This window comes from Dreissena polymorpha, chromosome 11, assembly GCF_020536995.1.
Source record: "Dreissena polymorpha isolate Duluth1 chromosome 11, UMN_Dpol_1.0, whole genome shotgun sequence".
In the NCBI taxonomy this organism is placed as follows: Eukaryota; Metazoa; Mollusca; class Bivalvia; order Myida; family Dreissenidae; genus Dreissena; species Dreissena polymorpha.
In genome coordinates, this window is record NC_068365.1 from 43,786,325 (window position 1) to 43,858,413 (window position 72,089).

The 72,089-nt window shown below is 34.3% G+C and overlaps 4 protein-coding genes and 1 long non-coding RNA gene across 7 annotated transcripts; 3 read left to right on the forward strand and 2 right to left on the reverse strand.

Moving 5' to 3' along the window:
- The first annotated feature begins 7,254 nt into the window (after positions 1 to 7,254).
- LOC127849793 (tumor susceptibility gene 101 protein-like) lies at positions 7,255 to 47,003 on the forward strand. Its single transcript, XM_052382545.1, has 8 exons — positions 7,255 to 7,296; positions 10,916 to 11,000; positions 13,396 to 13,461; positions 15,811 to 15,923; positions 26,325 to 26,333; positions 42,849 to 42,890; positions 45,007 to 45,235; positions 46,981 to 47,003. Exons 1-8 carry the CDS (start codon positions 7,255 to 7,257, stop codon positions 47,001 to 47,003), a joined length of 609 nt encoding a protein of 202 aa, XP_052238505.1.
- LOC127850029 (uncharacterized) lies at positions 16,404 to 20,711 on the reverse strand. The gene is made up of 2 exons (XM_052382768.1): positions 20,568 to 20,711; positions 16,404 to 16,796 (listed from the first exon to the last, which is right to left on the reverse strand). Exons 1-2 carry the CDS (start codon positions 20,699 to 20,701, stop codon positions 16,523 to 16,525), a joined length of 408 nt encoding a protein of 135 aa, XP_052238728.1. The 5' UTR covers positions 20,702 to 20,711; the 3' UTR covers positions 16,404 to 16,522.
- On the reverse strand, positions 30,598 to 33,425 carry LOC127850038 (uncharacterized). 2 transcript variants are annotated; one of them, XR_008035008.1, is made up of 4 exons: positions 33,264 to 33,425; positions 32,899 to 33,085; positions 31,668 to 31,804; positions 30,598 to 30,884 (listed from the first exon to the last, which is right to left on the reverse strand). It is a non-coding gene; the product is annotated as an uncharacterized LOC127850038 (long non-coding RNA). The 2 variants fall into 2 exon arrangements; XR_008035007.1 differs by lacking the exons at positions 32,899 to 33,085; positions 33,264 to 33,425 and adding an exon at positions 32,669 to 32,867.
- Positions 47,004 to 61,519: 14,516 nt separating the features above from the next.
- LOC127849794 (tumor susceptibility gene 101 protein-like) lies at positions 61,520 to 66,691 on the forward strand. Its single transcript, XM_052382546.1, has 5 exons — positions 61,520 to 61,620; positions 64,046 to 64,130; positions 64,394 to 64,459; positions 65,663 to 65,826; positions 66,563 to 66,691. Exons 1-5 carry the CDS (start codon positions 61,579 to 61,581, stop codon positions 66,689 to 66,691), a joined length of 486 nt encoding a protein of 161 aa, XP_052238506.1. The 5' UTR covers positions 61,520 to 61,578.
- A 163-nt stretch (positions 66,692 to 66,854) lies between these two features.
- LOC127850031 (baculoviral IAP repeat-containing protein 8-like) lies at positions 66,855 to 69,562 on the forward strand. 2 transcript variants are annotated; one of them, XR_008034999.1, is made up of 3 exons: positions 66,855 to 66,890; positions 67,044 to 67,167; positions 69,274 to 69,562. XR_008034999.1 is itself a non-coding variant. In XM_052382770.1 (2 exons), exons 1-2 carry the CDS (start codon positions 67,076 to 67,078, stop codon positions 69,495 to 69,497), a joined length of 252 nt encoding a protein of 83 aa, XP_052238730.1. In that variant the 5' UTR covers positions 67,067 to 67,075; the 3' UTR covers positions 69,498 to 69,562. The 2 variants fall into 2 exon arrangements, 1 of the variants encoding a protein (XP_052238730.1); XM_052382770.1 differs by lacking the exon at positions 66,855 to 66,890 and having other exon boundaries at positions 67,067 to 67,103.
- Positions 69,563 to 72,089: the final 2,527 nt, after the last annotated feature.

Sequence of the window (72,089 nt, forward strand, 5' to 3'; positions counted from 1 at the left end):
GTGTCGGGGCTAAAACGCATCCTTGCTTGACACAATTTGAAATCTCCAAGTGTGAAGATTGATTACCATCATCGAGAACGTGTGCCTGCACACCGTCATGGAATTGGCGTACCATCGTGATGAATGGTGGTCTATTTATAGACAAATTGAATCGAATAATTGTTGGTAACTAGTGAAAATGGCCACAGGTTAAAACGTCCCCTAGTTAAAACGGCCCCACTTTGGTTAAAACGGCACATACGTCAGATTTAAAGATGGTCAAAACGTCCCCGATGTATAACAAAGAACTCTGTACAATATTTAATTCATTTGATCTACATAAGATGATTAATACAATACATGTAAAATAATCAAACTCCGACTTTTCAAAAAAATGTCATCGTCGGTGCAAGCGTCATTCTGTATGGAAGATGTCAGCATCTGAACCTGCTTCTTTTTCATACCAACCACACGTATCGGTTCCTACAGTGCACTACTGCAGGGGCGAGTAATATAGCCTTAAAATATACCAATATGTCTTAGTAATGGGTTTCAAATGCATACTTTTTACTGTATTTAGTCCACGTCTGTCCAATGTAAGTCCAATGATGTACTTAAGATAGACAATAAATATAAAATCAAATAAATAACCTAGTCTTCACCTGTATATATTGGTCCAATTTTTCCTTTCACTGGGGTTAACAGGAAATCTCAATAGGCTGCAAGAATTTTCACCTCCCGTACGATGATTGCACCCGATCGCATAACAATACACCATCCTTATATTTTCCTACTATGTCTAAGGAAGCGTTGTCCCCGGAAGTAGAAATCTGAAAACGAAAGTAAACAACACTTACACACCCTATTACATTTTGTATTATTTTCTTTTGAGGGAGGATATGAAAGTATCTTCTAGAAACTTGAAGTGATATCTTTATAAATAAACAGTTTAATTGGTACAGTGGTAATTAGATCTTGCAGCCCCCTTTCATGACTAGGGCTGTTGAGTGTTCATTAAGTATTTTCAGATATTCAGATTTCATATGCAATTTCGTTCATTTATAAGTACAATTTCAGATGTTTGTTGGTAAGGTGCACCCCAAGGTAAAGAAATTTTGGTGATAATAGTTTGTTAAGTGTTAATTGGTGCTTTAATATGCAGGTTTAGCAAGTTGTGCATGTTCATAAATTGACAGATTAAACTTTGTGAATACTGCTGCACTTCTTTGTAAAGTTGATACTTTATAAATTACTACTGTCTTTCACATGTAAGATGTGCATGCTTATTAAATTGTAATGTAATTATTAATGTAGTGTTTATTGAGATAAACTAAAGAAACCCATATGGGTATACATGGCTTTGATTCCTTCTTTAGCAAGGGAATTATATAGGCCCCTTTCCCCAAGAGAAAGGCCCCTTCCCCTAAGAAAATGTCTTTGACAATGATTCAATTCCCCAAAATGTAAAGCCTATTTTAGGAATTTTCTTCTCTTTTTCAGTTTTGTCAATATTCCCCCCCCCCATTTCGGAAGGCCAGGCCCTTTTCCCAAATCAAGGAAAAACAATGGCATAATATTGGAAACTAAAGAAACTAATAGACCACAAACAAGCACCATTTGGTTTATATTGTTATTTGTTGTGAAACCACTGTTTTATTAATATGCATAATCAGCGTTCATATGCATCTAATCAATATCAATAATAATATAGAAACAAAAACATAAATATAATCCTCTATTTATACATACAATTAGTATTGATTATGCAAAAATGAATATAAAATGATTTGTTTTTAAAGTTCCTTCAGTGAAAAAGCTTTCCACAGTTTGTGTATGTCAATGCAGTTGAAATATTAAACTTGCTGCATAACAACACCTTTGTAGTTCGATGGAGTTCATGTACTTATTACACAGCTTCGCACCTAAAAACTGGTACAAATCTTTCAACGAATATTTTCCAAGTCTGAAAAACAACAGAGGACTAACAAATTTTAACTGAAATGCTTTTACTTTCCTTGTAACAGAAGAATAACACATTTTAACCGAAGTGCTTTTTCTTTCTTTGTCTTTTATTTATACAAAAAGTGTGTACAAATAATAAAGCAAACATATGAATCATAATATTAAAAAAGACAAATGAATAGGAAGAAAATCTTATATTTAAACAAAATATTTGTTAAAACCTATAATCGATAAATTTCAACCGGGTGGTTTATTTAATTCAGTTAAAAATAAATAAATTGAACAAAACACAATTAATTCACTATTCCATCATGTAAAAATGGGTTCATTTGATATATATCAGTAGACATTAAAACATATGTTCTAGTAACTAGCAATGTGTTCAGCTTAACTGCCGGATGTTATTTCAGTATACACTTGCCTTGGATATTTATCACTTTCATGCACACACAGTCTTGGTGAACAGGACCATCATTATAACGCTAATCCGCCATGACAGTTAGGCTTATTTGAAGGATACCAAAATTGAATCTGAAACATTACATTTTTGTGTCAATAGTTGTCCTGAAATTTAAAAAAATAAACAAATTGAATCTGCTACATAAAACTGTGTTATTTCACCCTTCCCACCAATTAAGTTGAAATCAGCTGAAAACCCATATAAAGACAATAACGTGAGTGCATATACACCGAATTTAATATAATTTCGGTAAAATATCCCACAGTTTCTGATACAAATACATTTTTGATACATACTTATTCACCGAAATTGGATTATTTCGTTAATGCACGCGAATAATCAATGTTTACCCGAAACCGGTAGTAATCAGTTTGTTACCCAGACATTTTATTCGGGATTACAATTTCGTGCGACTTAATGTCACAATAGTTCCCGGCATGTAAGCGAAGCATTGGTTCCTGGTTAAGACAAAAAATCATTGTGTCGCTTCCACCGCATATAGATTATCGACTTTACAACTGTACAAATGTAAACTTGTAACATCGCAAGATGTAAAGATACGCGTTGATCTAGACTAGTTTACATGCTCACAGTGCAAATTGGCAGTTCGTTTAAGTAACTGTTGCAAATTTGTATACTTTAGCATTGACATTTGTAAAGAAGCGCTAGAGTTGTGACAAAGTTTTATGCATTGTGTATGCGATTTAAAAATAAAAGTTAATGTATATTATACATTTTGAACATTTGAGAATTTATTCATTGAACAGTTTTAATTGGACAATCACAAGATGGACATTTGAGATGTCTCCATCTTAAAAATTAACATTGTTGAACATTGAAACATAAAATATCAAACCTCGTTTATTTGAACGGATATTATTTGACGTGTAGATCTAAGTATAATCTTAAATTGTAACATGGAACATATCAGTTTAATTTTCAACATGTGCAACATTTCTGGTGATAAATAATATTGGCGGTCTTTCCCTTCCATATGGAAACAATGTTATTTAGACAGTTTAAGTATTAAATGTATCCCTGCCTTATCCGCCAAGTGGTATCTCTCAAAATCGGACGATATAGCCGTTACATGGCAAAAAGGCGTATACATGCATATTCTTTATCTTGATCTCCTGATCAAGTTTTTAATCACGCACGACCCAGTTTTTAAGCGAGATAAACTTTGTGTAAATGCTTCTTCCATATGTGACACGGAGTGTTTTAATACAGTAAATATCGAGTACAAACAACGGAAAAAAGTGCTCATAAAAGCTCACGTACAGCACTTATAAAAATGCATAAAAATGCTTTAATTAAAAACTGACCAAATGCATCAACTCAATTTTCGTATTAAGTAAATGCAACGGCGAAGCAAAATTACATTTTAGACTTCTGAATACACACACGAAGATCTGAATTATCCCTTAAGTAAAGTCCTTGATTAATCATTAGGTAGAGTGGGCAACTTCCTATGGGCCCCGCGACTTTGATGGGCCTCATTAGACCGTGAGAAAATTATTTTTGCGACATTGATTGTTTTCTTAATTGTTCAATCTAATATCTATAATTTCGCGTGTGAATTACTGTATGAGAATGACATTTTATACCTATACAAAGACTTTTTACATTTTGTAGAATATTTTTAACGAGTGAAATCGACTGGGCACTGGTGTTCTTTTAGGCACTATGCCGACCAGGGGTATGGATAGTGGGCCCAAATTTTTTCACTGCCTTTAGGCAACCACGATGCTCATCCGGCTCTTCTCAAGTGTCACACACATCACACATCCGCACATTGATCTCTCTCTTATTGAGACTCAAACAGCTATGACGATGTTAACCATCTCCCCCATAAGAAACAAAGTGAAAATAACTTTTTCAACCTGCATAAAACCAGAACAGCCTGCGAGTAGCTCGCAGTCGGTTAAGGTTTTATGCTGTTTGCTGCGCATCATATCTTACGGTTGGAAATAAAGCCTTTACAACTTGAATTTAGAAAGATAGGTATTTTATTAAATTCAATTTTCAATGGGTCTACAAATGCGTCAAAATACGTCAAAAAACCTATCTTGGTGGTCAGGAGTTTATATATAATCTGACTACGGAACCTTAATTGGTTTAGGTTAATTTAATATACAATAGACACACAGTCGTGATTATACATGTTCAAAACATAGTAACATTTATTAAGGCATCACATGTGATCAGTATTGAATTATTAAGTTGTTAAATTAACAATCCATACATAAAAAGGTCTATGACAATTGGATTACAGCATTTATAATCGATTAAACAATGTTGAAACGATAATATAAAAAAGAGACGAATCTACAACAGCGAGAGAAGTCAAGTTTTATTAATGAATTATACGCAATTAATCATAAAAAATATGTATACAGGTTTGTTTGACTAAATGCTTTATTTACAAACATAGCTAAGTTTATGATGGTGCTTAATTTATCCAACAGCATTAATTCAATAGAGTTAATTTTGTCTCTTCTTTTCCAGTAATATTTATTTATATGCAATTTCCTAATATAATCATATTTGGAACATAATAATAAACAACTATATTCATCCTCAAGAACATTGATATGTTGAAATGCTTTTTTCGAAAAGGTATTGAGGTTAATGCCATTCGCCTGATTCGATTTCTAAAATTTGAGATGAAGTTGCAATTCTAATTTGCTGCCTGAAACCTATTGCTCTTGAAGATTTATTCAAGGCTGACACCTTATTTCGGATAAAACTTATATTTTGATCTAGACTTTACCAAAGATAAAAAAAATCATCAGCTACACTTTGTTTTAGGCTTTAGCCATTCATTTTGTAAGCCCAACACCTGTAACAGATTACGAAATAGATTTTGCCTAAGAATGTGTATTTGAATTATTTATTAAATTCTCGCACATGTGGCTGTAACTGCAAGTGTGATCTTCTATTGGTAACGTTCACCAAACCGAAGTACGTGAATGGCTCTTCTAGTTATCAAGGATGTTCTTCCAAGTTTCCGATATATATATATATATATATATATATATATATATATATATATATATATTTATAGGATCTGGCACGAGTTGTCATGTCATACCATATTTTATTACACGAGTTCAGGAATTTTGTTAGTAAGCGAGCTAACTAACTTATTTCCTGGACGAGTTTAATAAAAGATGGTTTTAAATGTCAACGAGTGTCAGATCTGTTTTATTACATGGTTTTAAATGAGCAAATTAAATTAATATTTACACAAACATAAAAAATAAATCTCGACTGTTGTTTACAGTTCGTGATGTCCTTTGACGTTGCAACGTCATTTAAGCAAAAATAACAAAATGCGATTGGTCAATCGAACGAAAATAAACAAATAAAAACGCTTAAAAAGTATATTACACATGTGTAAGATAAAAATATTCGTAATGGTTATATTACATGGGAAACATGGTATTGCATGTGATAAAAACTTATTCTGTGTTTGAATTTCTACAGCTGGTTGTTCTTTTTTGCAAAAATTTAACTGGACTCTTTCATTTGCCATTGACTCAGATAATCATCAGATTTCTGGCCCACAATTTAAAATTGGTAAAACAGCTGATCAAACAATCCTCATTTGGAATGCATTGGAATTGTTGGAAAATGTAGTAAATTTATACGAGCAAAGCTTAAAACAGCCGTAGGGTTTTCAAGTGTTCCAAAAGTATTGTCAAAGAATCCCCCTGTAGTTACTACAATTCTTAAGAATGTAAATGATATAATAATTTTAGTAATTTTGAATGCTTTGTATTTGTACAAAAAATTAATATCCCTACTAAGTTCTTCCCCTTTAAAAAACATAACATTTGTTTAATTGTTTTATTTGTGTTAACAAATTATTTCCCTCTATAACAATATTCTTCTAACATTGACAAACCTTTAATTAGTTCTTCATCTGTTTCTACCATAATAAGAATGTCATCTGCATATAGCAATAAAAATACTGTTAGCATACCAATATGAATTCGTTTTAAACCATTTAACATTATTACGTTCTTGTAAGTCATTCAAATAAATAGAAAATAGGAATGTCTAAAATAAATCTTAATGTCTTACATATAAACAGAAGGAAAAATCTTCATTACTTATTGTGTTACCTAATTTATTCTTGATTTCACATTTGTGTACATAGATTTGATGATATGAAGAATTTTTCCTTTAACGCCTTGCTTCAAAAGTTAATTACAAATGATATCCCTCAACAAATAATTGAACGCTTTGGTGTAATCAACAAGCATGGCATACACCTTTTTGTGTTCGATAATAAATATGTGATGACACCTTATTATACAAAAAAATATTATCAACAGTTTTCATATTTTGCCTGAATCTTGCCTTTGCCTCTATGTAGACATGATAGTGTTCAGCGTAATTGTTAAGCCTATTGTAAATGCTCAAAGTGAATACATTCCCCAAATTACTTAATCATATTTTGAACTTCCCAAAACTTCCGTGTTTGCCTCCGGGAGCGGCATGGACATTGCCGGACGTCCCAGGAACTTCACGGACCAACACGGAGGCTTCACGGTTCATATGTCGGATCATCCCGGATATCAACAGTGTTGATCCTGCATCTGTATGAGAATGGGGCTTATTAAGGTATTCACAGTTCACGAACATTTTGTTCTGCACGCATTTAACGCAGTTAAAGTCATTTTGGGATGACTTCCTGTCAGGTAAATCTTAGCCTGTATCGGATAGAGGCTATCATGACTTATGTTCAATTAATACTTACTATAAATATAATAAAAATTTCCATCTTGGTTTCTTTCTTTTTAACATTATTTTTACACATCTTATGTAAACATTCGTCCCGTAGCATGTCTTCGATTGAACAGTTCCTGAAATCTGCACTTATGAAGGTATATAGATTTAGACATGTATTAATGCATTAAGTAACTAGTTATTTTTTCATACGCACATAAATAAGGATTATACGAAGCATGTATAAATTGGTCATATTTCATTTGCTTCTTTAAATTGTGCTCTTAGATCGCTATCGGTTTCACTGGAAGGGACTATCGGTTAACATCCGGTCCCTCTGTCTGTTCATCGGTCTGTCTGACCCTGCGAATATGGATCTTATTAAAATTATCCATGAGCATAAACAAATTATTATCTTAGTATAACACAGTCGGTGTCGATATTTATACATCACACAATACTTTTAAATGTATACAAAATATAAAATAAACTCAAACATTAGCTCATCATTTGTTCCCATCATCATTACAATCGATTGCTGTACATCGGATAGTTAAGGACTCTGAGTCTCATTTCTACGTATACAACATGAAATCACCAGATAAATGTTGCCTCTTGAAACATGTGAACGATTTTCGGAATTCTGTATTGTTTATACTATTATAACAACACGCTCTTTATTTAACATTAAGTGCCATTTATTAAGTGTTTGTAGTATTAATTGTTCATCGTTTTGACATGTATGTACATTGTAGCTTCACGTTCAATCGTTTACACCATTTCGGCCGCACTACCAAATGGCAAAAGCGAACCATAATATAACCCTTAAGCTTTTTTTCAATATACTGAAATTGTGCTTTGCGGTATTCATGTAAAGCACATTTTGTCAAAAGAAGTATATATATATATATATATATATATATATATATATATATATATATATATATATATATATATATATATATATATGTATGCTATGTCTTACATGTGTTTACAAAAAACTGAATAAATAATTTTAACAGATTAAAACGAGTGCGCTTTAATACCTGTTCACAGTCTATGGCTGTTTTAGTAAACGAGTATTAATCAGCAATGATTTACACAACAGCATTGAGATCACATACATTTAAAACAAACATACGGGATAACCTATGCACTATTTACTTTGAAGATCAAAGTTATATTGTCTCGTTGTCATATACAAATTATAAACCTAAACACTGCATACATTTCCGCAAACTTTTATCTGTGATACATTCTGTATACAATATTTAAGAACGGGTCGTTAATATTTTTCATCAAGTCTGCCGCTTGACTTAAGTAATATTTTTTAGGTAGTTGACATTGGGGCGATAATTTATTAAATGGATAAGAAATGTATGCATGCGATTTATAATAAAACAAGTACACAATATATACTAACATTAAAAGACCGCAACTCAGTTATTTAACAATCATAAACTTATTTACTTTTATAATTTATTGAATGAATGTTGCACCCTTTCACTTGTACATTAATTGTGTGTACAAGCTGCTCACATATTTAGAGTTAATTTTGTATTTATGTTGATATTATTAAAACAATAATTTATTTGAATTAGATATAAAACACACATTATTTTGCCAATTGTTTGACGCTGTTGTGGGTTCTATATAAAATTATGCTTCAGAATTGTGGGGTTTTACGAAGTCAGAGAACGCATTCATTTAAAATTGTGCAAGAGTTTGCTTCAGGTGAAAATAAATGCATGTAACGTTGCTCTTTATGGAGAATTAGGAAGATACTCATTGCATATAAACAGGCTGTTAATATTATTAAATATTGGTTTAAAGTTCTGAACAATAGCAATACCATAATGCAAACTGTATACAAACAAGCCTTGGGCGATTGCAACAAAGGTAATATAAACTGGGTCTCAAATGTCAAGAGCATGTTAAACAATCTTGGATTTGGTTATGTATTTGAAATTCCAAACGCTGTACAAGTTAAAAGTTTTATTAATGAGTTAAAATGTAGACTTGTTGACAATTTTAAACAAGTGTGGTACAGTAAAATAAATAATAGTACTGTATTAGACATGTATACAGTTTTTCAAAGCTGCTTGGAATATGAAACATATTGAGATTTACTTCCAAGACTTCTGCAATTATTTTTTCTAAGATTTAGAGTCTCTGCACATCCGCTGAGAATACAAACTGGCAGATACGCCCAAAATAACATACCCCGAAATGAACGTTATTGCTTATGCTGTAATGAAGTTGACTTAGAAGATGAATACCATTTTATATGTATATGCCGCTGTTACACTGATGTAAGGAATACATACATTAGCCGTATATTGTAAATAAACCCATCTGTATATGAATTCCACAAGTTATTAGTTTCATGTGACAAATCAGTTATTTCAAATGTATGTAAATATATGAAGGAATGTCTTGCTATAAGAAATATAATTCTAAATAATGTTGTTAAAAAATCATTACCGCTTTGATTGAATTTACATATTCTTGCAATGATTTGTGTTTATTTATTTTTGTATTCTTAAATGACCATTTATGTTATGTTATGTTTAAAAAAGTTCATAACCGCTTTGATGGAATTTACGTATTCTTGCAATTGATTGTGTTAATTTATATTTGTATTTTTAAATGACCATGTATGTTATGTTATGTAATGTTATGTTGTTATACCTTTTTACGTGACAGAAAATAATGTGTATATTTGTGTATGAAGACGATGTACTTATGTATGAATAAATTGTCTGTCTGTCTGTCTACCTGTCTGCTCTGTTTCTTCACACCATGCGGTCGACCCAAAATTAGTGTTCAGTTAAAAAGAACGATAATGTAGGAATGAACTTGTGTGTAAAACAGACCTGGTTTTTGAACACGGTGTTCGTTGTGTTATGCTTGTGATCATAAAATAAAAGTCCATTGGAATCCTCCTCACTTTCGTCCATTATCCTCCTGTCCATCATTATCAACAACTGTAACAAAAGAAAATCACACACCATCATTACCAACATTCAGAACGACAACTATCACTTCTTTTATCTTCTTCGTCTTCGTCATCAAAATGTTTTGTCATAATCATCTTGCATCATTCTTTTTCTTATTGTCCGTAAATCATATTTAAGGAACCTGTTTTTGTAGAAAATTGATTTATTTGTAAGAAGGAAATTTGATTTCTTTTTAATTATTTTTTTATGTTATTCTCATTTTTTTTTAACTCAGCAAGGTATGATAGGTCTGATTGTAGAGCGCGGGACTGTACTTTGAAGATCGCGAGCTCGATCCTCGATCCGGCCACATCACTTGTTTGAGGCTGCTCATGAAGTCTTTAACTAGGTGAAAACAGTTCTCTATGAATACCGGCCCTGGTTAACCAGTACATCCAAGAAAAGTATGAATTGGTACACTCACCACCTATGTCATGTGTATGACTCATAAACGAGTGTTATTTGCTTAAAATAATGTTATGTTGCAGAGCAGGAAACTACGTGTGTAAGTCTGTGAACGCTTGACCCATGTATGCCTAGTGGACTCTCCCATTTTTCTAAATTAGATCAATTTATTTCCAAAATAAGGGATGTCTAGTATATGTATTGCTATATTTAGAATATTTCTTACAGAAATTCCTTTAAGCATCATGCGGCGTCTCAACTGGGTCGACTCTGTTTGCCAAGGCCTTTTTCTAGACGCTAGGCATAAATGGGTTACATGATAGTGAGTTAATTGCTAATTTAATTTGTCTTCTTATATAGTGTTTTTTTTCAGTACAAACACCCAGAAAAGGCCAAGAAAGATGTCCTTAGTGCAATCAAGAAGTTTGAAACTCTAAGCCCAAAATATGAGGCATTTGGTAAGAGGACATTTCAAATACAGGAATATAAATGTGTTTGGTGTATTAAAAAGCTTTCGCTCAAACTTTCTAATTAAATCTATCTATGAATCATTGAGTATTAAAGATAATACAGAGGTGATTATCGACTTGCGTTTTATGATACATTGATATCTGAAACATGAACAATACTTGTGAAAAATGTGAATAAAGCATTGACAATACTTGAGACCTCTGCCATCATTGATGCAAACAAGTATTGTTTTCGCTCACTTTACACCAGTAAAGTATCCAATACCTCTCCCCTTGCGTGCTTTATAAAATGCGTTGGAGGAAAGAGGAAGCGAACAGTGTAATGGTCTCAGCTATTTTGCAAATTAATACATACTGGTAGCGCACATTTTATGAATAGTTGAGCTATTGCTTTTATCAAATCATATAATTTGTATATTCGTCACAACAATTCTGTCTATGAAAACCTGTCAATTGAAATCATTTGCGTTATGTGTATCTGGTTCTTACAATATACTAAATAATTTATATGCAATGCTATACATTCTAAGGCTAGATTGAAAGGGTGCACAGTTGTTTACCGCTAGTGCGAATGCCCGAAACACTTTTCGCAGTTGTGCGTTTCTTTGCTAAGAATATTATAAACAAAAATTGTCTATCATTTTTATCGAGTCCATCGAAAAAGTGGGGATCTTTGGGCGCAAGCCATTAATACAAAGGAAATATATAGGATAAAAATGTTTTTTTGCTAAAGATGTTTTTACTTAATCATATTAAAGATCGAGACTGGTGTCTGCGTCTTGATTTTTTGCGCTTGACACCGGCTCGAGTTGCTGCCGACTTCGACAGTCGCAGACGGTTTATTAAGTGTAGACACGAGTGAAACTTTTCAGGTACTTGAAAGTTCTTTTGTATTATTACGTATTCCACTATATAGCTGTCGTAGAGCTTCTTTTGCGTTTCTGATTTTAGCAAGCTTTTTTGATAGCGAGCCAAGCACTTTCCAGTAAGTTCGTTTAGGAACCAGTTTCTCGGTTTTTACATTCTTAAGAGTGGTTTACTATTAAATGTAAATAAACCTCTTTTTTCTAACGAGCTGTAGGATTTCCATTAGTCACGTATTATTTGCTTGGCTGGTTTAATGTAATTCTGTATTAAATAAATTGGTGTTTGAGCCTACCTGTCCTCCACTATCCTAAAAAAAACACCTCTCAGTGTCTCTGTTCATACCGTAGTACCACCAAATACCCACATTATTTCTATCCTATTTGGTATATGGTACTATCGCTTTCTAAAATTTAGATTTAGCTCTTTCTACAACACACCCTGGGCCAGCTATTTTCTCGCTATCTTTTTCAAGGCACAATGACAAACTTCTCGGGCTAGTCCAACAAGCCTCTCTGATTGAAGAATTTTTATTTCAGGCCCTGTTGACACATCTCCAAGCACACGGGTCTTTGCTGTAGCTTTAGTCTTGAACAAGACTAACCTCTCCAGATACACACTTACTGCAAACTCCCCCTAAATCGGCCAATAGATTTTTATTTTAAGCAAAAAATTAAACCGTCTGTATCCCTATATACACTTTAACCGTCGTTAACGACATATATACATTAAAACATATTTGTTAACGTGTGTCGGGTCGTTCTGAATATCATTAAACTTAAATAATCAAATCCGATTATTAAGTCACATGCGAACACGTGATAGGTCGCAAGGTATAGCGTCATAAAATGGAATATCATTAATAAAACAGGTGTGAAAGCAAGCAGGTTAGTTTAATATCGTTTCAAATAAATAACTTTGTTATAAAACGGCGTTTTTAACCAATCTTTATTTACGCGGATTAAAAACAAAAGTGGTTATGTTTGCGTTTTATAGGCGACGAATTAAACGCTTTTGCATTCATTTGTACATACTGGTAAAGTTCAGTCGTCTCAATTAAAAAATATAACTTGATTTACAGGAATACATGGTAATGGCCCTCGTTATTTTATTATATTTTACGACCTGTGCGATCGAAAAAGCATTGATTTTCACTAAGAAATGTATGTTATGTTTTAAGAATCGATACCCCAGCGGGAAAAAAACTTTCGCGAAGAAGTGTGCCAATCAAATACAAAGTAGACGAACAATAACGCAGAAAAAAAACAACAGTTGTTTGTTGTACATCACATGATATACGTTTTGTATTTCCTACATTCATCGGACATAGGACATTTTAAAGAAAATGTATAGCTTTTAGGGTCCCATTCCACAAAAATTTTACTATATTTGTTGACATAAGTTGAAGGTTTTACTTTAATTTACATAAAATTGGTATAAGTATGATATTGCACATGATATATTGTATTGTTTTCAGAATGAGTATGAAACTTTATATAATGCCTGTTGTTATTTGCAGTGTTAAATGATTGCTCATCAAGAGAGCTCTTGCAACTTGACGGAACGATCCCTGTCACCTACAAAGGTCAGCGCATATTTTCTATTAACACTTCATGAGTAATTCCTAAATACATTTAGGATATAAGTGGATACAATGTATATAAATAATACAAATATAAATACACATACAAGTATACTTATATAGCGCAAAAATTACCTGGGTGTTTCTAATTTAAAGGTTTTTATTTTAAGTTTTCCACAATCACCTAATTTGAGATAAAGAGAAGTCGATGTGAAATTGTTAAAACTGTATTGACATTACGGGACTAGAAAGTTTAAGGTTATTGTTAAGTTATTGTGTTGAAATCTGTTGTGATGTTTATATTATTTTGTTACTTAAAAAAATGCACATATATTTTATTTATTATACATACAAATGTGCAAACGAATGAAATACATGATATAATTGAATGTATTTTGTTAATCTTACAATTTGTTCTATCGTATACATCAATGACAGGACCGAACTTAATGCTAGTAATCTTAAATTAAAAGCGGCTAACCGTTAACACACCGATACGCAATACTCTTCATATCAAACAAAATGGCGTCCAATCATTAGCAGAACAAAGCCGATATCGAGATAAAGTGTCGCATCATATCAAAATGACATTTATTTTCTTTACAAGAAGGATAAAATACGAACGAATCGATGTGTTTTCTTTAATTAATTACGATAAAAATAATAAGTTGAAGACAAAGCTTAATACACCGATACGCGGTATCACCAGGATTTATGTAATATAGCAGCGATGAACTGGTGGTGCTTTGAAACATATGCTAATAAGAATTAATTTGTGTTTTGTTACTATTTTTATTCCTTGTTTTAAGTAATAGCAATGATAGTTTGTTTTCAAAGGCGTCGCATGTTAACGTAGAAAATACACAATTTAAAAGTGTTTACTCGTCTAGGATAGCACAATCAAAAGAAAGCTCATTTTGGTTTTCGGTCCGAACTTGGTAATCTGCCTCCATCCCGGATTATTACCGTCCATGAATATTCAAAGGAAATTTAAATTAAGTCTTTTTCGTTTGATAATAAATTTCATTTTTTTTATTTAAGAAAGCCCACAGGCAAAAAAAGAACCGCTTGCTTCAAATGTGTTAACATTTAAAGGAAGGTGTAATTACAATTTCAATAAATTGAATAAATGGAAAACTCGAATTAGCAGATTTTTCTTTGATTCAATGCAATTTTATTCCACCTTTCTGAGGCCTATATCTGAATCAATTACATTAACTAAACGTATTGATACGAGGTCGTTATATAGAGACTGCTATGAGATTTTATTATCCGAATTTGCAACACTTAACTAATGATATAATCTGCGGATGAATTATACTTCTTTGTGTATGATTGGGAATGTTTGATCACAGTATATGCATGATCAATATCCGATCATTTAAACCTGTTAAGTCATATATTTACATATGGCATATAACGTGAATTAAGGATTTGCACACTTAGTAAAATAAAATAGTATCGGATTAACCTATGTGTTCCAGGTAGAGTAGGATACGACGTAATATAAACCGCAACTGCGTCACTGTAAATCTTTTCCTACCAATGTGTGTCTAAACAGGTGGTAACTTCGCTATTATTATGTTTATTAGGGCATCACACGGTTTCACTCATCACCAACAGCACACTGTTTATTTCCATTACGAGCATAACAGCCATACACGATAAATTCTTTATGGTGGTAAATTGCCAAATATATTGTAATTAATTTCCTCTTATTGCAACATACAAGGATAAACAAATATTAATACCATTAGACTCTCAAATATATGATATAGTCTAGTTTTGTCTCATCTGTGGAATTCAATAATAACGATATTTAAAGAGATACGTATGTAATCGTAGCGAATATGGGTTTCTGATTTTGACATTTGTTTTTAATTTACACTTAAGTTTTTCTTGAACGGAGAGACTTTTAATTTGACATAATTTAATTGGAAACTTGCCACGTACAAGACATATTAAACTCCACGCGTCGGTTGCGATCGGAATCTTTGAAATTGTTGATATAAATAAAGTATTGAAAAAATTGTAGCACACGTAGACCTGAATGTGTTAAATATTTTTCATGTTCCTTTAATCATCATCTCAGTTGAGCTAAAGTATCCGAATGCATCTGGTTAAAGTATGCCGATAATCTTAATTATACATATTCGAAATATATGAAGATGAACGACCATAAAGCGATAGCTCTAATATACTCAAAATCCAGTCTCGCGTAAGATTTGTACCAAAAAACTTGAAGTTATTCTATAAAAACAATGAACATATCTAAGCTAACAATTCTGCTGGAAACGCATAAACCACATGACGCACACTACATATGGTGTATAGGACATTTGAAATCTTAAGGTGCCGTGACCAACATCCCAATCTGTATCTGTCTAATGGACACACACCCTTACGACCCACCGATTGTGTTTGTTAAACCCACCTCAACAATGGCAATCAGGTCCGGCAGAAATGTAGGCCAGAGCGGAAAAGTGACCATACCATATCTGCGTGAGCATGAATGGATACATGCGAGAACATTATTACGCATTTATAGCTGTTTCATTAAAAGATAATTTCAAAATTGCTATATCTTGTTCATGTATTACCGGTATATTGCAAACATGCGATAAAATAAGCGGTAATAATTACCAAATATATTTTTAAACTTGGAACTATGAAGGGCATATATGGATAAATGTGTCTTACTGGTATGTAGGTTCCGTATAATATGCTAATTGGCTTCATATGGTTCTTGCATGGTTCCCATATGCGCTGCCAATGCACATTTTGTTAGATGAACATTCTAGAATGTTACTCAAACACAACCAGCTTCGTTCGCTTAACCTTGCCCCTCGATTTTTCAATCAGCAGTTGTATAACTTTAGGAAATGTATAACTATCACTTGATATAACAAAGACTTTAATTCATTAAATAATATTGATGTGTTGAATACAGTCTGTGCTGCACGAAACCACTGACTCATCAGCTGGGAGCCGCCCATCAACAAGTGTTTCATCCTTTAATCCCAGGACACTCTCCGGGCGGTGGAACCGCAGTGCTGATCAGGCACTACGGGTCAGTGGTTAGCTGCCAGCTCTTCTCCTCCCTCTTAATCCATAGCCAACTGGACGCTCTCTCTGCTGCTTGACCTAGTCTCCCAACAGCCCTCTTTCTCTCTCCTCCCCTGATTCCTAGGGCACTTAGCATCCTCCACAGTGATTGTGCGGGAAAGCCTCTGGCGCCAATTTCGATCGGGAACAGCCATGTTTTCCAACCGCGGGAACTGCACTGGTCTAAGAGATCAGTGTATTTGGCTTTCTTCCGCTCATATGCCATGTCGCACCTTGATTCCAATGGGACCGTGAGTTCAATGGTCACCAGCTTCTTGTGTTTGGTGGACCATATCACTATGTCAGGCCTCAGTGTAGTTTGGACAATCTCGGGAAAGACCAACTTCTTCCCTAAGTCGACTTTCATCTCCCATTGGTCTGATTCATCTAAGATCGACGTGTTTCTAGGAGCTTGCTTTGTGGTTGTTTCCCCTGCCTTGACAAAATTGATCTTTGTAGATGCTGTTTTCTTTGCTGTTCTTTTCTTCCTTCTCTCGCGCTCAAGTACATCTGCTAGCTCCCTAAGGACAGCATCATGTCTCCATCTGTAGCGGACCTGTGTCAGCGAAGTCTGACATGATGACAGGATGTGTTCCATGGTGCCTGGCTTGTTACAAAGACTGCAACTTGGGTCTTCCGCTAGACCCCATCTGTGGAGATTGGTTGGGGATGGCAGCAGGTCGTAAACTGACCTTAACAGGAATTTGAGTCTTAGCGGCTCATACTGCCATATGTCTGCCCAGGTAAACTTCCTCTCTGTTGTTGTCCATTTGTTCCAGGCACATTGTCCACCCATTTCAACTGAACGGGCTCTTCTGCTCTCCTCTTCGCTCGCCCTGATTTCCTTCTGCACCATCTGACTCCTCTCCCTTTTATCTGCCGTACTCCATCGCTGTGGTTTTATCATACCAAGCCCTTGTCTGCCCTCCGTAGTAGTTCCGACGATGTCTTTGTGTCTCAGTATACTTTCAGCTTGGGACACCGCCTGGCTTGCCGACCACTTCCTTCCGGTTCTAGTCTCTATGCCTGCCATCCTGATCAGGTCATCAGAAGATTCTTTCAGTGTCACCACCATCCTGGCCTTGGCAACTTTGTACCCCTTAACAACTGATGATATTGGGAGTTGGAGCTGGTTGGTCCTCCCATATAGTCCGATGCTGGTGAAACTTGGTGGGACCCCTAGCCATCTACGGAGGTATCTGTTGATGGTTCTTTCAAAGCCTTCCACAGTAGAAACTGCTATCTCGTACAGCATTAGAGGCCACATGAGTCTTGGTAACAATCTATGTTGGTATAACCATGCCTTGAATTTCCCAGGAAGTGATGTCTGGTCTATCTGCTTCAGACCTTCTTGGAGTTGGTTCTTGGTGCGGTTTGTGCTGCTTGTGTCATTAAGGCTGGCATCGTACCATTTTCCTAGGCATTTGATAGGATTGTCTACTATGGATGGTATGTCTTCGCTCTGTACCTGGAGGGTGAACCTTTGAGTAACCTTTCCCTTCTTGATTACCAAGCTCCTAGATTTCTTTGGTTTGAACTTCATTCTTGCCCAAGTCACTGCCTCATCCAATGCTCTAAGAACCCAACGAGCTTGCACGTGTGTCGTTGTAGTTACCGTAAGGTCATCCATAAAACCTCTATTGGATGGGAGGTATATCCCGGAGGTTGTCTTTGGTCCTCTGGTTTCCCTCTTTGCGGCGTTGATAATTAAGTTCATTCCCATCACGAATAACACGACTGAAATAGTGCAGCCTGTTACTATTCCTTTCTCGAGCCTTATCCAAGGTGTTGACTGTTCTCCTACAGCAAACCGTAGTTGTATGTTACTGAAGTACCCATTGATAATCTGTTGCACATGGTCTGGGATGTGGTAGTGCTTCAGTGCGATCTCAATTAGCTTGTGTGGTATGGAGCCATACGCATTGGCAAGGTCAAGCCAGACAACAGTGAGGTCTTTTTGGTTAACCTTTGCTTCCCTGATGATCTGACTGAGGGCGCTTGTATGTTCCACACATCCAGAGAACCCTGGGACGCCTCCCTTTTGCACTGAGGTATCAATGTATTGGTTTGATGTCAGATACTGCGTCATTCTCTTGGCCAGCACAGCAAAGAAGATTTTCCCCTCAACGTTCAGTAAGGAAATGGTTCTGAATTGGGTGACGGTCTTCGAATCCTTTTCCTTTGGTGTAAATATTCCTTCTGCCTGTTGCCAACAATCTGGAACTTTACCTTTCCTCCAAACCACTTTCAGAAGATTCCATAAGCGTCGAAGAAGTTTAGGGCACATCTTATACACCTTGTAAGGGATACCATTTGGTCCTGGGGCCGACCCTGCTCTTGCCTTTTGAACTACTTCTGAAACCTCTTTCAGTGTAGGTTCCTTGGTGTCTAGAGGTGTTGTGGGTTCTGGTACTGGTTCCATTCTCTGGCAGTTGCCTAACGGTACGTCTCGGATATCATCAGAGTGCGTTTCAGTTAGGAACTGTGTAATTTCTTCCATGCTTCTCTCTAGCTTGCCCGATTTCTCTTTGTCTAGCAGGTTATTAGAGAACTTGAATGGATTTGCAATGAACTCAGCACGACGTTTGGCCTTTTTCCTTCTTTTCTCACGAAGTTGTTCTGCCTTGCATAGGTTTAAAAGTTGTTCCCTCTGGCTGTCTCTTAACTGCTTCAGCCTTGGCTTTTCTTCTTCCCTGGCATGCATATATCTCCTTCGCAAAACCTTCAGTTCACTCCTGATGCCCTTTATCTGTCGCTGCCTTCTATTTATCTGTACAGGTTTCTTGGTGGTTTTCTGGATAGTCAGACCGAATCTTTCTTTCCCAACTGTGTAGACAAGGTTGGTTAAAGCAACCAGCTTTCTCTCAACTGCTCCTTGGAGTGCTGTCTCCAGTATTGCATGAAGGTCATCATCCAGGTCTTTCCATGCTTTCTTGTCTGACGTTTTCGGCCAGGATATTCTTGGATTCCTCGGAGATTCATCACCCTTGTGAGCTGTTGTGGAGTGTGGTAAGTCGGTGTTTGCCTCTGGGTCACTCTGTGTTCTCAGTAACGCCAGTAGTGGGTCTTCATCATCGAAGACTTCTTGAGCATCCGTTCCCGATCGCAATGTGTTTGTATCCAGCATGTCAGCCGCTAAGAGGTCCCCAGAACTGTGGGTTTGTTCCTGACTAGGATCCTCCACCGTCTCACCAGACATTACATCTGTGCGCTGCTGCTGTCGTGCTGTCTGCCCACACATAGTTCTCGCTTGATGTATGCGCAAGCCCCTGAGATTCTTGCAGACTTTTCCACACCTACACTTTGTTTCTGCCTTCTTTCCAGTCAAAGTCGATTGAACAAGCCGTGTCGTAACCGTTGAATCCGTCCGTGTAAGTCTTTCATCCTCCCCCCCTCTCGGAAGACTTTGGGGGTATTCTTCTGTAATGGAGTCCGTAGCTGAATAATGGTTGTCCTCTTACGAAGACTGCATTCTGGGATGCTACCCCATCCTGCACCTGGCCAGTCTGTTCCTGGTTGTCACCTGTCTTTCCAGTGTCACCAATCTATTCTCGGTTGCCATCTAGTCTTTCCTAGAAGTCACTGGTTCCCCAGATATGTAATGTGTTGAATACAGTCTGTGCTGCACGAAACCACTGACTCATCAGCTGGGAGCCGCCCATCAACAAGTGTTTCATCCTTTAATCCCAGGACACTCTCCGGGCGGTGGAACCGCAGTGCTGATCAGGCACTACGGGTCAGTGGTTAGCTGCCAGCTCTTCTCCTCCCTCTTAATCCATAGCCAACTGGACGCTCTCTCTGCTGCTTGACCTAGTCTCCCAACAGCCCTCTTTCTCTCTCCTCCCCTGATTCCTAGGGCACTTAGCATCCTCCACAGTGATTGTGCGGGAAAGCCTCTGGCGCCAATTTCGATCGGGAACAGCCATGTTTTCCAACCGCGGGAACTGCACTGGTCTAAGAGATCAGTGTATTTGGCTTTCTTCCGCTCATATGCAATGTCGCACCTTGATTCCCATGGGACGGTGAGTTCAATGGTCACCAGCTTCTTGTGTTTGGTGGACCATATCACTATGTCAGGCCTCAGTGTAGTTTGGACAATCTCGGGAAAGACCAACTTCCTCCCTAAGTCGACTTTCATCTCCCATTGGTCTGATTCATCTAAGATCGACGTGTTTCTAGAAGCTTGCTTTGTGGTTGTTTCCCCTGCCTTGACAAAGTTGATCTTTGTAGATGCTGTTTTCTTTGCTGTTCTTGTCTTCCTTCTCTCGCGCTCAAGTACATCTGCTAGCTCCCTAAGGACAGCATCATGTCTCCATCTGTAGCGGCCCTGTGTCAGCGAAGTCTGACATGATGACAGGATGTGTTCCATGGTGCCTGGCTTGTTACAAAGACTGCAACTTGGGTCTTCCACTAGACCCCATCTGTGGAGATTGGTTGGGGATGGCAGCAGGTCGTAAACTGACCTTAACAGGAATTTGAGTCTTAGCGGCTCATACTGCCATATGTCTGCCCAGGTAAACTTCCTCTCTGTTGTTGTCCATTTGTTCCAGGCACATTGTCCACCCATTTCAACTGAACGGGCTCTTCTGCTCTCCTCTTCGCTCGCCCTGATTTCCTTCTGCACCATCTGACTCCTCTCCCTTTTATCTGCCGTACTCCATCGCTGTGGTTTTATCATACCAAGCCCTTGTCTGCCCTCCGTAGTAGTTCCGACGATGTCTTTGTGTCTCAGTATACTTTCAGCTTGGGACACCGCCTGGCTTGCCGACCACTTCCTTCCGGTTCTAGTCTCTATGCCTGCCATCCTGATCAGGTCATCAGAAATTGATAATATATCATACTTTCCATATTTCATGAGTATTATTTAAATTGAGTAATTGCTCAAATATCTCTATAAAATGGTTTAGTCATTAGTCAGATAAAGGTTTAGCATAAAGAAGCCATATTTAAGATGCATTTTTAATGTCAACATATTTAATCGATTTTTCCAAATATGAACATTGGATAATTGAAATACCATGTCTTATTTCAGTAGCTAGAAACGGAAAACACTTTTTACAAAAAATATAATAATTAATTTAAATTAATACTGTAAATACTGGATTTGGAATTTTCGAAGCAATGCCCTAGTGGTGCAAATAACACATGGTCCGCTTTTATCGACCATAATTCGATTTTGTTGATTAACAATATTGAATGGTATGCATTTGCCCCGTTAAATTGCTACCAATTTATACTGTCTTTTTATTTCTTTGCCAATACTCTATCAGCATAAAATCGAGTGAAGTCAAAGTTGTACTCCTCTTTTAACTACTCGCTTGTTGGTTTGTGCGAAGGCCTCCGCAAAAAAAATTCAGTTGTTTGGTCGACCTCTTGTAAACACGGCTACACGCGCGAACTGAGAAAAGCCGTTTATTTCTCAGGAAAAACACGGACTTGATATAATTTATCACCACAAAAATAGAACTCGACGTTTCTGTAGCTACTGGTGCAACGGACAGTGACTCAATATTGTGTTGCGTGCTGATGGGCGGCCTTAACCGCTACTTTTTTTAAATCCTTATAATTGACTTCGCTGGCAGTTTTTCCGTCCCATCCCTTGCATGTTGATTTTCTAAAATGTCGTCGCAAAGTTTATTAGCATTACCTTGCTTTCCATGGTCCACAATTTATTTAAGTTATATGTCTCCTCTTAAGCATCATGAAGCTGTTCCTGATAAACAAATCCTCCATAGTCTGTTATTACATTCGTTGCCATTCATGACTCAAACATTTTCAACAAGAGAATATTCCCTTATCCGTGTTCTCGTATCGGTATCCCAAAATCTGATTGACTTGTACATACATTTACTGCTCGAATCATCTCCTGCTTATTCCACGCCACTTTGCGATTAGTAAATTCTTTCCAAATGAATACAAATAATACGAATTTGTTACACTCCAACCCAGAACATTATGCTTCTCAAAGGTATTTGTCTTTTTGAAAGATCGGGGATCAATTGTTCATGTACTGTCAGTCGCTTTCAAATATTATCTCCTCTCCGTCTTATATAATATTTTCCCAACCAGTATATACTTAAACATAAATTAAATTGTTTACATCGCACGCAGTGTAGTATAGTGTACGGTTAGACCCGATTTGTGTCTCATTGGTAAGACATTATAAGCTTCTAAGTGTTATATCACAATTTGAATGTACAATAACATTTACATCGTGTTCTTGCATGAACAATCTACAGAGCCGTTCAATGCTTTGCATGGCCAAAAAAGGAACCCAACTTTCAAAAAATAGGCGCAATAACGATGGGTGTCTGTATTTACTTGTCGTTCTGGCGAGATAAAACGTTCATGTTCGCTCTTAATTTGTTTCACAGATAATATACAAATACACCAAAACGCGAGACCGATAGAGCAGAAATTATACTGAACCATTTTACTTTCATTATGTGTAAGATGCATAGCATTACTAAGTCGAATTATTTACGCTGTCTTAAATGTAAATGTTGATCAACTACATTATTTTAATCATGTAGTGTTACTTTAGCGAGGATTTGTCTTCTTTTAAGCCCAAGTCTACCCTGCTGAATCTTATCAAGAATCTTGTGGTCATATTTGGGGAGGAAACTCCCATTTGTTCCCACGTACAGGCAACCAATCAGCCAGCATCTTCTGGATATCCGGCCCAAATGTTGCCCTCTGCTGTAGGTGAGCCATAGACCCCTCCGTAACTGTTATGTTTGTATGGGTAAACTTGTAGCAAGTAAGTGATTGAAATTTTTACAGTTAATAATTTTCCTTATATGCATATAAAAACTATGCAAGGCATAGCACAAATATTTTAATATTCAAATAACCAGTAACATACGCGTTTGTTTCTCAGATAACCCACCCTATTCAGGTCAGTCCAAAGTGGTATGCGTTGCATTATGGCATATTGCATGATAGAACACTGTAATAAATAACATAGCATTATGGCACATATTATTAAATTACATTGCAATAAAGAACATTGCAACATAGCACATTGAAGAATGGCACATTTCATTATAGTACACTGCATTATAGCACATTAAACTTTAACTGTTTTGCTTGTTTAAGGGTACGGTTTTTCGATCCCAAGTGCGGATGGTTCCCAGAACCTGCCCTACCCCACGAGCAGCTCCTACCACGGGGCATACTCCGCCCCTACATCCAGCTACAATACACCATATCCTGGTCAGTCCATAGTGGTATACATTGCATGATGGTGTTTTGCTTTAAAACACATAGCATAATAGCATATTGCATGATAACACATTATATTCAATAACGTTGCACTATGGCACATAGTATGACATATAATTGAAATGAAGAACATTTCGCTATATAGCAAATTTAATAATAGCATATTGCATTACAGTACACTTAATTATAGCAAATTTAACTGTCATTATAGTGTTATGTTTTAGGATATGATTTGCCAATGTCGAGTGTTGGTGCTGACCAGGACCAACCAAAGCCCCCGGGGGACAGCTCCTACCCTGGAACATATACCGCCCCTATATCCAGCTATCATCCGCCATATCCAGGTCTCTCCACGATAGGGTTCATTTCATTATAGCAAATTGGGTTATAGCAGATTGAATTATAGCATATTGCATACTAGAACATGTTATTAAATAACATTGAATATATATCATTGTATAAATACAATTTAGGATTATTGCATTATACCACATTGCATAATATCATATTGCATAATAGTACACTACATTATGGCACATTCAACTCTCACAATTTGTTTTGTTTCAGGACATGGTATGCCGATGCTGAGTGTGGGTGGTGCCCAAACCACGCCCAATCCCCCGGGCAGCTCCAACCCTGGATCATACCCTGCCCTTGCACCCAGCTGCAATACACCATATCCACATCAGTCCATAGTGGTGTTCATTGCATTATTGTGTTAGAAGATTGAATAATAGCATATTGTATAATAACACATATTATTAAATAACATAGTATTATATAACATTGTATTAATAAAATGGCATTAAAGATCATTGCATAATATCATATTGCATAATAGTACACTGCATAATGGCACATTCAACTCTCACTATTTGTTTTGTTTCAGGACATGGTATGCCGATGCTGAGTGTGGGTGGTGCCCAAACCACGCCCTAATCCCCCGGGCAGCTCTAGCCCTGGATCATACCCTGCCGTTGCACCCAGCTGCAATACACCATATCCAGATCAGTCCATAGTGGTGTTCATTGCATTATTGTGTTAGAAGAGTGCATAATAGCCTATTGTATAATAACACATATTATTAAATAACAAAGTATTATATAACATTGTATTAATAGAATAGCATTAAAGATCATTGCATTAAAGCATATTGCATACTAGTAAACTGCATTACGGAACATTCAACTCTCACTAATTGTTTTGTTTCAGGACATGGTATGCCTATACTGAGTGTGGGTGATGCCCAAAATCCACCCAATCCCCCGGGCAGCTCAAATCCTGGAACTTACTCCGCCCCTGCATCCAGCTACAATACACCATATTCAGGTCAGTTTATAGTGGTGTTCATTGCTTTAAAGCATATTGTGTTAGAGCAGATTGCATAATAGAATATTGTATGATAGCACACTTAATTTAATAACATAGTATTATATAACATTGTATTTATAAATTTGCATTTAAGATTCTTGCATTATATAATATTACATACTAGTACACTGTTTTATTGCACATTCAACTCTCACTAATTGTTTTGTTTCAGGACATGGTATGCCGATGCTGAGTGTGGGTGGTGCCCAAAACCCACCCAATCCCCCGGAAAGCTCCAACCCTGGAACATACCCCGCCCCTGCATCCAGCTATAATACATCATATCCAGGTCAGCCCATAGTGGTGTTCATTGCATTATAGCATATTGTCTTATAGCAGATTGCATTATAGTATATTGTATGATATTATTATTAAATAACATAGTATAATATAACATTTTATTAATAAAATTGCATAAAGATCATTGCATTATAGCCTATTGCATACTAGTACATTGCATTTTGGCACATTCAACTGTAATTAATTGTTTTGTTTCAGGACATTGTATGCCGATGCTGAGTGTGGGTGGTGACTAGAACCCGCCTACCCCCCCCCCGGGCGGCTCATACCGTGGTTCATATCCCGCCACCACACCCAGCAGCAATGCACCGTATCCAGGTCAGTCCTACGTCTTATATATACTCTGCCTTAGGGCAGGATTTAGACCCTGCATCATGTGTATATTCGTCGCTTCTCATGAAAACATATTTGCACAAAAAGTGGTGCTTATATTTCTAATGTTTCGTTAACAATTGCACCGAAATAGCTATATTTTTTAACCCACATTATCATATATTCCGTTTTATTCACGAGACGTGCACCTGAAAAATAGGGAGTGTTTAATAAAATATCGAATATATCAATAATACAGTTTCTAAATGCAACCTTGGAATCCATTGTTTAAATGTGCCTGCATTTTGTTCTTAGTATATGGTATTGGTACATAACATGACTCGGAATTTGTCATTAAAATCTAGGTATCCATCGCAACATATATGCTAAAAAAAATATTTCTCTATTCTCAAGCAGCGCAGAATGCATATTGTACTGTACATAATTTAGACGACATTAACATAATTATGTCTCAACTGTTTGTTGGTCAATTTGAACAGGAACACTGGCTATTCCGTACCCTCTTATCTCGAGCAACGCGGATCAGACTACAGGTAAACACCGTCAATGATTTGAAGGGAACATTGAATTATTTTACTCGGCGTGTACATATAGAGAATTTTATGTTATATCGAATAATTAATAATTCATATTCGAACAGCAACTTAGGGCAAAGCATGTTTTTAAATTGTTTTTTTAACGCATTATTTCTTAGATAATGCCTTTTGTTCTGAGCATGACTTTTCATTTGTCAGTACAAACTATATATTTAGACTAAATTTACAAGTATTGAAACTGCATTCTGTACGAATACGTTTTATTTTAACATGAACTCTGGCTCCATCGTTCTCTCGTATCCCGAGCGAAAAGCATCAGGCTACAGGTGAACACTGTCGATGATTTGTAGGGAATATGAACGTATCTGACTCGGCGTATACATTTAGCAGTATTTAATTGAAAATCGAATAATAAGGGAATATTAACGTATCTGACTCGGTGTATAGATTTTGCAGTATTTGATTTAACATCGATTAATTAATAATACACATTCAAAATGCAACCTTGAAAATGGCTTAGTTTGTTTTTCCGCATTTATTCTTCGTGCATGCCAATGTTTCAAAACATGAGCGTTTCCAAGTAAACAATAGGTATTTACACACTAAACGCAAGTACATCAACTGCATTTTGTATGTGTGTGTACGTTTTAAATTATGTTTAACAGGAACCCTTGCTCAATCTTGCCCTTGTATCTCGAGCGACGAGGATCCTACTACAGGTAAAAATGTCGATGATTTGTAGGGCTATCATGATCGGCAATCCGCGCACAACACTATGTAGCACAGTAACACTGTATCGCAATACGTATCAAGATATTTAAATATATATTAGTGAAGGAAAACATAACTATTGTGAGTTTAAACCTGTAATAAAATTTGCTACTTCTGCTTAGAACTGTTTAAAACTCAAGAACTAGAAAGCTTGCTTGATGGTGAAGGGTCATCAAAAAAATTGTTCATCCTCTGAAATGACATTTTAACTATAGGATGGGTTTTAGTCCAAAAGAAAGGAATACTTTTGAGATAACTTCAATTTAATAAAACACCGGATTACATCCACATATACTTATTATTTATCAAAGTAGTCAATATAATGGGAAATGTTCGTATATTTTCGTTAGTTATCGAAATAGTACAACTAGATTTAATAGTCCAGTCATGGCAATGGATGTGTTTTATATGGTTTGAGGTTTCTATTGAGTATTCCGCTCGTTTTACAATATAAGTAGCAAGGAAAGCAAAACTTAATGTTGTCAATAACTTTATTAATTTTCACATAAGTCACATAACCCGATCATGTTTGTCATCTTGTATTCTATGGAGGGATAAATATGGGTTATCTTTCAATATTAAATTAAAGGCTGAAACGAAACCGATTTGATGAACATTTCGAACCATTATGCAACTGGATGGAACACTTAAGTACTTTATCGCAAGTCGGGTCGGCTAGCTCAATGGAGTGCTGGACTTCATATCAGAGGATCGTTGGTTCGATGCAAGGCCCTGCCACAAAGTGTGTGGAGATTGATCATGAAACCCTTTCCTCAGCAATTCTCACTCTACCTCTGATTCAAATCGGATAGTTGTCAATTATTGTCATAATTATATTTAATTTTCACTGGTTCACTAGCCATCACAGAAAAACTGTGAGTCGTTTAACAGACCGCCGTGATTTACTGAAATACTGATGAACACGGCGTTAAACCGAATAAAAATGTTTTGCAATGTCATATTGTCTATGATGTACATGTGGTATATAGTTAATACGTTATTATGTTCATGTTGTTTCATTAACATTGCAAATACAGTCCACTCTCGTTATCTCGAAGTCGGCGGGAACAAGAAAAAATATCGAGATAACGAGAGTTCGAGATATCCGATTAGGCGTTTTCAATGAAAAAATGAGACGAAAATTTACCTTGTTTTTAACATCTAAATACCTGCTCAGTTGTCTAACTAAAGCCGTCACCGTTTGGCATAATAATCTCTACCTGATATATACGCGTTTTTACAAGGCACGATTAATTTTGCTATTTAAATGCTTAAAATGACGTTTTAAGTATTACAGAATTGCATGAACACATGCGGTTATAATTTTTCTAAACTGTCGAGTAACCATCCGGTAATGTTGCTATTTAAAGTAATGATCCAATTGACGTCCAATCAAGACAAGGGTTTTCCATATGAACATGCGTAAATCATGTTCCGGAATACTGAACTTTACATGTACATTTTGTAGTTTGAAATACAAAGTTCAATCGATTATTAGTACAGGATCAAATAAAAATTATAAGCCATTTTGTGTCTTGTCTTTATTATCTTTATTACTTAACATCCCCAGATCTAGATACAGGCTTGAAGAATTGCAGTTAATTGAAGTTAAAGTGGCAGTTAAAGTGACAGGCCTTACTCAAGTGTTAATGGCTAACGACATTACACACGTGTGATCATTGATGCAATTAACGGATCAATTTCCTACCGCACAATTTCGGGAGCAGCCGGGCGAAGCGAGACGGTGAAGTATCAAAGAAACATTTTCTAACCTTTTACCGAAACTGGAACATTTATTCGCACTTCGAGATAAAACACAGTAAATACGTGTAAAATCGGGACTCGGGACAAAACTTTATATCGAGATATCGAATTATTCGACATAACGAAAATCGAGATATGCGATGTTTATTTAACTAAATAAAGAAGGAAAAAAAGTTGGGAAGTTGTTTATCGATTGGGCAGTAGACATATTTGCCGATTTATCAGTATGTACGTTGGAATGTCAGTCTTTCGGTCGGACTGTATATCGAGAATATCGAGATATCCGATGTCGAGATAACGAGAGTGGACTGTATATAGCTTATTTATTGTATAGCGCAAAGTCAATAATTGATCCAGTTATATAATAAGTTTATGGTTTATTTATACTATTATTATGAATATATATATATATAGCTTTTGATTATTGAAGTTAGCTCCATGTAGGTATTTTTTAGTAATTTTATGTTCATAATAATACGCATTTAAACATCCATTCCGTTTAAAGATTTAGCACGATTTGATTATTATAATTGCAAAAATATCATGTTTCTCTATTATCCGATAGTTATTTTTAATTAAAAGAAAATATATCAAAGTAACACGTATGATGTTTTGTACATCATAGACCATACAAGCTTGTATCCACGTTTTAAGGAAACGACTCTTCAACCATCGATGAGGAACTTCAGGAACTCCGAAAGCTGCAAGGTTTACTGAGGTGTAAGATTTGCAAGGTAAGACGTGTGGCATTGACCTACCAGCCCTGTGGTCACTGTATCGCTTGCGAGGACTGCGGCCCCGAGGCCCAGAGCTGCCCAATATGCCCCAAGAAATGTGTTCAAGTTCACGGGGCAGTAAAAGCAATATTTGCACTATGAGCGGTGGTTTGCTGTGTGTATTTCCGTTATAACTAAAGCAATCACGTGCATATTTTTTTGGACGTGCCCAGTGATGTTCCTTCGTGTACTCTATACTATTGTTTATCAAGCGTGCGTTCGTAAAAGGTCTAATAATGTTTTAACAATAGGTTTTAGAAATGGTAACAGGGGCAAACCCTCAAATACCATCCATACCAACGGCTTGTTTTTAGCAGCATTATTTTTTAATATTATGGAAACTCATTTATTTACATTAGTTGGGGTATTTTCAGATGGCTATTTATAGACGGAACTTTTTGACCTCATTCATAAAGTTCATGTGAAACTAATATTTTCAACGATCTCATAGGCATAAATAAATAAATGGATTTATAATTATTATTAATTCAGAATGTTATTAAATAATATAAAATACAGAAATAAATAATAAAACAAAACATTCGTTTTCTTGTTATAAATTATTTTCATTTATTTATGCTGTAAATATTCTGCACTAAAATTGCTGTCTGCAACAGAACAAAATTCAACAAAATGTCTGCTCATATTGAATATCCAAATTTTAATTTAATACTAGATGATAGTGACTTTGAAACTGAAGTTAATGAGCAAATTGCAAATACACAAGATGTTGTTGAACTTTCATATGAAGACTTTCAGGCTAAGTTTGGGTTTGATGCCAGAGTGTTGTTTGATTTTGACAATGAACTGGAACAACCTGCTTCTGATATGACTGACAATCTAGCCTCTGAGAACATTCCCATAAATGATCAAAAAAAGGTTTCAATCATTCAAGAAACTTCAAAAAGCAATGAGTTTAAGGATGTTAACATTGAACATGTCAATAAATTTATCACTGACCAAGTAAATAAAAACACAGCAAAAAAACATTTGCTGATATGAACAAATTTCGCAGATATCTTGCACAACAAGGCGAAACAAAGCAAATACATGAAATTCCCGTTGATCAGTTAGACCACTATGTGGCAAGATTCATCCTGTCTCTAACTAAATCGGATGGGTCGGACTATGAACCAAGTTCATTGAGAGGCTTTTTAAGTTCGCTGGATCGGTACTTCCGTCGTCATCTTTTTGCACACAGCATTATGTCCGGTTCCGGAACAGACTTTGCGTTGACTCGTGAAACCTTCAATGCAAAAAGAAGAGCCTAAAGAAACAGGTTTATTTCTGTTCTTAATATATAAAAAATGAAAAGAAGTCTATCCAAATAAATGCATAGTCTATCCAAATAAATGCATAAATTATTGAAATTATTCATAGCATTTCTAATAACTAGCATATAATCTGCACTTGTAGTTGTGTTTCTTTTTTAATGTAAATTACACCAATAAGTACATTTGACTGGATTATTCAATTGAAATGTTAAAGCGAGATTATACGATTTTGTCAAATATTTATGAATTTATATAAAATGTATAAAAAAAGTTAAGAAGAACATATGTCGAAAAATGCGAAATAAGCCAGATATTTAATTCTGAAATCGAAAATGTCTGTACAGTCATATTCACCAGCATGTATATCATGCATGTACGAGTGAATCTAAATTAAGTTTAACAATTCATTTGAAATTTCTGCAACGATATATATTCAAACGACACACGAACACCAAACTCTGATCCTTATAAAAAGACGAATGCTTCGGTTATTGTAGGAAAATATGTACGGTATATCTTCGTCCCAATCGGCTCGGGACGCTAATTTGTATTTGCTGCATTTTATCAAATTCGTCTTCAACGGATAATTTTTCTTGCCTATTTTGTGTTATTGTAACATATTTTATCAAAAATATAACAATTAAACACAGATGAAAAATCGTATAATCTCGCTTTAATACAAACAATTTAAGCTATTTGAGTTGTCCGATGGATGTCTGTAATGTAAGGCAGAACACCACCTCTAAAATGCATACCTTTACATTATCGAACAGTTGAACATTGCTCTATACAGGGCCAAGGCAACCGCCCAAGGGAAGCTGAACCTCTAACTGATGAGGACATAGACCAGATGTGGGAAACTGCTGTCCTTGGTCCACACACTCCATGTTCCCTGTTAAATACAATGTGGCTGAATAACAGTCTCCACTTTGGCTTAAGACGGACAACTGAACAACACAATTTGAGGTGGTTAACTCTATTTTATCAAAATGAATTTTTTCAATCATTAGTGATAGCTCAAATAACATGTGTTTTTTTTTTAAGAAAAGCAACTTTAACAATTTTGTTTGAAACTAATAAAATTTTGGAAACCGTATTAAATGCAGAAAAGCTTGTTTCAAATAAAATTATTGTTGAATGATACTGTTATTGTGACAAATGATTTACAGGGGTGTCGCTGTCCACTGCCAGAGTCCAATGTCACCAAATTTGACAAAATTGTGGAAGTGCCAACAACTTAACTTTTTAATTCAAATTTGAATACAACATCTAAATTTATTTACAAATATTATCAATATAGTATTAAAATGGTAGCTTAAAGACCTCTAGCAAACAGTTGATATAGTACTGACAGACCGGTTTAAAGGCGCGCCATTCAAAATAATAAAAAACACCATTTTAAGTTATGGAAGCCATAACTATTCAAATGGCACTGTTCAGGGCTTTTTTCCGTCTGTAAGAATGGCTGTTTTTCACACATTTTGGAAAATCGCTACTCAAATGTTCACAAGTACAAGAAGTTCGCAACTCAGGTTTTCACAATTATAGAAAGTTTGCGACTTAAATTTTCACAATTTTAGAAAGTTCTCGACTCGTTTTTTCACAATTTGAACAATTCGCGACTCATATATCACGAAATGGGTAGGCCATGACTGTATTTTTGTGTATTTATTTATTTTTTGGTGTACAAAAATAGCAATAGTAGAAAAAAAGATTTTTATCATAAAAAACAAACAAAACAAAAAACATTTCATACCTTTTATTTAGATGGGGAGATGTGAAGCTGCGAACCACTGCCGAGGGTGAAGAATTCTTAGAGTTTTATGAGAGGCAGACACAAACACGCACTGGTGAGAATCTGGGCGACTACAGGAAGGTCAACCCCAAGATGTTTGGGGTAAATTCTCCTCGTGACCCAATCGCCATGTACAAGGCTTATTCAGCAAAGCGACCAGATGGATTTCAAACGATGATGATCCATTTTACCTAGCGCCGCGCACCAGAGAGGGTTGCTCCAGTCAGTGGTTTTTGAGACAACGCCTTGGAGAGGTCAAATTAGGAAAGATGCTCAAAACCATGGCGGTGGCAGCAAATCTTCCAGATGGCAAACGTTACACAAACCACTCTGCGCGAAAACATCTTGTCCAGAAGCTGCGAGGCCATGATGTTCCTCCTACAGAAATTATGGCTACTTCTGGTCATAAGAATGTTCAGTCCATCTTGAACTATTCTTCAGTGACTGAAAAGCAACTTCAAAGATGTTCAGCTATATTGTCAACTTCAACAAAAGCACAATCGAAGTCTGAACACACAATCAGAAAAACAAACACAACATGTACAGCAACACTAACCTCACAAACAAATCCAGTGTCTGGCACAATTCCTGAATACACTTTGAATTCAGATTTCATGTACCCCACCCACCACACCACTTCCACTGTAAACACGGAATTCAATGTTTCAACAGCAAGGCTGTTAACATCACAGTTTTATGGGGCAACCTTTAACATCCAAAACTTCAATGTCATTAACTCTTCGAGTACAGGATCACTCACAAATCTAAATAAATAAGTCTTGAAATTCAAATTCTCTCGCGAGCACATGTCAAATTTTCGCTAACCGACTGACTACGACGAGCCTTGCGCGTGAATTCAAGTGCCCCGAAAAAAATATAGAGCTATCGTTATTGAATTATTGTTATTGATATAAATGAGCGTTGTCTCGTTTTCAACACAATATTATGAGTGGCATATGTTACAAAGGTTGTTTGTTCAATAAAACGTTTGTTATCTCAGGGACTACATGTACTTTGTTATAAAATCTACGCGGAATGACTCACTCGGGTTTGCTAACTACGGAAGAACAAAATTGTCAAAAACTGCGATATTTAAAGTTTATTAATGAAAAAATGGAAGGAAATAATAGGATAATAGAATATTATATTGTTTTGGATGAAAATCAAGTTTATCATGCTCGGCCCGAACCATCGGCAAGCCTCGCGCTACCATGGTTCTATGCCTCGCATGATAAACTTGATCTTTATCCAAAACTAACATAATATTATATATATATATATATATATATATATATATATATATATATAGTTATATATAGTTATATATATATAGTTATATATATATATATATATATATATTTATTTATTTATAGTTATATATATATAGTTATATATATATATCTATATATATATATAGTTTTAGTTTTAGTTTTAGTTATATATATATATATATATATATATATATATAGTTATCATTACACTTGACGATTTATAGATGACTTCTGTTAAATCCACAGATAAATATGTCGGTAAGCACACAGTACAAAAACATGTCACTTGCTCTTAAGTTGTTTTTAATGTTATTATTGACCCTGATCTTTTCGTGTGCAGAGATAAAGGCATTTGAAGAGATTTCCTGCTACTTAAATCTCAGCCCTTATCGGATGAAGGACCTAAATCGATTAATAATTTCCTCTTTTGTTACTTTCGGTTTTAATTCATTTATAGCAATCTTTGATTTATATAATAACGTGTAAGTTGTTCATCGCAAACTATGTCTTCGTTTGAACCGTTCTTTGATTATTCACTGAAGAAGGTAAATGGCTTTAAAATGTTTTATTTAGTATCTAGCTGTTCTTAATACGTACAAGTACATGGGGGGATGGGGGTATGTGTAATCTGGAGCTTATTGTGTTTAAGTAAGGTAGGTTTTAACTTACTTAAAACGAAGGGGGTTGAACCATATAATTCGGAATTTAATGAATACATAGATAAACACGCGTCGCGATGATTAAATACTTATTATTTAAGTTATTGTGTACTGTAAACATGCACAAATACTGTATATTATAAGAGGAAATTATATTTGAACAGCCAAATTCTCGAAGGTCACGAAATTAAACAACAAATTTATTGTCAATTTGCTTCAATATTTTTTTATTCCGATGTCTACGGTATTGAAACAAGATCCGAAGGGAGCTCACTATGGAGCCGAACGGGTGTATTCATTAAAAAGCAATATAAATATTAAGTGGCTTTCCCGGTGTAAATATCCGCTACTCCTTCAGGAAAAACACGAAAACGACGCCATCTTGGAAGTAAATTCTAACTAACCTCACTTAAACCCAGTCCTGGCTACAAAAAAAGGTTTTAAGATATATGTATACAGTGGTCATAATACATGTGTTGCCTTAGAATTCGTTTTTAGTCGCCTATCTGTTACTACGGAAAGGGATTCGGTTACCTCCCGGTCCTTCCGTTTGTCCGCCCGTTTTACCGTCCGTATGTGGACTTAACCATGAGCATAAACATAATGTTAGCATAGTATAAAAATGTAAATGTCGGTACATCACTTGTTACATTTAAATTTATAATGACTATATATTGATGTCAAAAATTACATCGATATGTTGAAATACCGAATAACATTTTTTAAACATTAATAGTATAATCATCATCTAGATAATAGTCGATTTGTGTAGAAAGGTAAGGATTTTGAGTCTGATGTAAAGTTATATAACATGAATTATGCAGATAATTCATTATACCACGACGGACGACGGACGAATATATTGTCTCCTGAAACATGTCACAGGTTTAAAATTCCTCCAATTAATACGTGTTTACAGGTTCAAGTTTAATGTCACTCTGATTCAATAATAACATGAAATTCTAAGTCTTTATGGGACAATCTTTCAAGTTACAGGGATGTCTCAAGCCATCTCTACTTCATTTATTGCTCAGTAAATCTTAACCTTGATACCATTTTGGAATTGTTATATATTTTAATGTCAACGTTATAAATATACTTTATGCTAAAGTATTTAAAATGATGTCGGAAATGGAATAGTCATTATTCTGAAATTGCAACAATGTTATCTTATTGACTACACGATTTGCTAATTCATTGCAGTGTAATTAATAGGAGTGAATCGCTTAGCAAATATATTAATCACAGAAAATCACATATAAGGATCAAAAAATAAACACTTAACATCGATGTTGACACGCTCAATTATACAATACACAGAATGCACTGTTAAATGGTGTACCATAAAATATAACACGATATATGTTACAATAGTAGAAAACAATGACATAGTTTACTAAAGCACATTGTATAACATTACTTCATTCATTTATTGTGGGCACTTTGAAGTAAAAAAGTAGTAACTTTCATAGACTTTCATTCAATGAAAAAAATATTGAACAAGAGTTTGAGTCTCATATCCTTAATACAAATAAAATAATTACAAAGGGATTTTCACAATCAAACCTTTTGTTTAAATAATCTAAAATTAAAGGTACGGAAAAACAATTTTCTTTGAAACTCATAAAAAATATGTTGAGCATTTATACAATCAATTTATTAAGGTGACCATGGTTTTTTGTGATAACTTTTGTCCTGGCTACAGCTTTGCTTTTGCCTTTTGCGTTTCAATGGCGCTTCCCTATCGTAATTGCCAACAAAAATGAATACTTGGATATTATATAATGATTCGGCATTCTAATTCTGATCACGTGCATATTTTATTTTATTTTGATAGCACAAGAAAACCAAATATTCAGTCAAAAGTCAACACTGTATTACATTTTTATATCATCATTGAAATCATTTAAAATTTCCAGTCAACTATGACATTCACTATTATTAACACTTTATTTTTAACCATTTTTTTTTCATATAACATAACACTCAGACAAGAAGATGCTTTATTACAAAAACAATCAAATGCAGAAATACTGAATTCGATGATGATGCTTATAATGCTGATGGCGATTTTGAGTATGTTTTCGATGGTGTTTTTTATCGAGTTTAACAACATGTCAGATTTTGCTAGTTGTGTTAGGCATCCAAGTAATAGATTAAATGATAAATAATATATTCTAAAAGGATACAATCGATACAATCGATACATTTTAACTACATCGTCCTCTTTTTCATAAGATCAAACGTTGTAAGAATGTAATTATAGACTCTAGTTGTTCAACTAACGAAGCCACGATCGATTCATTAAATAAATTACCTTTTAAATTGCATTTCAATAACTTTTGATGAATGAATGAACATCGCATCCTGACAAGTAGATAAAAGAACAGAACATAACATACAGTTTATTAAGACTTATACAAATGTTCATCGTCTAAATACATGAAATATAATGCAACATACTGGCATGTGTCTATATATTACAACGTATGGGTTATAACAAAATGTAATCTAACAATTAGAGACAAAGTATAATTAACAAAGTAGTACGACTGTAAAGTAAAATATCATTTCCCCGGCAGTAAGGAAATACTTAGTTTTCGTTGATAATATTATTTTTGATAGAATTTCTTACGGTTAGAGCTTCCTTCATCTATTTACACAAATTTATAATTTCAATTTTACAAGTTGAGTTCAATACAGTATGGAATTTAAAAACTGATGGATTCACAAAGTAAACAGTTTTTTAATGTTTTGCCGTATTTGACGGAAACATGGACATTTAAATATAAAGTGGAATTCGTCTTCCATGTCCGTTTTATCACAACATTGACAGTATCGTTCATTATGATGAATATGGTTACGCGTGTATCTTCCAGTTTGACTTCTCAAAGGGTGGGCAGAAGTCCTTAGTTTAACAAGGTATGGATGCACACTTTTTGGCAGATCATCTAAATACGTTTCGTATTCAAGAGTTGTTTTGAAGATCAAATACATATCTAAAACAGAACTATTATTTGTATTGCCAAACCATTCTTGTTTAAATGTATCTATAATTCTACATTTAATTCACATAAAAACAACTTTGTATTAATCATATTTGCATTTTCAAATATATATGAAAATCCATAATCATTTAACAACTTTTTTACATTCGATACCCATTTTTTATACGCTTTATAACAATCATTTATCGCTTGGTTGTACACAGTTTGTATTATAATAGTTTCACTATTTACAACTTTAAGCCAATATTTTACAATGCGAAAATATATATATACATATTGTGGGTGTCTACCTAATACACCATACACCGTTGCATTACATGTGTTGCTTTTAACATGTAACAACCTTTTGCAAAATGTAAAGTGAATGCGTTCGATATCTTTTAATTTATTAAACCCTCATATCTCTGATGCATAATTTAAAATCGAGCTAACAAAGGCATCAAACAATTGAAACAATATTCTAGGTTTAGGATCGTACTCTTTGCATTTAAGAATTAAAGTATTCATAGCCTTAAGAGCTTTTCCTACTAAATGTTCCTGATTTAATATAAAACTACAAGTATAATTAATAATAGCGCCCAGATAGTTAAAATTATCGACCATTTCTATAGTTTTTCCATTATATGTCCATATCTTATCTTGACGAATTCTAGTATTAACAGTAAGTCCCCATGAGTTACAATAAAGGTAAAGATTGTCTGCATGAGATTGAAATCATTAAACGATTACAATTATGATAAATGATAATCTAAATTTCTTCTAGTGATTTACCCAAAATGGCCATATCGTCTGCAAATATCATTAAAGTGATAAATTCTATATTTAAACCAGAATGAACGCTGTCTTGTAAACAAAGTTCCAAATCCTCAACAAACAATGAAAAAAGAATATGAGACATTACCTCCCCTTGTCGTAAACCAACGGCGTAGCTAAAGTATTCAGAGTATGTCGCGCATGCTTTTACACATGATTTTACATTTTCATACATAATTTGAATTATTCGTAACATTTTGCTTTGTATACCGGATTTGTACATTTTTAGCCATAATGGATTGCGATATATACTATCAAAACAATTAAGCATATCAACGGCAACAACAATCAGACGCTCATTTTCATTTTAAAAAATCGGTGTACAACTGACATCAGAATATATATGGCATCAACGGCTGAACACTCTTTTCTGAATCCGAATTGTGCATCCGAAATTGTAGCATTATTTCCGCAAAATGATTTGAAAATAACGCTCGTTGTAGAATGCCGCTAGCAATTAAAATTTACGTGGAAACTGTTAAACACAGAACTTTAAAATTCAATTTATTGAAGTACATCATACACTATTAAAGAGTACAACAATTGAAATGTTACCGTTTTCATTCGAGATATATACTCCAAACACTTGTAATTAAATAAAATAATTATCATCCATCTTAAACACTTACATACTTTGTTAATTATATTGCGTTTAAAAACATTCATGCCATTTAACTGAATGATGCAATAAACTGTTCAAGTCATGACCTCATAAGACACGCACGTGATGATTGCCGATATGTTTACATCCAGTAAAGTTGTGATTGGATCTCTATTGGCTTTGAAGCTCACGCGTTTGATTCGTAAAATGTTAAACATGATTTTAAATTTTTCTTAAATTGATATTATCAAATACGATTATGAAATTAACATTGTTTAACGTTCACCACAGATTGACTAAACTGATAAAAAAGAATGTTGATGAGGATGTCAAATTAACATACCTCACTTGTAAAGTACACGTTGACATGATGCCCAAAGTTTCCATCTATACAATTATTCCGTGGTATCATAAAAAAATCAAAAAGTAACTAACGAAGTAGACGACTTTTTACAATCTAAAAAAGTTATTTCTGTGGTTTTCGAAAAGAAGACCTTAAGTTTAAACACTCATTCAATGAATACTTAATAATATATTATTGCATTAAAACAACTCAATAAGCCCATTTAATCTTGTTGAAGAATCGCACAGTCAATTTAATAAAACTGGATGCTTTGTATTCACTTTATCGTAAGTAGAGAAACACGACCATATGTACGTTAAAGTAACACCATCTTGACTATTCATTTCAGTAGTTGGTCTTTCTAAAATAAGATATGAATTCGGTCTGTTTTTTCCAGTACAAATATCGAGATGATACCAAGTCAGGTGTTCTTCTTGCAATCAACACATTTCCAGGATTGAAACCGCATTATGAGGACTATGGTAAGACATATTTCAAATGCCAGTCTTATCATCGACACATTAAACATAAATGATTAATCAGTTTATGCGCAAAGTTTGTAAACTTATGATATTTCTAGCCATTACCGACAAACATTTTATGCAGATGATGTAAGGTTAAATATCTTGGTTTCGTTTTGGAACAGTTTTTTGAGCAGATTACTGTCCATATCAAACGATTTTGCGTGCGATTGATTATAATCTGTTGTGTTGAAATTATCATATGAAAATAAGAACAATCGGGTGCGTTACTTTATCATTAACGCTTCATTTAGGAAACAATATTTATGATTGGATGCGATTTCGTTGTTGCAGTAGTAGCTCTTAATATTTTTATATTAACGTGATTTTTGTGTTTAAAGCTTATATAATATACCATTAAAACATATTGGATTTAGTCAAATACTTTGAATGAATTTCCAAAAAAATTATAAATCGAGCGTTTAAGGATACTTAATTTTCATCCTTTACTTGTACGATTAAGACATTAATAAATTCATCATAAAGCCATGCGCTTAAAGCTACAAATGTAGGTGTGTTTGCAAGTCTGAAAGTAGTGTAGTTTGGCGATTATTTTTCATTCGGGTTAGGACAGTCGAACTGCAGCGGCGAAGTTTAAATTTGGCATGTTTCATTAATATATCCACGTCATAACATTCACTCTCCTTCTATAGTATTCATTTGAATTCAAAATATTTCAGACTTTCCACTTCTATACATGTGTTAAGTTGACTGACTACATTCGGAAATAATTACAGGCATTACATGCTACTTTTTTGGTGTGCAATAAACATATATTTTCCCCGGAAAGCTCATTTAGATGACAATACGTGGGTTTACAAATAAACGATTGAAGGGTTATGAATGAAATGATATTGGTATTCTTCCCATCTCGACCCGTATCTAAGCTATTTTGTAATATTCACCAAGCCAGTTTCAACCTCCGCGCATATAAAGACTGGTTCCGAGGAATGCTTTTACGAGCATACTGATTATGACTGCATATGAGCATATATGTCCATGTTTTTTTCTTAATTGCTAATTGTATTAATCAAGTTTAATGAAATGCAAATAAATAACCGTAAATAAAAAGGCGAGGTTTGTATTGTAAGGATATTAACCAGCTTCTCAAAAAAGACTTAGAGAAGTAGCTCCATTTCAATTGTTTGAATATAATCCATATAGTAAGTTGAGCATGAACCAAGCGTTGCAACTATATTTTGAGTTTTGACAACATGATAACTCTATTACATTTCACACATTATTGTTTCCCGCTGAAAATATTTTGTTAGCGCGGTATAAGTAAATTTATTTGAAAGTGATTCGAATAAAAATGAGAGAGATGCGACAAAGTTTAAAGTCGAAGGCCAGTAATGCTTTCCTCAAGAGTATCACTTTTGTTGACATGTGTTAAACGTTCTTGAGCAGTAATAACTATATAAGTAATGAGTGTTTCTAATATGAAAATGACGGAAAGCAAAGTGATGTTGCAGATAATGAATTATATCACTTACCTTAAATTCCAGTGTTCACAGATGGCAGCAATATGATGCTCCTGCAACTGTATGGAACGATCCCTACGAAATACAACGGTCAGCATTTATAGTATGTTACAATATAAGAGGTGTTTTGCAACCTGTGCAACAAATTTTGGAGTTAATGAGTATCGAAAGTAACGCCATGAAGATCGGTTGTTCAAACCGTTCTATTAAAGTGAAATTATGGGCATCTTACAGTTTATAGGTGTCTATCGCAACCGTTATTTATTTTTGGTGTTTTCACTTCATATACACTTATATTTGTTAATGCAGCATCAACATACTAAAACAATATCACGGAAAGAGAAAAATAATGCATTTGAATATCAACCGTACTTTCGTTTTGACAACTGACGACAAAACTGATTCGATTTACGATGTGAATCTTAATTTAGTTTTAGTGCAGATTCTTTCATACGACACAAAGACACTATTTTGTTTTACGGATCATTTCGGCTTAAAGGAATGGGTGAGTCACGTAAAATATCGAATATAATATATATTTTTATAAACAACTGGTAGCAAGATGAGTTGCAGATAATTGGTCAGTAAACACATTTTAACTAACTTTTTTGACCTTGTTATTCTTTTCAGCTCAATTCAACAGTGAAAAATGCCCATAATATCACTTTAAGCTACAAACTGTTAATTCTTCCAGATTAAGAAGAATGTTCTTTGTGTTAACATAGTGTTTATCGTTAGAGAGAAGTTTTTGAATATTGATCATTTCATTGCTGCAATTAATTCGATAGCTTTATCGACACACTAGCAGAGGCACATAATTCAATAAAATAAAATAAAGTCAGTGATGTACATATAATTTGTCAAGGGAAGGGATGGTGTCTGTTCTTTCTATGATAAGTCATTAAACAAAATACGATGAAACTAAATAGAACAGCTAACAAATTGATTACATATCGATTATTGATAAACCAACATAGATTGACAAGAATTATACCGTGTGTTCATTTGTGTAATATTGTATTACCAACACGATTTTCCCTTGAATCTTTTACGTGTATAATAGTGATTGACGGTTCTGATAACCATGTAGACAACTCACGAAAGTGATCCATGTTTAAAATGAACTAAATTCGAGTTAATGTTTGTATAAGAGTAATGTCCTTTCTTGGCAAACATTTTGAAACCACGTATTCATTTATATTTTTCAGAGAGCACTTATTTTACACTAAAATATGTATGCTATTATATAAAGCTGTGAAATATATATTAAAGCTCGTCGTCTATGTGTGGTTTATTCCGTACCTGAATAATTACATCTACAGGTATCGTGTACAACATCCCAATCAAGGTCTGTCTAATGGACACACACCCTTGCAGTGCCCCAATTGTGTTTGTAACACCAACCGCCACCATGCAGATCAACTCTGGGCGTTACGTTGACCAGAACGGGAAAGTCGACTTGCCATATCTTAGGGAATGGAACTATGTACGTAAACAATACTGTATAAGTGTCATATTTGTTAAATCGGTTCAATGACTTAAACACCTTTTAGCAGTGTTATAACTTATTGCAAGTGTAAGTTTACTTTAAATACTTACTTTAAAAGCAATGAAATACCTAATGTGTACAGTTCATGTATTATAAAAATTACATTTAATTACGTCAGCTCAAATGCAAACAAACACAAGATTTTTGACAGAAAACAATCGAGACATGAGGTATGTATTGACGTTTTCTACCTAAACACTTTGATATTTGTGGACAAGAACGATGCAACGTCCACGCCAATACATCTTATATGTAGGTGGTTTGTTTGTATTCTTAGCTGCCATGCTTTCTGAGGGCATTCAAAGACAATCTCTATTTGACGATTCAAACAACTATTTGTTCTTAATGTAAAGGATGGGTTGTGTAATTCGTCAATTTTCAAGCGATCGATTTCATACACATGTACAAATCGCTTACACATTTTAAGGGCATTAGGACGGGGAAAAAATAGTAACATAATGGTCTAGCGTTTGTAAAGTGGACTTATAAAATATGATAACGGTCACACACTAGACGTTTATGCGAACGAAAACACGTGCAACTCATGATATAGCTCAAAATTAGAAATTAAACTTAATGTATCAGACAGAGAAATCAAATAAACATAATGTAGACGCCGTTATTGTGGCAATGCTCTGGTAATTAAGAAAATATTCGTCAACAGAAACAATTTGCAGAAACAGCGGGACAAATCGGAATATCAATAACAAAGTATAAACATTCACTACATATGTTTCAGGATCAAATGTAACAAAGTTCATGAGGTTTTCAAAAAAATTGGTTCAAGTGTCACTTGAATGCAATGATGCTATCTTTAATAAAATACATTGTTGGTAACAATTCTATAAGTAGTATATAAACTGTATTGATCTTATATCCTCTTTCACGATGTACATACGATATGCAACTAAATTGCGACAGGATTCTTTTTAATTTAAGTAAATACTTATGCATGCAAACAAACGAATTTAACAAACCGAATGTTGAAACTGTAAATTAAATTTAATTAATCAAACTTTGATAAGATAAGTGGTCAAATAAGTTATTTGATTCACTGGTTTAGGGGCATATTGATTTGTTGGTCAATTACTTTGGATACAAAATGAACATGAATATACGGAACATAAAAATGCAATAGTCGAAATATAATGATCAGATCGTAATATTTATTATACCCCTATTTTTGAAAACAAAATATAAACAAACAATTGTGGGTTTTTTAATTAGATGTGTTGTTGTTCACCTATAAGATCAGAATGTGGTCGTTCGCATGATTAAAAAGTTTGCAATTACACGTGAAATAGGTATATTGCTTCTAAGAATTCACATACATGTTCATTTATTTACGTAATTAAATCACCTGCAAGCCAACGTCAATAATAAAACAGCACAATTAAAACATAACATATGGTCGTTTACATTATGAAATGGAAATTCGTCATCGACTGGTCTTAGAAAGTATACCGTCCGTAAACTCGAACACTATGGCGACAGAAATCGGAAATATTGCTGCGAAAGGTGCTCTATTCCTCTTTTAATCTCAAACATGTTAAAGGTAGTAATGCCTTTAACTCGACGTTTCAATGTTAAAATAACTGTGGTCGTTTTCCTCACATTGGTCTGGGATTACCCAACGTTATTTAACTTGCGCCGGTTGGCTGTCAGTATTTGACCGAATTATTAACTATAAGATTCTAATTTAGTACATTTGTATTAACACGTGCACACAATACTCAATTATCTGTACAACTTGTTTTTCTATAAATTGTAAAAAAATCGTTATGTTTATGCACTACACTAGTAAAAGTCTTTGAAATATATTGTATCACTATTTCTACAAGTCCGCCAAGACCAATCAGGGATGACAGTTTCAGCGCTTATGGTATTTTTTGTTTAAAGAAAGTCTATTCTCAGCAAACATCAAGTAAAGCCTACAGTTTTGTCCCTTATCAGCCTATGCGGACTGGACAGGCAAATCTTGGATGACATATTTCAGACAGGTGTTGTGCCTGGTTTTCCAGAGCGAGGCTCGTATTTTCTGATATGCTTCCAGCCCAACTCTGATCTGCTGGGGTTGCTACAGATCCTATCGATCGTTTTCGGGGAGGAGCCTCCTCTCTATGCCCGCCAGGAAGCGATCAATCAGCCACCACCTCCCGTCTACCCCCGCACACAACCAACCAATCAGACGCCGCCTCCAGTGCCTGCCCGCTCACAGCCTTCCAAGCTTACGCCCCCTCCAAGATACCCAACCAAGAGGACACCCAACCCTCATGCAGGAGGTAAGCAAACAAAATGGTTATTGGCGACCTTGTATTAACATTTTATAATCGGATACAAACTTTGACACATGTGTTATTCCTGAGAAAAAACACATTTACTTAAGGGGTGTTTTGCTGATTTTTTTCCATCTAATAGATTTAGTCCAAAATTTATATTTAAGATATATATACAAATACTATATGAAACATGAAACAAAAACATAGGGTCATCGGCCTTGTTTTGATTTTATTCACCATCATATAACATGTACTTTTTCAATAAAACTGAAAAATCTCTAATTGCGTAAAAATATTTAATAACCTATGAAATTTGCAACATGTAGATAATATATAAGCTAAGATACATCATATACCATTTAATTAAACCATACACTACCAATAAAATGGAGTACACAAGTTTAATTTTAAGAAATTTATTTTTTATAATTTTTATGTCAGCCCATAAAAAAACGTCAATAGAATTCTGCGAAACTGCTCAAATATGTTCATCTACGTATTGTTATTATAAAACACAAATAAAAAAAAAATGAGATTTTTTGTTTTAACAATCCCTACCGCCTTCGTCAAATTTCATAAAATACAGCAATTAGACAAAACCCAAGTACCGGTACATAGATTGTTATAAATATGCATAAACATAAGAATTTGTTTACAATCTAAACTGGGATCACAACAGCTTACCAACAGAGATTAATAAAAAAAAACAATATTTAATCACAAACATTAGACCATACATTATCAAACTCGACCTTAATCATTAATAACGGACATGTACATGTTCACAGATTTCGGTATGTTTTGAAGTTTGTGATTTAATGCTTTAAATTGATAAATGTAAACAACAGGACGAAAGAGCTCCAGTATACAACAAGAATGAAATTAAAGAAAGAAAAAAAAGTTAAAACAAAGTTATCACCACCTGGGATCGAACCACTGACAATTGTATTATGAACCATCTCGGTCATTTCTGATGATAATGATAACAAAAATATTGAGTTGTGATAATAGCATCATCGGTGTTGCTATAAATATATCCTCGGTTAAATAAACTGCCGCAACACCCCTTAAGAAACATTCTTACTAGATTCAAGTTTAAAAGGCTTCTATTCCAACCGTAAGATACCAATCAGCAGCAAATAGGATAAAACCTTAAGAGACTGCGAGTTTCTCAAGTCTGTTCTGGTTTAATGTTGTGTTCATATAGCCTCCCGTGTATAACTGCTCACAAGCTGCACAAACCCTGTCCATAGCTGGTCGAAATAGGCCTCAGACACACAAATACGTATACGCACGCACGCACGCAACCAAACATATTTATATAGTTGTTATTCTGTGTCAAAACGGATCGCTTGAAGGTTTGCAACAAGTTGTTAATTAATATTGTAACTTGTAACATTCTACATTTTGTTTTATTGGTTGGCTGAAAACAACTCATATTTTATGTTAGACTACATGATACAGAAAAATAAAAGAAATGTAAAGGTGTAACACGTATGTTTTCAGCTTATTATACGATAATATTGAGTTTTGTCTCAAACCCATTTCAATTGATTCGCAACCTCCAATTGCATATATGGATAATATGATAATTGGTGCTACCTAATTTACGGGCAAATGCTTAGATATTTGATTACCATGTATTGTAATACATATATGGAAATTATTGTGTACAAAACATTACAAGACTTTCAATAAAAAAGTAATGCATCCAAAAAATTAAATTATATAGCCTCTGTAATTCAAAGCTGGTTCAGTGGCTTGGGCGTAGTGGATATGGTGTCCGCTTAGCGACTGTGGGGTCTTGGTATTGAGCCCTTAAGTGTGAGTGTTCTTTAGATGACCCTTCAGACGCCAAGTACTGGTCCTACCCAAGAAATATGTTGTTTCATTAAATGTCTCGATGCAATTAAATCTTGCTAAATTCGTTGATTCTAGCATAAACTGATTAAACATAAAAGAATGTGATTTGTCAAATCAATGTTGATTATCAATGTATAATTATGTGGAACTGAAAGACAGCGTACTTGTTTTGCAATTGAAGTATGTAATAAATACAGGCATCGGAAAGGATTTTACTTTCCTTTGGCAAAGTAGTGTCGCCTAGTTGAAATTATGTTGCGACTAAAAAACTAGCCATTTTGTAGCATTTCATAAATAACAGTTCAAACTGCATACAATTAGTTTGTAAGCAAACACACAACATGGTATATCATCCATATTTTGTATTAATACATTTTAGTAACACATAAAATAAACATTGATGTATCAGTAATCATAAGAGCTTATTTTATTGTAAATGATTGTCTTTCTATGCTTAGCTGCTAACAGAAGCATGTCAAAGATGTTAATATATTTAGTACATATATATACAAAGGTGTATGGTAATGTTTGGAGATTAAAACACTTTAATCACTTATTTGCATGTATTAAAATAGTAACAAAATACATTAATTCTAAAACACTGTCATTAACTTACAAGAATATTTACGTACATGTACTAACAAAGTGGTGTTATCTTTTGAAAAACTGTGAAATCAATGGCTTATGTAACATAAACCATTTAATACATGCATGAAAAATAAGTATAATAAAGCACAGTATTCAGCTTGTTTAAAACAATATCTTATAAAACTGTATTACCTTTTAAAAAAAAAATGCTGGTTTTGGACAAGCGTTTATAAATTTATAATGAAACAACAAGTAACAGCGAATTGATTAATTACACAATAAACAGGAAATCACCTTTATGCATTAAATAAACAAGCTTGTTGCTACTGTTTAGAATTACACTGTCTTACTAAAATATGATCATAGCATAGTGGTCTAGGTAGTGAGTCCTTTAAAATACTTTTTATTACTAGTTTAACATTATTTGGCATGCACTGGTCGACAAGCAGACTACGAATGATTCGTATTTCTTCAGAATGTTAATTGCCCTCTAATTTTTAATTTTACAACACTTTGACATTGTTTGAACATCTCATCTTCATAACAACGTAGCTGATGTTTGTATGCAGACAGACATATATTTAATCTTCACAGTTCTATAAAAGTTCACACATGTTCCATCCAAGAAAATCAATGGACAAGATAACCATGGGTTGTATCTTTCTTCCTTGGAAACTTTGTTGATTTCTGAAAACTGTCAGTTTTGCTCTATGTTATGGCTTGCGTGATATCCAGCACTTGGCAGAACAGCTTCTCAAAATGGAAAACCATAAAAAAAACATAAAATTTGATAAATTAAAAGATATAACAGACATTTTGTAACTGTCCTTTTTTGTTGATTTTGACAAAAGGGTAAGGTTGTGTTACAAAAATGATGTTTGCAAGCATGGCTTCTTACTCCTTCTAACTTCTGCAAATAATAAAATGTGTGATCTTACATTTACAGCCCAATACTAATTATATTCGGGGGAGATCAACATTTTATTAGATTATGTGGTTTGAGGCTTAATCTTTAAAAAGCAATGTGTAGCCATATGCATATAAATGATAAATGTGACCGGGGAAAGTGCAGACGAAGTAAAAAGAAGTTTAAAAATACTGAAAAGTTAAATCAAAATTACGCTCAAATTTGGTGAATAATCGTGTTCCTGATGGATTACAATCGCAACTTACCAAAATATTGCGCATGTTCACAGGTAAAACTGCTTACGGAGAGCGAATGGAAAATGGATAAAAAATTTAGACATGTAAACTGCTCGCAAGGGGACGCAATTTATATACCACCAGTACCGCCAGCGATCGGATTTAGTGATTACTTCCCGGATGCTTGATTTTGGTGTTGTTATTTTCTCAGTGTTTACCTCCCTTTAAATTTGAGACCTCTAAAACAACGCCGGCGTAAATTATTTCAACAAATAAAGTTTGTTTAGAAAAATGTTTATTAATTAATGAGGATAACAATAACAATAAGATTTAGAATTGATCGAAGGAAATGAATTCGTGCCTAATCGTATTCGATAAATTTCATCGAGATGTAGGCTATACATTTAGATGGGTAATATTTACCAAACTTGTATTTGGAAAAAGGTATCGCCATTTGTGGTAAACCAGCCTGGAACTGTGGCTTATTCCCTTAAGGCCAGGAACAGAAAACAGGAAGCAAATCAATGGAAAACCAAAAACTCGTATTTTGTCTGATAAAAACCTATAATGCAAGAAGATAGAGAACAATGCGTTTCAAAACAATGACTTTCCTGGCGTATTTCGTCTTGAGGTATGCATATACAGTTGATATAGCATTTGTCGGAGTGTCTATGCAACTAAGTGGCCCATGATTTGCATCGCGAAAATATATGACGCGGGCAGAAACTTTTCGAGACTGATCAATATATGAGTATTGTATGTCAAAAAACCGATACAATTGAGCGATCAACGCACACCGCTGCCCGGTGTGCTTTTGTCCGTAAAATGTAGTGAAATAAACAGATTAAAGGTGAAATTCATATTCCGGAACCGCTTGGTTTCAATCAGTAGCAAGTCCGTACCGCATGTGTTTACAGTTAACCAATTACTTCATTCTATAGTTCAATCAAGGTATCCACCGAAACTTATGATAATAAACCAAAAACATGTCTCTTTGCAAGCTGAAAAGAATACTAATTTATTATTATTTAATCGTGTAAACGGTATTTGTATGTTTTTCAACTTCATTATTTATTTATTTGATTTAATTATTTATTTTCAGGTAAAAGGCAAGCTCAACCGGCCCCTTGCTCTATGTCAAATATTGAGGACCAGACTACAGGTTTTGATCATTTGTCTTTCTCATGTAAAAAAACAACGTTTTTGGTCACTTTTTTCATTTTCAGAAACTAAAATGGTATTTGGCAAAGTACGTTTGGGAAAACGGTACTGGTCTTATAGAACTTGCACTTTTTCATGTATTTTCAAATTAATTTATACACTTGTATGATTTTTTTCACATTATTGTGTGTATAATTTAGCAGTCAAAACGCTGACTTTATGATGTAATTTTGATAGTACGGATTTGGACACATAATGGTACAACAATTGTGCTAATTGTTTTTGAATATTAACAAACAAATTACAAAGTAAATCGAAATTCGTGTCTCGGACTTGGTAACAAACACATAGTAGTTTTGCGCAGTTACCATTAGGCAATCAGTTAAGGTCGAGTTGTGACCTGTCTATACATTAACCTGCACCATGTGTTTTTTTTTCAATAATAATACACATGTTATTACCTTAATTTAGAATCGGCTAAGGACTACAACGAAATATTCAAGATGTAAATGTTAAATCTCTCAAATAGCATACAGTAATTAAATAAAGGTTGCGTATTCGGTGGGTTTATAATAAGTATAAACGATTAAGGACGTGGGCGGCAGTTTTATTATTGTTTGGCTGAAACAATGTGATAATTGTGTTACTTTGCTAGAGCTATCTTTCTTTAACATAAACTGGAATAAAAAGCTATGGTCACCAGTGTGTTTTTTTCTTGAAAATATCAACTATCATCAGTATGTAACCATAACCTATGCCAATAATAGAGCAAATTGAGTTCATAAGTGAGAAAAGAACGTATGCATATATTTCTTAATATGATTTTTTGTATTTAATATTATTTTAAATCGATTCGATATGATTTACAGATTAGGTTTGGGAAAATAAAAATGTCATGAATTCTATAGTCGTAAAATTCATGAAAACATTTTCCTTATTTGTTGCCTTTCCAAACACAGATTTACCCAAACTGACCCAAATGAAACCATAGTTATCATCCAAAAAGAAAATTCCGAAAAACAAGCTAAGTCTACGGGTTCGTTTGTTCAGAATTGCTGTACAACTGCATATGATTAATAAAAAAATCATATTAAAAGAATATGCATGCTTAATTTCAACACATAGTATCCGTCCGTAAGTGAACTCTAAACTCAAATGACACAAAACATTACAAAAAATTATGAAGATACTAGATCGCATGTTCATTTTGTTTGCAGTCTTGTTTTTGTTATACATGGAGTGTTACACGCGCGGTACGATCATGTGTATACGAACAACGCTGCATTTACGATTAAGCCGAATACAAATATCGTATTGCATGCTTTGTTTTAATGTTAAATGCAAACAAATATCACAATTTTTTTTTAATCAGCTTCTATAAAAAACATATATGCGAACACAATTCAGTAATATGCGCATATATACAGTTGCAGGTACAGCACGATGCAATAACACAAGATTGTGGTCGAGACGTATGCTAAATGCAGAAGAAAGCTTTCAGCTTTATACAAGTCCAACTTGGAATCAATTACGTGTCAATTAAATCACGCGATACAAACGTGTTTGTATTCCAATTGATGAGATTTTAATTTTACTGTGAAGTTAAGGGAACACACATTGTCTAATGCTTTTTTGGGTTTCTTAACAATTGGTTTCTTTTTGCTTTTTTTCTTGTCCGAAAAAGAATACAAATATTGCGCAACCGGCGTTACAGTAACAACCGGCGTTACCGTTAAAACAAATATTCGTGAAACTATACTGCAGTCCTTAAAAATGGATAAACAATTACATATTTTTACTGCATGTCACATAACATCCGATTATTTTAAATAACAAACTGTTACATTAAGTAAATAAAAGTTCGACGTATAAATGCAACATAAGCAACATAAATCTGTATCGACAGACTCTTCAACCATTGATGAGGAACTTGATGAACTTCAAAAGCTGCAAGGATTACTGAGGTGTAAGATTTGCAAGGTTCGGCGCGTGGCGTTGGCCTATCAGCCTTGTGGCCACTGTGTCGCCTGTTTGGAATGCGGCTCCATTGTTCAGAGCTGCCCAACGTGTCCCGATAATGGAGCAAATACGCGAAGGACGGTCAAGATACTTTTTGTACCATAAACCCAACGGATTCTGCAGTATGCAGTGTGTTTACATTTACATGTATGACAGCCGCAAGTTTACTATCGAAGATTATGATACTGTCGTCATGTATTAGTTTGCTAATGAGGACGATTTTGTAAAACGTCGGATCAGACTTTCCTTATAATCATTAAATCTCACGTTTCAGAGTTCTGGGACGTATGTAAATGTCGCAAAGCAATACTGCATATTTGAATGTACATTGCTTGTATCGTGTTGACAGCAAATCTCTTCAGTTTATTATTTTTATATTTGGAGAAAATAACGGCGTAATTCTACCGTTTGATTTACAAAAAAACAGATATGTTTATTCGCTCGACTCTCATACTTCAATATCTCGCCCATTCCCCAGATGAAGATGATGTCCTGGAGTAAACTGACACGTTCATAACTCCGTATATTTAGTCGGCAGTTTATTCAAGTGTTCGAACTGTTTTCAAACATAAACCTTATTAAATACGTTTTATTCAAAACAAATACCATTCAGTAATTCGGTAAATTTACCCGAATGACGTTGACAGAAACTGATTATCATAGAATGTTTTATGTTTACTGAAGATTTATTGCATTTTTGAACCATTACTAGTTTGTTTATTCTTTCGTAAGTGTGTATACAAAGTATATTGGATGTCTCATTAAACAAAATATATTAAGGATTGCAAGTTTTAAATCATACCTCAAAATTGTATTATCTATTGACAGGTATATGTGCAATAACTGTATGAGGTGACGATCAATTGTTAAACTATGTACTGCTTATTTTAAATACCTCAACAATGGTTGTTCTTTGTATTGTTTATTTAAAATATTGCAATATTTACGTGATCTTCTCTCTGTGATTTGCTTCAACTACATTTATTCTCGGATGTTCTATTGTTCCACATCAACATTTCTGTTACAATTCAATTTTCTTAAATACATACGTCAAACGCCATTTTATTAGTATTAGAATAATGTTAACACCGTATTTGTTTACTTGAAACAGCAGTATACGACTCAGGTCTCTTACGATGTAATCGTTTCAGTAAGAAGAGAGGCTAGATAACTTCTTTCAAACTTAATTGACTCATGTATTTCACTTATATCATATTTGTTAATATAAATTCTTAAGATATTAAAAATATAATGAATTGAATGACAAAAAGAGAATTGGACGTTGGATTTAAGTATTGCATGTTATGATGAATGACATGTGAGTTGTTACTTTGCAGACTAGTTGTGTGTTATTGTACGTGTGTAAATTGGAATGAAAGGTTCCTGTGTGGTTTTGTTTGGTTCAAACCTATTTTTTTTTATTATTTTATATCCATTGCATCAAAAGCCTATGGCTTATAGAAACGCTCTCGAGTCCGTGTAAGTAGAACCAGTACGAAGAAAAGATGCCAATGGAGATCGAACCAATGAATCCCGCTCGCTAGGCGGACACCAAATCCACTACGCCACGGCAACCTCGTTTCGATTGGTTTTAATATACTATCAGGTTATCGTAAATATAAGACACACTTATAGATGCTAAACTCAGATCAAATAGGCATGGATCATTATTGCAAACAATAATTCTTATTTCGTATGCACTGTTAAATGCATAACGTGACGTTTGATAGCTAAACCACATTTTCAATACATGTGTACTAAGCGCAAATACGGATATCAAAGGATTATAACTTTCTTTAATATTTACAGAGTTATTGTCCATTGTTTACTTCTGGTGTGGCAAGCATTAGTTCATAAGTATTGTAGCAATTATAATAAAACTTAATATATACATGGCATTTCAAAGAAATGCAGGGGCCGATTACCTAAACTCCTTCCATAGTAGTTTGATAGCAATTAATATATTTCTTAGTGTTTATGCAGAACATAACTTAATACTGTCATAATCTATTGCATAGATGACTTTTCATAAATCCACAGATAAAGTTGTCGGTAAGCACACAGTGCAGGACAATAAAACTTTCTCTTAAAGGTTTTTTAGTTAGTATTGTCGATGATATGTTTCTTGTGCACAAACCAATTATATAGTGTACTTTTGAAGTGCAAACAATCTGCAAGTCAACATATAATGCACACATTAAGGGTTTTCATTTAAACTTCACAAGGTGACACGATACTTGATGAAGTATGGTACAAGAGAAGCATAATCGTGCTTTTGAAAGTTATGTTTTATTGTCTTTTGTTTAAATTCATGCAAAACATACATTTAGCGCACCTGTTATTGAAGTTTATCAATATTTATCATACCACCGCATTGATATCTGCCTGATATAGCGTTGCCTGATATACTTTTTATATCATGGTCAACAGGAAGTTATTGTATAAGTCAATGTTTGGATTTACGTGGGATTTGCAATAATTTCAACAATTTCTATCAACATGAATCAAGTTCAACAAAACAAACAATTTGATACCAAGAACGTACATATTTTATCCTAGTTTAAAGTCATAAATTACAAACACGTTTATTTTTAAAAAATCACCACAGCCCGCACTACAGAAGTTAAATGACGTTATCAATGGGACAATAAATTGTCAATATCAACATAGTCATTGCAGTCGCAAGGTTTGTACAGAAAGTCAAGACAAATGATAACTTAATAATAATCCTCAACTATTCAAGCAAACGATTTAACACGCTTATGTCAAAATTGACACCATCATCAAAAAGTCAATTTCAATACACATCTCCAAAATGGCGTCCGCTAACTATTCGGTGAAGTGTGTTCGTCGATTAAATTTGTCGCTGCAGTCCATTCCTGATCTCCAATTCAAGACGTTTATAATTAAAGCGGATGTACTCTTCACATTCGAAGTGCAAACAACTTTTTTTCTCTGTGCGATATTAAAATAAGTGATTATTCGTGCCGTCTTTTCGAACGCCGTTGCTACATGTATGTCAGCGTGTAAAAGCCAGATCAGCAAAATCAGCGGGGATCCGTACATTTTAAATATAAAAAATGGATTGTTTTGCAGATTCTTAGGAAAATGTGGTACGATAAACACCAAACGAATAAACTTATTCGCCGTTATATTATTCTAAGCCTCGCCTGATATATTACAGAACGATAGGAGAGTAACCTGTTATTCTCTATGTATGAAGAGGGTATTAAGATATATTTTTTTTCTATAAATAAATCAAGAGAGCGATTTTGTACGAGAGAGACCCAGTTACAATTCTGCGTTAAAATCCATCTCGCAGGATTTCACGGTCTGTAATCGATCTCTAGATTATCAGGTGAAGACATAATTGACTATCAATAAGCACAGTTTTGCTTTCAAGATGAGAAAAGAAACACTAGCGAAACACTGTAGGGTCATGATCAAAAGGAAATCGATTCATTATCTAAACACAAATTTTTGCCGTACCCGGTCAGCAAGTCTGGAAATCTTTCCTGAACGCCTGAAAAGGTTACCCGAATTTGCAGTGCGCTATATTTGTTATTTCGAATTCACTTTTATATCGGAAAGCATTGTGCAAAAACGTGCCATTTACAATACGACATGAATTTTTTTTTAAACCCGCGTCTAAAATACTAATCAAATATGACTTGGTAACCTGTGAGTGTTCTCATGAATCAACGGATTTAAATGTTCTGCTACTCTACAGAAAACTTCGAATTTCTTTGAACTGGCCCTGGATTTAAGTGTGCGACAACTGTACGAACATTTTCAAAATGTTCTCATAGGGCACTTTGTTTCAAGACAATATTTATTGATTCGCATTTTTGTGCAAAAGAAATTGACCTCATCTGTTCCTCCATAGCTCGTTGACCATTTCTTGCCGATAAGATTTTAGCATTTTTTCTACTTATACATCTTTATGAACACAATATTGGAAATACTTTAGAAATTCTGAGTTTAGGAATGCTACCAGTGTTCTTTGAAAACTGTCTCACATTTTAAGAGTTGCGAAAATGAGTGAGATGAGAAGAGCAGGGACTGCAAGTATCACAAGACAGACAAAACAACCCAAATAGATAAAGACGATGACAATAGATCACCAATTTATCTTATTGAATTATATAAAAGAGAATTTACAAAAATTGGAATAACAACTATATGTACTAACAAAAAAAGAAGACGCATCGAGAGACAATAGAAGTGGAAGTGAGACCAGAGAATACAAATGAAATGATACAAACCGTAAATAGACCATTTTGAGGTGAAAAGGTTCATATAAAGGCAGACGACCTAACGGGCAAGATTCTTATCATATAAGCACTAACTGTCAACAACATTTTAACGGGAAAAAGCTCTTATTGATAGGGTTAATGGGGTCTGTGCAAATAACACTATACCCAAACAGAAACCTGTTAAAACAATTTTAGTAGACTGGAAGGTGATGCTAATCTATTATTACTATCAAGGGTAAAAAGACATCCGCGCTAATTGACAGCTGGTATGGTAATTGAAAAGTTTAACAAGAAAATAACGCCAAAAACCAGAACTGATGCCACTGAGTGAATTTAATCTTGCATTAAAAGCAGCTAATGGCACTCACAGTCCCTACTCTGGAAATATTTAGGCAACTATTTGAAGTAAAATGTTTGACATGAAAGAAGAGACCATACCTCTTGTCGCGCCGGTTGACGAGAGTCATTGAAGTGCTTATGACCTCATCGGCAAAAATATATGAAAGACATGTGCAGTGATTAATGTCCGGCTAATAATTGGAAAGCCGCATTCCAGACAATAGAATCAAATATTGGAAAAGTGCTTTCAAGCGAAGACATGATGTTAAATCCAAATGAAACCAGGACAGTAGTAGGTTTCCTGCGGAAACGTCTAAATGGTTAAGCACTACTAACTGAACGATGCCACATTGACATTCATGGGGCAATGATATTTCCGAGAGTTGTATCGATAAATACTCGTTGCAGAACTACAAAAATACCCATGTTATTCTTCAACATAACTGCAAGACCTGTTGAATAAGAGTGAAATACGAACTTTAATGTAATGTGATTTACATTGAATACAAGTTCTGCATGAAGCTCAAATACTGCAACTGCTGAGCGCACGACTTTGTTATGCATGATACAAACAACACTAGCAAACATCATATTAAGGCAAGTTGCAACACGTTAATTTTATGCCGCCTATAAACATTCACAGTGAAAGTGAGGTTCCTAATAGTCATTGATAAACTATAAATTGCTGCTAAATATCATTTTCCAAAGATGATCATACGCTATCATTCAATCTCTCGATCAGAGCTTCGTCGAGTTTAAAGGAATTTGGTGTGTACCTTCCTGTTGGGTATCTGTCTTAGTATTATCTATTCTCGGTTCATGTACGATTTACGCGGTTAAATCTATCATTGCGTTGTCGGTATCCCACTCGGCCTCTGAATGTTGAGTTGTGTCGGTAACCCTTCCATTACCGACCTCTATTGTAATATATAAATGTATCTATTCTTTCTGTATCCCTAGGTTGCCTTGCTTCTTTCAACGTATTGAATTTCGCACCATCATCTTTATCTGCATATTAGGGTCAATCAACAGTTTCGTGTGGTCATCAAGCTGGTGTACATTTATTTGTTGTGACTTGTCTTAGAAACAACTTTTTCTTCTTTCTCACTTTTTCAAACGTCATGTCATTTTACTGAATGACGCAATACACTTTTCAAGTCATTACGTCAACAGACACTCACGTTATGATGACCGATATTTGAACATTCAGTCAAATTGTTATTGGATCCTTTTTGGTTTAGTAGCTCACGCTTTCAGGGTGCATGATCACGTGACGTTGTTCGTTTCCCCATTAAACGTTAAGGAAGCGCACCTGTAATGGGCACCTTTCCAAATATAATCTAATTATTATTATTATTTTCTTAATGATCATCATTTCCCTGCAAATGTTTAGGTAGGATTTCTATGCTTTAAAAAAAGTATACTGATTTTTACCACCCCCACGCTCGGCTTTTGTCAAGTTTAGTTGCACCCCTGGGGTATATGAAAGTTTAATAGTACATCCAGATTTCCAAATATGGGCCTGTAGTTGGTGTATGCAGTAAAGGTGTAAAATGTTTAAACAAGATGAAATAAGTATTCTTTTACAGACATTTCTTTTTCTTAACTTGTTACCTATGGAAGAGCGCCATGAAATGTAAGTGGTTTTAGCCAAGTAGAAATTGGGTTGGTTCAAAACAAAATGTAATGAAATTCAAAATAGTTTCATTTAAGTAATATTTTGAACTTAGTTTTCATAGATTCACTTTATTCGGCAAAAATACCAAGAAATTAACTGATTAACCGTTCACTTTTTAAAATTAAAATAAAAATGCAGTATGCATTATTCGTATTTTCAGCAGTTAATAACCCAATTTAGCCATAACGTTGTTTTAATTTTAAAAATTGAAGAATGTGCATAAAAATAGCAACATATTTCATGCGAAACTGATGACTATGGATGAAAGCAGTATTATTAAGCAATAAAAAGTAATTATTTTAAGCATACAAGTATATCATATTCTATAAAAGCATGGCGCTAGTGAAAAATGAAAAGTTTGTACTCCGATGCAAAGCTTAGTTTATACAGGTAGTTATTGCAATGTTTGTGTTATTGCTAGAAAACCGGACTACCATTTAACAATAAACATCGCTTATATGCTTTATTAAATCAAATTTCGTTACAAAAGTAAACCGCGTCGCAAAAAAGTATGCGTTGTCGGCTGAATTCGAACCTGCGCGGGAAGATCCCACAAGATTTCGAGTCTATCGTCTTAACCACTCGACCACGATAACTTCACATTAATTTCTGCTTAAATTTGATATCCACTAGTAAACAGGTAAAAAGGCTTTTTAATCTTCGAAGAAATCGCGGGAAATCATTACGGTTGCGCTACCTTAATGGAAGTTTACACACCGGTAAGTGCTGCTTTTTCCAAATAACTTTTTAAAACAATTTTTCTTTAGAATTTCAAATACCTGTAGTGCATAAAATACAGATTTTTACGCTGCTTATGGCAATTGGAACTACACCACAATTACTTTATTTGATAAGCATGTGTTCTTGTGCTAAATTCCATGTATACTGCACAATTCTGCTTCACGGACCGGGAACTTTTGTCACCGATTTCAGAAGTTTTAAGGATTTATTCCTATACCTAAAGATATCGGTATAAACTGCAAGAAAAACTGCCTTTTAGGCACTACAGAAATTTGTATATGTATTTCAATAACTTGAGATATTTGCAAAATCAAAGTTTTTTACTGTGTGTTTGCATTCTGTCCAGTTCGTGTGTAAATTTCTGAAAACCCAATTGATTATGCACTTTGGCTTTTCAATCTGAAAATGTTCAAAATGATCTGACTATTTCATTAAATTCATATGGTCAAACAATTACTAAATTAATCTTGTTTAACCTTCACTACAGACTAAAGTGATTAAAGAACGCCTTAAAGGGACCGTCTACCGCGATTGACGAAAAAAGAAAAGTTCTAAAATACAGTATCTTTTTTACAATTATTAGTTTATATTGATTAAAATATCACGACTGGTATATTACATTACTTGAAAAAAGATTTCATATTTTCAGTATATTCGGTAATAAAATTCACTGGGTACAGGTACCAGGTAACTACCAGTTAACTTTAAATAACGCAAGTAGATTGATCATCATCGTCACGTGGTAAACCCAGGAATGCAAAGTGTGCATGCGTAGTGAATTTTATATATTTTATATTTAAAAGGATCAATCTACTTGCGTTATTTATGGTGTGTATATCATTATGTCAACTTTTTTCGCGATGTACATTCGATTTCACTTCGCGAATTTTTTTTACCGAATAAAGGCGAATATACTGAAAATATGAACTTTTTTCAAGTAATGTAATATACCAGTCGTGATGTTTTAATTAATATAAACGATTAATTGTAAAAAATACGGTATTTTAGAACTGTTCTTTTTTCGTCAATCGCGGTTGACGGTCCCTTTAAAATAATATAGAAGAGGATGTCAAATAAACAAACATCTCTTGTAAAGAACAAGTTTGAATTCAATCCAAATGTTCCTTCAATAATATCATTACGTGGTAGCATAAAAAAGTGATGTAACGAGCAGGACAATCTTTTATAATTAAAAAAAATAATTGTTATCCACAGCGTTTCAAAAAGAAGATAAGTATGTTAAGCTTTCATAACATAAAATACATATTAATATATAATCGCCTTAGTAGCCCTTTTAATGTTGTTAAAGAATCGTACAGTAAATTTATTTAAACCTGCTGCGATCAATTGTTGCTGTATTCACGTTAGTGCAAGTTGAGGATAAGGATTACATGTACATTGCAATAACAATATCACGACTATTTAAGGAGCCTTTTTACAGATATTGGCATGTATTGAAGTTTGTAATGTAATTAAATACTTTATATTGATAAATTTTAATATTGGATCTAAGAAGCCCCAGTAAAAACACAAGAATACAATGAAAGAAAGAAAAAACAAAAGTAACCCTTATCTGGGCTCGAACCACTGACCCCTGGAGTAAACGTCTATCGCTTAGACTACTCCGCTATCCGTGCTCATACCATTACTGATGTATTTATTCCTTATATAAGCAATCCTCGTAGTATCACAAACAAAACGACAACAGCAGAATTCCCAAATAATTCAGTCGTTTTGCGTTGCAACGCTTTAAAATTATCAAGTTTTAAAGTCGTCAAAAGATGCATATAATGGCTATTTTAGAGCATGGTAAATTTTCAGTATTACTGTTTCCTTACAAATATCGTTAGTTCGTAACTACAACGAAAATTTGCGAATCCGGAACTTTTGTTTTAATTTTGTCAATTTACCAAAACGTGAAAAGGCCCCAATAATGTTATTAGTGTGCCTTTCTTAATTAAGTTCAGTTTTTCGATCAGTTTAAATCCTGTTAAAATACCCAGATGTTACCAAGTAAGATGTTTTCTTTACATGTTATTTTAAAGTGTTGTAAGTAAATTTATTAAATGACATTTATTCACAAATACGAACTTCTCTTTAAAAGTCGCTATACAAGACAAATCTGATAATTACCCCATCATACCCTAGGCAGATAAGAAATATCATCCAATCATGTGGCGACCGCCGCGCTGATATGCTTGCTCAATCATTAGACGTTCAGAATAGTTTTAGTCACAGAGATGTCGCGTTCTTTTATGCAGTGTCATACCGTTTGACAATAAGTACCTACCCATCAATACAATATCACCTACAATAAAAACGTAAAATGTATTCTTGTGCAGCTTACGTTTCACTTTGTCGTAATAAGTTGTCAGTATACACGTAGTATTGGGCATATTGATTTTGGTAAACCCCACAAGGATATAACATAGGTCTTCCGTAACGAAGACTGTGGAATTTTGGTACCTCTAATATTTGCTATTTTTAGAGTTGGCAAAACACACTTTCGGTTCGAAAATAGTTGAGTGCTTTAAAATTGGCTTACTTTCCACGAACTTATGTCTGCCTGTGAACCATTTCTGAGAAGCTCATTGCAAAAAGTATGTTTTTATTTTTAGCTTAATTTATTTATCTATAGTAAGATTTTAATTATGTAGTATTTAGATAACTTCGAACAGCAATTATTAGGTCCATTCGTTTTAGTACCGATCAACCAATCCTTCCATAGCTTTTCATTGATGGTGTGTTGGTTTAAACCGTGGCGACTTAAAAAAACTATTTAATGTTGTTTAAATGGTTTAAATGAATTTAACATGTCTTGTGAGAACCATACCATATATAATATTTAATATAATTTAACTTTAAATTGAGGTGTAAACAGGCATATGTACATTCAATTTGCATAAGGTTTTTAATCACATTATATGGGAAAAAAAATTGATAAAAAAAAATACAAAAGAACCGTAAGACTCGAAACTTCTTCTGCAAGATTTAAGGTCGGCTTCATTGTTTGAACTGTCATAATTACCGACTCAAAATCGTTCTTAACTGAACTAGTTCAATATCGGTAATTTTTATAGGTTATTCACGTACATGGGATATCCAAAGGTGTCATGTTTCACCTATCGGATATTAATCATAAACAGAAGAATGTTAGATATGACGCACGACTTTAAGTTTGAATGACTTAGATAACAAAAGAAAAGAACGCGTCCAAAGAGAATTAAATACAGTATTTTATGTATATCTGTACATAACCATTAATGCTGTAAATTTGTTTGAAACGTTAATACGACATTTCTAATTTCGGTTCTTTCTTCGAATATTTCCTGTATTCATGGTATTCTACAATCAAATACAACTTTTAAGTTGAAGAAAAACGGACAAAGGAAAGTATCGGAGGCATTCCAAGTTGACAAAGTTGTACAGATTACTTTTATATACAAAGAATATATATCACAAATCTTCATTAAAATACTTAAAAATATATTAACGTGTTCATATTACATTATAAATTACACTATTTTGTAATAGCTGTGCCACTTAGTCTTAAATGAGAAATACGAGTCGAAAATAAAACGGACAATTTACCTTTGTGTACTTACGTTTGTGTTATGTACCAAGGTAAGTATTGATGCAAAGCATCAAAGGGCGTCGGGAATTTCAGTGTAAAAGGCACTCAATGAAGTTACATGGAACGATTTTTTTTCTGCTGTAAATATTAATATATTGGCCGATTAGTTTTAACAAAATAGAAAAAGATACTGGTATAACCATTATCTATGATTTTGTGTTATAACCCCCAAATAACCATTATCTATGATGTTGTGTTATAACCCCCATACAACCATTATCTATGATTTTGTGTTGTAACCCCCAAATATTTCATAGCTCATTTTATTGACAATGGTTTCCTTTTTTTTACTGGCATCCGTGTGCAGTTTTCATAAATGGAACAGAACTATGTAGGTTTTAAAAAATCTGCTTCATCTTGTAAGCGTAATTTCTTATTTTTCTCAACTTCAAGGGGAGATGATTCTGAACTTATTCTTACGTTGCTCATTTACGATAGGGGTTGAGTAATCATTGATATGAAAAAACTGTAAAAGTTTTAATGTGTTTACGAACCCCCACACCCTCTCACACATATATTTCATGGGCATAATAAAAACAAAAAATGGTTACAATAAAACAGCATATTTATTTAAACTAAAATGTCTACATCAAAACAAAAAGTTAACATAGAACACAAATAAAATAATTTGATTCTACTGGGGCTCGAACCTTGGGCCTCTCACATGTGAAGCGAGCGTGTAACCACTACACTACGGAACCGCTTGAAAAATCACCTTCTAACTAAGATATTAATAAGCTATTAATAGTCGATTTAAATGTAAACCCGGAAGTTTAAACGCTGGATAGTGAGCGGGGTTAAAGGTCCATACCAAAGGGTCCATACCACTGGCAAGATACGGGTCAGGCCTGCGGCCTTCTATATGTGGTTCTTAAAAAAAACCTGTAGGAGTACTTGATAGTAATGAGACTGGGGTGCTGTGATGGTGCTCCTCATTGATAAGCGGCTGCTTCCTTTATCAAGACTCATTATTACAATTAATAATACGTGTCGCGCTTCGCGCTCTATAGCGCCTTTATTAGTAACTAGGTGGTTGCTAGGATAGTGGAACAAAGAAGTTTTGTTTTTAAACAAATCCAGAAAGTTTTACCGGTTCGCGTATTTGCCCAGTCCCTGTGATCTTTCATTATTGCCCAGTCCCTGTGATCAGTTATTAATTAAAAGAATTAGCTTTGCATTATTGGCAATAAATGTTGTAGTAAATGTAATAGGCACAAATGCAGTACTTATTTACACTAATTTACACAAAAAATCACCACTATGCAAGATATTCTGACAACAAAATTATATACATTGATCCGTAAAATAACTTCTCCCATAAGCGAAAAAAAACGTATTACATACTAGTCGCCGCACTTCAGTGCGACGCCAATAAAAACGTTTTTTTCCAGTACAAACACCCAGATGTCGCAAAGTTCGATGTACTCAATGCAATCACCATATTTGGAGACTTGGTACCGAAGTATGATGAGTTTGGTAAGAATATACAAATAACATTGTCAATAACGATAATCCACCGTTTCTTAACACGATACTACAAATATTTAACATTTGTACCTCAACCTGTCGATAGGAAGCTTAGCTATTTTAGCTATAAACAATAATCGTCCGAATACTCCTCACTTTGTGTTTCTGAAAATCTTATAAAATGCGATTGCATCATTATAGTTAAAGAAAAAAGTTTGAAGCATTCTGGTTCGCAGAAAACGATGTTTAGCTATTTAAACTGTATTTTTCAGTGTTTGAGGACGGAAGCACTAAGATGCTCGTGCTACTCGACGGAACGATCCCAGTAACTTACCAAGGTCAGGAAATTATTTACAATCGGTAACTAGTACATGCAATCTATGCTACAAAACATTTAAGTCATTGTAGTAACAAAGTCAAGTTCCCTCATTAAAGCACACTTCTTTTAAATGAGTTTTCTCTCCTGCGGTGCAGCTGACGATTCACCCGTTGTAAATGTACTGTAGTAGCATTAAAAGTATGACAAGAGGCTTATTTCTCAAACATATTTTAATGGGTGACGTTGTGTATAACATTTTTCTCTGCACTGAAGCACAACAAATTTGACATGCAAATAATGAGTTAACAATACCAGTTAGTTATGAAATTGGTTTTACTTGACGAAGCAACATTTCATCATTCCACTCTGCCTTTTATATGGAATATTGTTTATTTTATTGTAGAGAGCTCAGTATTAACACTAAGTTCAATGCAATTTAGTAAAGCGTAAAGGAAATCAAGACCTTAAATAAGCTAGAGATAAAGTCTTTATCGACAATTGATAAACAACATAGATTTTCGTCATAAAAGGAACATCATACAATTTTTTTAAATGTTTTTGCGTAATAAATTTAGCCATATTTCTTTAACATATATTACATGTGTACATGAATGAGCTGCATGTTTAGCACTACCGTGTTTACACCAAATGAAAAGTGTTCGATGTGTCAACGTGTTGAGGTTTTTCTCAGAATTCGCAATTGTTGATGGGACTATGAAAGTTTCTGATACTTTCTTTAAAAAAAGCTTTTCGCAATCCTTTTAAAAAAAAGCTTGTGGCAAGCCTATTAACAACAAAAACAAACAAAAAAACGCATACAACCTTAAAACAAAAATCACGCGGTATCGTTTCAAACACAGAGCTTGTGGCAACCCTGTAAGGAATTAGCGTGTGGCAAACATTAAATCAAAGAACGAAAGCAAGCCTTTTAATTATGAGTGTGGGACAAGCCTCAAAACAAAAAACGTGTGGGAACCATTAGATAAAATGCTTACAAGCCTATAAAACAACGAACTTGCGGCATTCAAAAAGCTTGAGGAAAGCCAAAAAAAATAAAACAGCTTGTGGCAAGCCTACACATACGCCGAGATAATTTGACGTTAATCCAACAAAAATATATAACTAGCATAGAACTAAACAAAATTACTAACGCTCATTGTATTAACTATGAAATATACCCAACAATAGTTAGAGTAAAGAATAATTGCATTATTTTCTACAGGTAAAGGGTACAACATTCCAATCCTTATTTGTCTACTTGACAGCCACCCCAACAGTCCCCCGATTGTATTTGTAAAACCCTCCTCAAATATGCTGATCAGACCCGGACGAAATGTTCAACAGAACGGGAAAGTCAACTTGCAATATCAGCGCAAATGGAAATATGTGCGTCAATGATGCGATGGATGTTATATCAACATATTGGTTTATACTATTTAGTCCACTTCATATGTGCGAACAGATTTGATTAATTAAACTTCTTAAAGCGTATAATATTAAGTTTTCACCTGTCTTCTTAATGCGGGAGTCGTTTAATGATTGTCATGTCGGTTCGTCCGCCCAAATGTCCTCTCGTCTGTCAGCCCTTGACATGTGCACTCGATTTTAAGGTGAAATCAACACCGTATACTACAATGCTTATGTGCGTATGACTGTGTTGCTTTTGAACAATTCCTTATCTACCCGTATCCCCCAATCTTACTTAGATCTTTATCTAATTGTGATAATTTTACAGTTGTTGTTAAGAAACTCGACCTTAAAACCCATTTTACCAAACCTTTAAATCTAAAAAATATCTTGTTATAGTAGTATTTCGAATACTGTGGCCTTCTTTTTATAATATAAGCTAGTCCAATTAAATTGGATTATTTCGGAACTAACATATATTTATACGACTTGCACCGAATTTTTGTTTGACTGAATTTGGCCAGTATGTTATTTGTCAAAGTTTTTAAATTTACATAAAATCAAAAACACATTCAAATGCCATACAGTTATTGAATCTTATTTATCAATATGATAGTAATGAAATCGTTGCAAACTTGACAGTCGTGTAATATAATAACCTTTTTTAAATACTTCCATATGCATTGTCCCTACAAAACCTTTCATATATTTTCAGCCTAACTATAACCTTCTAGGGATGATCCAGATGCTCGTGATCGCGTCTGGGGAGCAACCCCCCTTGTATTCACGCCCACAGACGCAACCCGCCTTGACTGGAGGTGAGGTCTTTGGTCGAACTAAATAGTGGTTTGGGTTTAAAATATGTGTTTTCAGATTCGCAATAAGTCAATTAATTAAAAAATTTAAGACGAAAGGTATGTTTATCCTTTGGAGAAAACTCGTTGTGTGTTATATTACAAGATATGGTTCAGATAAAAAAATAAATGTCATGAATTGTTCAGGTTTTGCCGCCAATTTTACGCCCTACAGAAACCCACATCAAGGTCAGTCTCTAGGTCACAGATTGTTGATGTCTTTGATGCGAAGCTGCTTCTCCTTTAAATCATCTTCCATCGGTTTACATTCCATGTGTTTATTTATGTTAAATGTATGTATTACAACTTGATTATTTATGTGTTTAATTGTCTTAATTTAAGATCGACCGGTAGTTGCATCATGCCCCCAATCTATGTCGATCGATGCAGACCATGAAACAGGTAAATTGTCGACGATTTGCGAACTACATGCTTCTATAGTCATGTTGTTATTGACTATGTAACAGTAAGTTCATATCCTAAAATAAATTAGACCGATGCATTGTTCGACAGAGGTATAACTCGGTCATTTTGGGACTTTTATATTATATGAAGAACAAAGCAGGTTGAAATCTCAATAAAAATATTAAAGTGGATTGAGGTTAATAAGCTTTATTTTTTGAATATAAAATTATTTGCGGCGGCTTTAGAATAAAAACTAATTAAATGAATATGTAGTGCCATCCTGACATATGATAAAAACACATAACTAAAACTACTTTACTGGAAAGCTGTATTGTGTACGGTATAATATACGTATTACATATATTTTTGGATACCTAGATTTATACATATGTACTCGTTACTTTATAAGCATTTAAGATCCACGGTGTATCTTGTATGTTTCCTCTACTTTTTTAAATAAGTACACCGACACAACACAGATATTTAAAAAATAGCTGAACGTTCATACTTTGAAAGGACACATGTTAACATCAAGTCTGTTTTAAAAACGAATTTGTAAGGAGAAATTTTCTTCCATGATACAGGAACTGGCTAACCGTTTTCTCCAATTAGTATAATGTTCTCAATGACAAATGCCGAATTCGTCGTTGATTAGTTTTGTTGCAGATACTGATATGCGAGTCATTATTTTTACAGTGTACGAGCTATTGATTTTTAATTCCACTCGTATGTCTATGCTTTTTGCAAGTTCGCGCCAATTTTGATTTGTTTATTTTATTGTATTGCTTTAAACTGAATTCGTCAGGCTATTCATACGAAAAAGCTTTTTTTCCTTAACCTCTTGTCGATGATCACAATATCATAATCAAAACGTGTTTTGTCCTAGAACAGATTTTGTCGAGTGATTAAAACTATAACATTTGGATTTGCAAATTTGAATTTTAGTTCGATTTGCCATTGAGAATAGGCGCCGTCCATGGTATTAAGTTTTTTATGTCGACTCGAAAATAAATTGGTGTAGATTCTTATTTTAACTCCACGTAAACTATATTTAGCAATGCGTCTCATCATCACATAATTTGAAGAAATATAAAGTGATGTTTGGCAGTGGGACGTGTGGTTTTGCATTTAATGTTCCTGTATCAAATATTCGCCTTGTTATATCTACATATTGTTTCATGTTATAATCGTTACTTACTACCATAATAGAGGCTAATGATGATTATAATATTGTAGGAATCGAACATTACACATTTTCGCTTTTTCCATTATTTTGATCCTTTTTCTTAGTAGACTTTAAAAAGCTGGCCTTATCGACCTTACTATAATATTAATTTAAAAGCCTCGATTGTTACACATTAACATCAATTACGTACTAGAATATTAACTATTAGGCATAGTCTTAACTTTTAATAAACACACGCAAGTCCATTTAAGTGTTCATATCGATTAATGTCTATTGATTTTATTCTAACACAACGATTCCCAATGTTCGATAAATATTCTAAACTATAAGTTAAATGTAATGGCCTTTTGGCCCCATGACAATAACAAATTGTTTGACCGTAATGTCCGACCGTGTACGTGATTCTACTACCTATGCTGAAGAACAATATAGATTGGAACACCCTTTGGTGACGTGAACAAGTTATGACGGGATTTTGTGCAAAACCACGTGCCCATAGGTAGCGAAGTAATATGATATATTCGACAGACGAATAGGATGGCAGTCCGCTATTTACATGAAATCATACAACAGTCAATGGGCTGCCCGCATACTCAAGACATGTCTAATTTACGAGATAAGCAATGAGTAATTAACTTGGTGCCTTCTTCGCGTCTAGTTTGACGTTATTTATAAGATACAATCTGTATTGGCCATCTTACATCGTTCTGAAACATGTATCCGTTAATTCATTAATTAACTGGGCTCTTTGTATGTAAGATATTGCTTATAGTCTGAATTTGCCAATTGTGTGACCGGCTAATAACAATAAATTTATTTTGTTTATAATTTTCCAATGCGTATAATGTTTAATATACTAATATTTAATATAATATCTAATTTAATAATATTTAATGTCTTTTTGTTGGTAATTTACTTTGTTACGCTACAACTAAATGTGTAAAATCACCATGCAATGGTTATATGTATCAACCTTTTTAGGAAGTGACTCGTCAACCATCGATGAGGAACTTCAGGAACTCCAAAAGCTGCAAGGGTTACTGAGGTGTAAGATTTGCAAGGCCCGGCGTGTAGCCTTGACATTCCTGCCCTGTGGCCACTGTGTCACCTGCGAGGAGTGCGGCCCCAAGGTCCTGAGCTGCCCGATATGTCCCAAGAATGTTGCGCAAGTTCAACGAACAGTGAAAACAATATTTGCGCCATAAATGGTGGTTCATTGTGTGTATTTATGTAATTATTGAAGACAAACATTATTATGTAATACTTGGTAAGTGATTGCAGCGCGTGCTTTTATGATGTAGTCTACTCGCTTTTTTTCAGCGGTATGTCTAAATAAAACTAAGGTTCCAGGCTTGTTTTTCGGCAGCATTATCGTTTGAAAATAATAAACAATCATTGTTAAAGATTATTTGGGTACGAACATATTATTAAGAAGATTGAACTAAGACAAATTTAGTTTAAAATAGAATTGCAGAGTATTTGACTATCCTTATTTCATTTAAATGATAAAAAGGTTTAATAAAGCCAATACTGGCGGTGTTGATCATGGGTTTTAGTGGGACCTCCTTTTAGGCGATTGAGATTAAACTTATTTATGTTTTAACAATTGCGCAAAAGTTCATGGGAAAATAACTATAATTGAGTAGTGTCTGAGAAACTGGGCTAAATGCATGTCCGCACAGGCTAATCAGGGCATCACCTTCCGCCTAAACTGGATTAACTTATTTTCGTGTAGAAGAGACTTCCTTTAAAGGAAAAATACCATAAAAGCGGAAAGTGTCGCCCTGATTAGCCTTACACTTTACGCACATGCAATTAAGCCCAGTTTTCTCAGAACACGACTAAATTATTGTCATTGTATTTTTAGAGTTATTACTTTTGCTTTTTATTGTGCAGAACACAACTGCATACTACAATTTTTTAGCATAGTTTTAACCCATTTATGCCTAGTGGACTGTTCCATCCTTCTAAATTGGATCAATTTATTTCCAAAATTAGGAATGTCTAGTATATATTTCTATATTTAGAATATTTCTTACAGAAAACAGCAAACAGCGCAGATCCTGATGAGTTGCCGCATCATGCGACGTCTCATCTGGGTCTACGCTGTTTGCCAAGTCATTTTTTCTAGACGCTAGGCGTAAATGGGTTCACATGATACGCGGTATTCCGAATGAAACTTCGCATGCTGGTAAAGGCCTTGGAAAGGCAGTTCGGAGTTAAATGTTAGTCATAATAAACGGTTCATAGGCGAACCTAAAAGATCCACACAAAAAATAAAGGTAAGTGCAAGAGCATTTTTTGGTATTGTCCAAAATTTGTTTATTGTAAAGAGCCCTCAAAATAGTATAATTAATAATGCAAAAGCATAGGAATTCGAATCTGTATTTAAAACCACACATGTTTCCGAGTATGAAGATAGGACGGACGTGTAAACGGATGGAATACCAGATAAAACAAACAATAGCCAATGTCAGGTATTTCGAGTCAATTAAAAGACAAAAGTGTGTTCATGAAATAAATAAACACCCTTATTAAAAGTACATACTGAAGAAAACTATTTGTTACCAACCTGAGTTTCAGAAAAACTCCAACATACTGTGCAGATCCGAATAGACGATACCCGAAACTGTTGTTTTTCGTAAAACGCAAAATGAAGGAATTTAGCATAAACTTACGTACAACACTATTTCTGTGTATTTGACGATACTTACTTGCATTTAACGGCTCGTTAGGAATAGGCATAAAAGTTATTACAATGCACCAATCACATTTAAACATGTCACTGCCCAAGTACTATTAAATAATGACACTTGATATAAACAAAGTAAGTAAGTGTTAAGTGTAACATTGCCGTGACCACTTGCTTAAATGAAGGAGTGTTATATGTTTCACTTTACTGAGTAAATAGTAACTGATATTATCTCGATGACAAATACATTTAATATTTAGAAATGAGATTTTTTTTAACTCTAGGTAATAGCGTGAGAAAAGAAATATTTGCACCAGCGCTTATATGATTCACAATGTATAAATACAATACAGGATGAACGATGTAATAGTTTTCTAAACAGGATTACTTAAACTTTTATTAAAATTTTGTTTTCATGTTAGTCCGAAATATCAGCGTAATTTAAAAACCTATTTAATAAAGAAAAACAACCACACGAGAAATATAAATTAATATTTACAATACATGCTAATCTTTCCTTTCCTCTCGCTATGTGAGACGCCAGGAACACAAAGTTATTTATTAGGAAGATGTTCCTGTCAGTCATGTCTTTTGTTTTGCCGATTTTGTATTTTGTTAAATAGTCCTGATGCTCTCATAACATGTCTTCAACATAGGCCTTGACTCTAGATTAAGCTCTGCTGCGTTTGAATCCAGAGGTCTGTCGACTTTGCCTTGTTGTGTATTTCTTCATGTTTACAACATACGGTTCTCTTTGAGCCAATCGGACAGGTCGACCTTCTTTTCCTCTGAAAGGACGAGGGACGCCTTCTTTTTCTTTCTAGAGTTTGTTTCTTTGGGCGTTGCTGATGCTTGAAGATGTAATTGTGAAGCAAGTTGCGATCTTGAACTGGGTCATGAGCGTGTGTGTGTTTATGTGTGTGTGCGTGCTTGTGTGTGCGCGTGCGTGTGGGGCGTGTGCGTGCGTGCGTTTAGATCTGTGTGTACGTTTCTCGGAGCTTCTGCGCCTCAGGCTGCATTATGTGTGGACAAGTAGTGTGTCCCCACACTCCTACATATAACTTCATTCTCTTCGGACTAATCTAAAAAAAAAGCTGTATTTTCA

Coding starts and splice junctions, on each gene's coding strand:
- LOC127849794 (XM_052382546.1), top strand. CDS start 61,579: ATGTCTGCCTGTGAACCATTTCTGAGAAGCTCATTGCAAAAA. Junction 61,621..64,045: donor TGAGAAGCTCATTGCAAAAA/GTATGTTTTTAT, acceptor GTTTTTTTCCAG/TACAAACACCCAGATGTCGC. Junction 65,827..66,562: donor ATCAGCGCAAATGGAAATAT/GTGCGTCAATGA, acceptor ATATATTTTCAG/CCTAACTATAACCTTCTAGG.
- LOC127849793 (XM_052382545.1), top strand. CDS start 7,255: ATGTCTTCGATTGAACAGTTCCTGAAATCTGCACTTATGAAG. Junction 13,462..15,810: donor GATCCCTGTCACCTACAAAG/GTCAGCGCATAT, acceptor TGAAATCTTAAG/GTGCCGTGACCAACATCCCA. Junction 42,891..45,006: donor ATCTTAGGGAATGGAACTAT/GTACGTAAACAA, acceptor ATATGCTTCCAG/CCCAACTCTGATCTGCTGGG.
- LOC127850031 (XM_052382770.1), top strand. CDS start 67,076: ATGTCGATCGATGCAGACCATGAAACAG. Junction 67,104..69,273: donor CGATGCAGACCATGAAACAG/GTAAATTGTCGA, acceptor CAACCTTTTTAG/GAAGTGACTCGTCAACCATC.
- LOC127850029 (XM_052382768.1), bottom strand. CDS start 20,701: ATGAAAGTCGACTTAGGGAGGAAGTTGGTCTTTCCCGAGATTGTCCAA. Junction 16,797..20,567: donor ACCGTCCCATGGGAATCAAG/GTGCGACATTGC, acceptor ATTGGAATCAAG/GTGCGACATGGCATATGAGC.